The 71,695-nt window shown below is 41.4% G+C and overlaps 3 protein-coding genes, 2 long non-coding RNA genes and 3 pseudogenes across 6 annotated transcripts; 3 read left to right on the top strand and 5 right to left on the bottom strand.

Annotated features, from left to right (window-relative positions):
• The first annotated feature begins 22,369 nt into the window (after nucleotides 1-22,369).
• Nucleotides 22,370-25,468, top strand: LOC104430900 (receptor-like protein EIX2). Its single transcript, XM_010043619.3, has one exon. It carries the CDS (start codon nucleotides 22,370-22,372, stop codon nucleotides 25,466-25,468), a length of 3,099 nt encoding a protein of 1,032 aa, XP_010041921.2.
• A 2,718-nt stretch (nucleotides 25,469-28,186) lies between these two features.
• LOC104429253 lies at nucleotides 28,187-30,548 on the top strand (annotated as a pseudogene).
• Nucleotides 30,549-33,803: 3,255 nt separating this feature from the next.
• Nucleotides 33,804-35,370, bottom strand: LOC120295471. Its single transcript, XR_005552874.1, has 2 exons — nucleotides 35,136-35,370; nucleotides 33,804-33,980 (listed from the first exon to the last, which is right to left on the bottom strand). It is a non-coding gene; the product is annotated as an uncharacterized LOC120295471 (long non-coding RNA).
• An 8,585-nt stretch (nucleotides 35,371-43,955) lies between these two features.
• LOC120295470 lies at nucleotides 43,956-46,960 on the bottom strand (annotated as a pseudogene).
• A 1,001-nt stretch (nucleotides 46,961-47,961) lies between these two features.
• On the top strand, nucleotides 47,962-51,138 carry LOC104428398. The gene is made up of 5 exons (XM_039316646.1): nucleotides 47,962-48,188; nucleotides 48,992-49,102; nucleotides 49,478-49,579; nucleotides 50,364-50,588; nucleotides 50,985-51,138. The coding sequence occupies exons 1-4, from the start codon at nucleotides 48,180-48,182 to the stop codon at nucleotides 50,544-50,546; spliced, it is 405 nt and encodes a 134-aa protein (XP_039172580.1). The 5' UTR covers nucleotides 47,962-48,179; the 3' UTR covers nucleotides 50,547-50,588; nucleotides 50,985-51,138.
• A 1,826-nt stretch (nucleotides 51,139-52,964) lies between these two features.
• Nucleotides 52,965-58,308, bottom strand: LOC104443761. Of its 2 annotated transcripts, XR_005552872.1 has the most exons (7): nucleotides 57,971-58,308; nucleotides 56,043-56,371; nucleotides 55,425-55,474; nucleotides 54,252-54,334; nucleotides 54,085-54,164; nucleotides 53,894-53,995; nucleotides 52,965-53,316 (listed from the first exon to the last, which is right to left on the bottom strand). It is a non-coding gene; the product is annotated as an uncharacterized LOC104443761 (long non-coding RNA). The 2 variants fall into 2 exon arrangements; XR_005552871.1 differs by lacking the exon at nucleotides 57,971-58,308 and having other exon boundaries at nucleotides 56,043-56,954.
• Nucleotides 58,309-59,534: 1,226 nt separating this feature from the next.
• On the bottom strand, nucleotides 59,535-61,814 carry LOC120296317 (annotated as a pseudogene).
• A 1,711-nt stretch (nucleotides 61,815-63,525) lies between these two features.
• LOC104454627 (phenylacetaldehyde reductase) lies at nucleotides 63,526-70,906 on the bottom strand. Its single transcript, XM_039318151.1, has 7 exons — nucleotides 70,569-70,906; nucleotides 69,851-70,020; nucleotides 69,406-69,597; nucleotides 69,102-69,264; nucleotides 68,639-68,752; nucleotides 64,893-64,965; nucleotides 63,526-64,296 (listed from the first exon to the last, which is right to left on the bottom strand). Exons 1-7 carry the CDS (start codon nucleotides 70,693-70,695, stop codon nucleotides 64,152-64,154), a joined length of 984 nt encoding a protein of 327 aa, XP_039174085.1. The 5' UTR covers nucleotides 70,696-70,906; the 3' UTR covers nucleotides 63,526-64,151.
• Nucleotides 70,907-71,695: the final 789 nt, after the last annotated feature.

The following is a 71,695-nucleotide window of genomic DNA, read 5'->3' as shown; positions in this document are numbered from 1 at the left end:
CTGGAAATTATCTCAGTGGAGGAATTGTTGAGAAATCAAGTGGATGTGCAAGCAAAATAATAACTTTATTTTATATAAGCAATATTGCAAACTCTTTACACACACCACTCTCATACACCTCTCACACCTCACACAAACACAATTCTTGCACACACCCACACACCCACTCACTCTTTCTCACTCTACACTTCACACCACCCACTCCCACCCACTCACACACTCACGTACACACCCCACACTTTACGTACACACTCCTCACACTTCTTCACACACCACACAACACTCTTGCACAAGACCCCCTACACTCTACACAACACCCCCTTGACACACTTTTTACGCACACACTCAAGGAGCAAGAGCCCCTATTTATAGGGGACAAAGTCGGCACATCCACCGACTTCCCACACCATCTTCTTCCTATTATTTTATTGCAACTTGGGTCAACAATTGCGGCTGAAGAATTGTCTGGAGAGAGGGAGAGAAATCTGGAGGAGTCACGAGAGAGAGAGAGAAATCCAGAGAATTCTAGAGAGAGAGAGTCGGTGATATTCTCAACAGGAATTCCCAAGGAAATAACGAAATTGATAGGATTACTAGTCTTGAACTTATCGAGAAACAGCATCGCTGGTCAGATTCCTGAAAGCATCTCTGATATGCATGTATTGGCATCACTTGACCTTTCGAGCAACAGGCTTTCTGGTGTGATTGCTCCAAGCATGCCTTTAATGTCATTTTTGGGATATTTAAACTTATCTAACAATAACTTGTCGGGCAAGATTCCATATGCACAACATATGACAACGTTTGAGCCCTGTTCATTCTATGGAAATGGGTGGGTATATGGTGCTCATCTTCATGTTATGTGTCCAGGTGACAAACCGGAGGACGGAGGGATAATTGAAGGTAGCGATGCCAGCGATGATGATGGGCCCACTCATAAGTGGTTTTACTTGAGTGTTGGTCTGGGATTTGCTGTTGTTGGTTCCAGCCATTGTTCTGCACATCAGAAGATCTTGGGCCGAGGTACACCTCAATTTCATAGACTGAATTGTCGAAAGGTGGCCTTTTGCTGGAAACAGAAGGGCGAGTCTTCAGAGACAGGGAAATCGAGGCTGAAGATAAATGATTTACCCCTCGTTGGAGCAAAGCTTGCGCTGTCAAGCTCTTACAGAGAAGTAATGAACTACTTTACAATGCATTTGTTCCAGAAGTATTCTTGTATTCATACACTATGTTCTTTCCTAAGTATTTGAAATTGTTCCCACAGTTAAGACTCAATTAAAGACACCGAAAAGCAAATTAAGTGCATCCACTGACTCAAAAATGAAGGATGTCTCGAAATGTTCTGTCAGCTGCTTCAATTGCAAATCATTGATCCATTGGAGCTTGTCCCGATTGACTAAAGCTGCTTGACAAATTAAATTGGCAAGTTGAGTTCCTAGGCGTATTTACAGTAGGAATTTTCCTTCAAATCAACTGGAATGGCAAACCCCGAGTGGGCCATTCGACCACCAGGAAAGAGTACAGTTTCAATGCCAGAGGAAGCAACAGCGCGGACAATTTCTTCAACTAAGTGAAGCTTTGTGACCATAGCTTTGTAAAGAAAAGTTTTTCTAGCACCACCATGTCCGTAAACGAAGAAGACAACCCATTTCCTATCTAAAGAAGCGTCAACAACATCACCATAAAGCTTCAGCGTATTCATTATCTTCATCTAGACGACCCAGGGCAAAACATACCGACTTAAAATTTGGATGTCGCGTTCCATTGACTGTTCATAAGTCGTCAAAGCTCCTTGTTCCTTTCACAGTGTCAATGCTAAGCAACATACTCAAGTAAGTTTTTTCACCTGAACTGGGTTGGGCATAAACAGTTCGGCCAACATAATTGATTGGGTTGCCAGACCCATTTTGTCGGAACTCCGCATTTGTAAGTTCTCTTGCCTCTTCATAGAGTTCATTAGCTTTCATCCATTCTGTAACCATTGTTTCTCGATTCCCTACCTTGCTGCTTTCCATATCTATAAAATGTGATAAGCAGCCCATCTGGCCAATGAAACGTCAATCTTTAGACTGAAGGTGATCTAAATGTACATCGAACTGAAATATTTCCCATGATGCTTCACATGCTGAGACAGATGTATAGTCAAAATACGCTTTGATTTCATCTATTTCTTCTGCCTGTTCTTCTCCAGTCGTTTTGCTTAGTGAAACATTTTCATGGGTTGACGATTAAACGTGTCAAGACCTCATAAGTCTACCCTTGAGCACCGCTTTGTACCTATTATATAGGTTCTGATCTCATAAAATATGTTGCGGGCAACCAAAAACTAAGACTTGTGAAATGTTTTATTATGCTTGGAGGATTATTGAGAGATAGAGAAAGATAGGAAGTTAGCGGGACAACGTCATCCTGCATTGGCGGTCAGCTAAATTGGAAGTGAATGAAAAGGTGAGAAAAGTTAGAAAGGTGGGACTAAATTCGAAAATTGGATCAAACTCAGTTTTTTCTCTACGCTAGGCCTTCTGATGTTGGTCTAACAAATGAAGTGGTAAAGACTTCTTGGGACTCAGTAAGGTCAAGAAATCAGTTCGTAAATTATAAATCCATGGGTAAGAAAATTGCAAATCGGACTCCCACCATTCTAAATCCCCTTCTTTTCGTTTCCTCGACTAAATCCTCACCCCGTGCCCACCCCCTGATGCAGCCCACATTGAAGACCGGCTCCCTCGACCAAGAAGATCGGCCCGCATTAAAGCTCGACGAAACCGAGAAGCCATAACGACATCTTGAGTCCATCCCGGAAGCTTGAAAGACACCTTGGAAGCTGGCGTGACGCTTTTACTAGTTTATAGTTTCCATGCCCTTTACTATATCTCCTATTTTCAATGCTCCATTTTTATTTCTCCTAGTTTTCAACACTTTGTCTTTATTTCTCCTAGTTTCAACGTTCTGTTTTTATTTCTTTGATGATATAAGCCAATCCCTTGTAGAAGACAGATAGCTTTTGATGAATGAATGAAAACTTTGCTTGAAGAAAGTATCATGAACCTTGTAGAGTTCATCTCCTTGAAAACCTAGAAGAGTTTTCACTCCGTCCTTGAAGAGTCGGAGCTTTCGAAATCTGCATCCTTGAAGAGTTGCAGTCATCGATCTAGAAGAATCGGTGCCCCTCAACTTCCTTGGAGGCCTAGAAGAGCAACCAACGGAGTCTCTGTCTTTTCCTGTTCTGTTCGTTACTTCCAACCCAATTTCGACTATCCTACAGTATTATTTCAGAAAACCCAAAATAGAGAAATTGTAGATCCAGAAGTCTTTGTTCATTTGGCTTTAGAATCAGGTCAATCTGATTTGTATCGACAAAGATACGACCATTCTCCGAGCTCGCGCAGGTCTGAAATTCCTGTTTGTCCTGTTTCCGTGTGCAAGTCACTCTCCCGATCCTACTGTTTGAGAAAGCCTCCCCTAGGCTTGCATCATTTGGTATCAGAGCTTTGGAGGAGAGGACAATGCCTCCAAGACAAGCTAGGCGTCGTGGCGGTAGAACCGTTCCCCTCAATGAATTGCACACACTCGCTGAGAATATGCAACAACAAATTGATGAATTGACGCAAGAAGTTCAGTGTTTGAGGGCTGAAGCAAATAATTCTCCACCCCGTTCCAGGACTGAAGATTCCCATGGTGACTCTTCCTCTTCGGAGAGTGTTCAATCTATTCACGGTCGGAGGCATGTTCGACATCGTTTACAACATATTCGTGAGCCGAGAATGGGAAAAGGAAATCAAGAAAGATGTTCCAGAATTTACAGGTAATGAGTCTCCTGATGAAATTGTTGATTGGCTAACACTTGTGAATGACGTGTTTGAGCATCGAAATGTTCCAAAGAATCGCCGCGTTGGGATCATTGCTATGCGATTCCGAGGCAAGGCAATTGCTTGGTGGAGACGTGAAAAACAAACTCGCCAAGCTGTTGGCAAAGCACCAATCACTTCGTGGAGAAAGATGGAGGGCAAGATTCAAAATATTTTCTCCCCAAAGGATATAAGAGAGAGCTCTACCAACGGTACCAAAATCTAAAACAAGGTACACGAACGGTGGACCAATACACTAATGAATTCAATGAGTTGGTGATTCGTAACAATATCCGGGACCGAGAGGATGTGCTTGTGAACAAATACTTGAACGGTCTTCAATTTTACATTCAAGACGCCTTGGAAGTCCTCGACATTTGGGACTTAGGAGATGCACACCAACGGGCACTCAAAATAGAGCGCTCTCATTCTCGAAGAAAGCAATCTGCTAGTAAGCCTTCTACTCCGCCCCATGTTTCGAAGCAACTTGCTACATCCGAAATACGTTGCTATTCTTGTGGAGAGTTGGGTCATCGTGCTAGCAATTGTCGAATCAATAAGAATCGACCAGCCGGTAAAGCCTTCTTGGTGGATAATGATTCTGATGAGAGTGCTGAGGATCCACTTGAAGAGGAGTTGAAAAATGACGAAGAAGCTGCGGATGATGAACAAATAGTGCATGCGACCTTTGGTGAACTTCTTATGGTGAAGAAAAATTTTCCTACTCCTCGAGATGACACTTTGGAGATAGGTGGCTACGTACCAATATTTTCCATTCTGCTTGCACAATCATGGGAAAGGTATGTCAATTAATTATTGACTCTGGTTGTTGTGAGAATATAATTTCTGAAGTAGCGGCAAACAAGCTGAAGTTGGAATTAAAAGCGCACCCTACGCCTTATAAAATGTTGTGGTTGAAGATAGGTGCTGAGGTAACTGTTTCAAAACGATGCATTGTTAATCTATCCATTGGTTCTGTTTATAGTGACAAAATATGGTGTGATGTTTTGCCGATGGATGCTAGTCACATTATTCTTGGTCGACCATGGCAATTCGATAAGAGGACTATGCATGATGGTTATCGAAATACATATTCTTTTGAATTTGGAGGCAAGAAGATTACGTTGGCACCTAGTAGGGTGGGAGATTCTTCTAATGATGTTTAAAAGAATTCGAGGACGAATTCTTTTAAAGATGGGGAGGATGATGCAGCCCACATTGAAGACTGGCTCCCTCGACCAAGAAGATCGGCCCGCATTAAAGCTCGACGAAACCAAGAAGCCATAACGACATCTTGAGTCCATCCCGGAAGCTTGAAAGACACCTTGGAAGCTCGCGTGACGCTTTTACTAGTTTATAGTTTCCATGCCCTTTACTATATCTCCTATTTTCAATGCTCCGTTTTTATTTCTCCTAGTTTTTAACACTTTGTCTTTATTTCTCCTAGTTTCAACGTTCTGTTTTTATTTCTTTGATGATATAAGCCAATCCCTTGTAGAAGACAGATAGCTTTTGATGAATGAATGAAAACTTTGCTTGAAGAAAGTATCATGAACCTTGTAGAGTTCATCTCCTTGAAAACCTAGAAGAGTTTTCACTCCATCCTTGAAGAGTCGGAGCTTTCGAAATCTGCATCCTTGAAGAGTTACAGTCATCGATCTAGAAGAATCGGTGCCCCTCAACTTCCTTGGAGGCCTAGAAGAGCAACCAACGGAGTTTCTGTCTTTTCCTGTTCTGTTCGTTACTTCCAACCCAATTTCGACTATCCTACAGTGATTATTTCAGAAAACCCAAAACAGAGAAATTGTAGATCCAGAAGTCTTTGTTCATTTGGCTTTAGAATCAGGTCAATCTGATTTGTATCGACAAAGATACGACCATTCTCCTGAGCTCGCGCAGTGCTGAAATTCCTGTTTGTCCTGTTTCCGTGTCCAAGTCACTCTCCCGATCCAACTGTTTGAGAAAGCCTCCCTAGGCTTGCATCACCCCCCAACACCAACATTCTATTCAAGCCTCCAAGTCCTGCACTCATGTTTGCCATCAATGAAGATAACTGGATTGAAGATGAACTTTTTCTCTTACGGGAAGTGTGCCCATCAAGAAATTCTTTTTGAAATGCAATTTCAAAAGCTGACTTGATGCAATAGTTGAGAAACAAGACCAGCGTATGAGATGACACAATATCATAAATAAGATTTGATGTTGATACGAGAATGGGATGACCTGACGTGAATGATTCCATGAATGCCGTCTCTTTGACTCCAAAATCAAATATTGAATTAAATACAATAGATGCTATTAGTTTTACAACTCATTGGACTTTTTTATACTCCACACCTGAATGTTTTACTCGAAAAGACTCAGTCAGTTTACCTAAAATTTCAAATTGTTACACCTTTAACAATTTTATCTCAAACCGATATACTTGTGATGAATTTACTCTTTGTTAGTCTTCATTAAATTTTACTGTTAAATTACTAAGTTGGATGATACATAACAACTAATTAATGTACCAGTTTGGGATTTACTTTCTGTTTATCACAATTGTGTCGTTTTTGTGATTTTTATGGTATTAATCCAATTTAACGGAAGATATATTTGTTATCAATGTACCGGTTTGGAAATCGAACAAATTAGTTAGGGGTAAATTTATCACAAGTGTATTAGTTTATGAGTTTTTGTGGTTATTTGAGGTAAATTTATTAAAAGTGTACCGGTTTGGGGTTTTTTTGTTGTTAAAAAATTAATTTATGGTAACTTTATCATAAATGTATCAATTTAAAATTTTTCAAGATAATAACACTTAGCTTTTCAAGTCATTGAACCTTTTTACACTCCATGCCAAAATATTTTACTCGCAAAGGTTCAGCCAGTCCACATCTCTTTAACTTTTTTTGGATGTCTCGTGATTATCTCGTTGATCCCGCTTGACTTGTCAAGCAATACTTGAAACAAACTAGTCCTAGGATACTAGTCCTTGTACTGCTATCTACAATTTTACATCTTCTGATCAAGATGGCGAGAGATTCAAACCGGTATACTTTTGAAGAACACATTGCCTAATTCATATGCCACTAGAGCCGAGGCTCTGAACCGATTGTGAAGCTGATCTTGACCCATTTTCCTCGCTGATCTTCTCTCGTGCTTCTGAAGTGCTTCTGAAGGTTAGCTGCATCTTGCCTGGATGGCTAACTTCTTCATGATGTCAGGACACCTGTCATGCTAGGGGTGAGCAGTTCCAGGTTCCGGTTCGGTTCCGTCTGGAACCTGGAATCTACCCTCGGAGTACGGGTTCCTCATTTTTTGGAACCTAGAACTTACCCGTCAGAACCAAGAACCTGGAACCTACCCTATCACAGGTTCCAGGGTAGGTTCCAAGTTCCAACAGGTTCTTTTTTTCTTTTTCTTTTTTCATTTTCAAATTTGAACTATAAAATGGTAATTTACATAGAGTTAAACGATTAATTATCATGGGAAAACAATGAACGATTCTGAAGACAATCAAATGGGAAGATACATGCCTTTCCAGCTTTGCAAAGTGCAGCACATTGTGCCTCTGCTTCTGAAGGAGCCTAACATACAAAAACTGAACTTGGGATCTAAACTTTTTGTTAGAAATAATAACGAATAAACTTTGTCAGACAGAATTTAGACCAAAAAAGAAAAAAAAACTTTTCAGACAGAATTGTAACCTCAACAACTGGGACATCCATAAGTCTTAATAGTTTTTGCAATCTTCATTGTCTGTTGTGTCACCTACAAGTGTATGAAGGCCATCATCCACAAGCACACTCATATCCATTTAGCTATGTAGATAGGTTTTTCTACGAAGCGAGAGACCAAAATCAAACTTCATATTGAATAAGACAAAAATATCGCACCATAAGGAAACCAAAACGAGACCAACCTTCACGGTTCTTTTACTGAATTTCTCCATGTCTTCCTTGTTCGAGACTGAGACACGAGAAATCTGAGCTCACTAAGCATTTTTGTACTCTGTGTTTCTGGGTGCTCATGTGTGCGAGAGAGAGAGAGAGATGCATATACCGCAATGGCTACTGCCAACTCCTCAGAGGCAGCTGCCCTCTTCAAAAAACTGCTCAGAGACTTGTCTAAGGTAACTAAACGTATCCATAGGTAATCCCATAAACGAGAAAAGAGAAGGCTCATAATAATAAAGTACCGTTTTGCAAGCTCTTGCTTCTTCAAATCAGGAGGTTTACCATCAAATACATAGCTATCATAACAACAGTAAAGCATAGTTCAAAGAAGGATGAGCATCATTCTTCCAGTATTCCATCCCAACGAAAACAAAGGAGGTAAAGAAAAAAGTTTACGCTGGCTTTATCCCCGCCTCCAACAGCCTACTTGTCCGGTAAAACATGCCTTGCAGATGACTGCACGGGAAAGCAGCTCAAAATCAAAAACTTTCCAAGCACAAAGATCACATCGAAAGTGGATTTTCATTTTTATGGAGTATCACAATGCCGGTGTACTGGTGACTTCACCAACCTCGTTGGTGAGCATCCGAGTCCCCTTCCTCCCGACCACAACCTAATCCCCCAATCAAAAGAACCAAAAACCCCAGCACTCAAAATCCAAATCCCAACCGACAACCAAACGCACAATCGCAGGCATCATCAATCCATAAAAAGCAACTTAACGAGGAACCGATAGATGCTCATGCTAGCATCGACGGCGATCCTCCGGCCGAAGTAGCTCTCGAGCTTACGCTCCTTCATGGCGTTCGGGGCATTGTCCGCTTGATAGCTTAGTCAGTCCCTATCGAAATCGAGTGGAAGAGACTCGATGAACAACATATGAAAAATGATGGGATTGAAGGAGACGGAGCTCGAAGGCGAACAATGAAGACACTTGGGATGAATTGAATTCTAGGGTTTCGAGTTTTTCCGCTTCCCACCTAATTTGGAGACATTTGCACGGTGAACGTGAAGAATGGATCTCGTCTTCTTTGGAGCCCTAAACCGGTTGGAACCGATTCCGGTTCTGTTCCATGGCCCGGTTCCGGCCCGCTTGGAATCGGAACCGAAACTCCCGATTCCCGAAAAAAGGAACAGGGGTGGAACCGATCCCCTTGGAACCGGGAACCGAGCTGGACCCTCCTCCGGTTCGGTTCCGGTTCCCGGGTATCCAGGAACCACGCTCACCCCTATGTCACGCCCCAAATCCCGAGCACGTGCCCATCCCTGTCTGGTCGATAATAATTTGCGACTTTCCAGGATGAGTCGTCGACCCTTTCAGTTTTATTGCACATGCGGAAGTGAAAAGAAATTCCCTGACAATAATCATCTTAGAATAGAAAAGCAGAATATGAATTCGCAAAACAAACATACTTTTATATTCACATAATGTCAAGCACAAGGTTTATGACCAAAAGGCCACAAAAACTAACTTTCCGAAAAGAGACGGCCCTAGCTGACCTATACTTCACATCACTTCATCTCGGCTCTCGGTCCTCCACTTGACGACCCTGAAAATATTGTCCCACAATGGGGTGAGATAAAATCTCAGCGAGTCTAAGCTCTAAACCCCAATTAGGAGGGAAATACACTTAGAAGCGTCCTAACCACGCAATCATACAATTGGCATAAATGACTTACCTCGCCTCAATTCCACTCTGCAGGTCAGCACAGTTCATATACATTATGTATAGAATCGATGCATCCAACACTTGAAACGCATCACTCAACTTAATAAATCACAGGGGTCCAAATTATAGGGCCAAATCATTATGACACGTCCCATACCATGTCATACAATTTTGTCCCATAATCTGACGCATCAAACTCAACCATCATGCGTTCCAATTGTTAATTACACCCTCAATGGTACGGCCAACTCTATTGGCGGTCTTCTGGCATTACCAAGCGTCGTCTCACCCCCTTTGAGCACGGCAATGTCTCTCAATTAGACGGTTTCCCCGAAGAGGCGTAGGTCCAGAATCTACTGCGACTCGAGTCCCAATGAATGGGTAACATTTGGCTTAACAGCCCAAGATGGTTTTTCTTAACCAACACACGACCAATCAATCTCGGCCTAGGACATTGTGCATTGCACTCAAATGCCTCCATTAAAATAGTGATCTTTGGCCTATTTTCTTCATATTAAAAACATCCCAGAAAATAGTCGTGTGTGGAGTGCACGAGTCAATTCGAACAGGAAGACCGATACCTATCTTTTCAAACCCCACTATTTGATACAAAGTACTTAAAATCCATTTTCGGTGTTAAAACCCGACACGGGATTTTCTGAATAAATATTGAAAATTCACAATTTTGGAATTAAATACCAAAAATCCAATCAGCCCTCAATTTGCATAATTTAACACTCAATTGCAGAATTTAACCACATCATTGCAATCGCACGAAACTCCGGTCCTTTGGCTATTCGGCTTTAATTCCGGAAAAATAATTAATAATTAATTAATTTCGAAAATTAATTAATTAATTCAATTTAATTTCTAAAAATACTAACCTTGGCCAAAATTATTAAATTAAATACCAATACGGACCCGGAAAATTCCCGAACCCTTCTAGATAAATAGTACAATTTATTTAGGCCATAGTTAAACCATGCTAACCACCTAACATGCTCAATTAAATAATTAAATTTCTAATTTAATTTAACTAACCACCTAATCCCTAATTAAATAAATCTAAACACCCCTTAAACGTCATTAACCTACTAAGCAGAGTTTATAGTATAAGCTCACCAGTTAATTGCGGAAACCGGTTCACCGCGACGGCGATCGAAATCTGAATTTTTGGCGGCGTTGGCGAGCACTCGGGCCGGGCCTAAAATGGGCCCAACAAATCTCATTACAATATGAGATTTGCTTTTGAATGGATCGGGCCTGAAGCGGGCTGACTTCGCGGGCTTGGGCCTCAAAATCGCGGGCTTCTGATTATGATGGGCTTCTAAAAGGCTTGGGCTTGCTGCTGGGTCAAGACTTGGATGAGATAGACTTATTTAATGGGCTGAGTAATTGCTTCACTGGGCTGGGCTGGGCTGCTGCAAATTTTCGTGGGCTTCCAATGGCCCAACTACTGGGCTCACTCAGGCTGAGATGGACCGAAATTTGGGCTGGACTGCCGAGCTTCGCTGGACAATTGCGAGCTGCTGGAGAAGACCATGTAGAATGGAGCAACTTCGCCGGGTGTTCAAGCTGCTTCGTTGATGGCTGAAATCGAGGACGCGGAACCGGATGAACCCAAAGCAACAAAGATGGAGCAGACAGCTTCGGTGGGAAAATGAAGATGTGTGGATGTGGAGAGATGGACGGTCGTGGCAACGAAAGGAAGGGGGAGACGCTGGCAGCTGCTTCGGACGAGTGGCTTTTGTTTCGGTCAACAATCCGGCTGGAGAATTCGCTGGGTTTGACCAAGCAAAACCAAGAACGAAGGATAGAAGTGGCTTCGCTGGATTTTTCGGTGAAGATGGGGTCAACAGACCGCCTTTGCTGGATGCTGGTGTTGACTCCTTGAGTGGGGTTGTTCGGTGCAAGAGATGGGCAGGCGTTGGTGGTTTTGAAGGGGGAAAGGAAAGATAAACGAAGGAAAATGAAAGTGAAACAAAGCTGAAGGAGCTGTTCGCATATTCGAGGAAAGAGAGAGAGAGAGAGAGAGAGAGAGAGATTAAGGCGATGAGATGGGGATTCGGTGGAGAGAAAGCTCGCGTGTAGGAGGAGGATGAACCGGTCGTAGCTGACGGAAGAAGCTGAGGATAAGGGGAGCTAAAAGTCCACAATCCTCATCTCTTGCATTAATGGCTTGGTCCCCTTTTGTCTCCATGTACATCACTATGTTCCTTAATACTTTCCACCCTTATAATTTCTCTAAATTAACAAATTTTGAAGCCCAAAATTGCTGCCCCTTGTCTTAATCCGAATTTCACCAATATTAACTTCAATTCCTCACTAAAATCTCCAAATCGAGGTCTAAATTCGATGAAGGAAATTACCGAATAATTTTCTGTAAATCCCGACACTCACACATGCTGAGTTTAGAAGTCCCAATTTCCATCAATTTAGCCCATCTGAATCTCCGCTAATTTTTCACAACGTCCGAACCGATTTTCCGAAAAATCTCTGAATCTCTGAAAAATCTTCGGAGGATGAGTTGACGGTCCTAAAATAAATTGTGACACGACAGAACTTTTGATTTCTAAAATCAGGTTCCAATTCATGGTTATTTTCAATTCAACGCTTTTTAGCGTGACCTAGTCTCTTGGGTAACTTTTAGGAATTTTTGGTGCAATTGACCGTGATTGATTTATCTCGAGTCACATTGTACATCTTTGATACATTGATAACTCTCGGTTGTCGTGAAAATCTTGAGGTATCAATTATGGGCACCAAGAACCAAAACAATAGAAAAATCGGTCTAGTGCCGATCGACAAGTATTTTGCAATCAGGTAGAATTACCCACACTCGATCACACATCTCGGTCAAGTCGACCTATCTCTGATCTCTGATCGATTTTGACAGTGCCGTAATGACCCTTGCAGATCAACACGGTCGAGCAGTCGATTTCTGATCGAATTCTCAAGTCTATTGCGTCAAAATCCCTTAATGATTTCACCCGATATGCTAGTTATCTCGTGAGGGGCCCTCTCAGAGAATAAGGCCATAAGCACATCGATCAAAAGCCCATTTCATCTCATCGAAATCAGACTCGAAAATCAAGATGTCACAAAATCCGTTGGTGTTCTTGTCGAAGAGCGTTCTGTCAATGGGAACCGAAGAGCTGGATTTAGGACCGGAGGCGACTACGACCAAGACGCGGAGGCGGTTAGAGGTCGAGGTTGGGACTCGGCAGCTACGACTAGCGCGGCTCTTAGGAGCGAGAGAGATCGTTCACAACAGCAGTCGCGTTGTCGTCGCAGTTCGCTTCCATACCAAGGACGACCAAATCATTGCCGTCCGTGCCTGTCGTTCCTCCACATGAAACCGAGTAGCTGGAGTTAGGACCGCAAGGCAACCGCGACGAACTCAAGACCTAGCTATGACCGGCGGGGCTCTTAGGAGAGAGAGAGAGAGAGAGAGAGAGAGAGAGAGAGCGAGTGGCTCTGGCGGCGACGGTGGAGGCGACGGGCGGGCTTTTGGGAGGGAGAGATTTTTGAAAAAGAGAGAGGGTGGGCGTCATGCAGCTTTGATGGAGAAAAATATGCAAGACAGAGAGAAAATTTTGAAAGAGAGAGGGGAAGGGGTGCTCTTCGTGCGAGTGGGAGAAGAAGTATGCGAGAGAAGGATAAAGTATTTAGGGTCCATTCGTTTCGCGGAAAATGACTTACTGGGAAAATATTTTCTGGATTTTCCGGTATTCGTTTCATGGAAAATGAACTAGTCAAGGAAAATGTTTTCCGTCATTGGAAAAATAACCTTTAAAGTGAAGAAAATGTTTCCCATTTTTAACGTTTTCCATGACTTCTTCCTTCTTACTTCTTTTTATCAATACATTTTCGTTTTATTTTTATGCTTTCTTTTTCTTTTTCTTTTTTAAATTGAGTTTTTAATTTCTTTTCTTTTCTTTCTTTCCTCTTCATCTTATTCATTGGCGGTGGCCGGCGACCGGCCACGACGGCTGTCACGCCCCGAACCTCGAGCGCGTGCCTATCCCTCTCTGGTCGATAATAATTTGCGACTTCCTAGGACGAGTCGCCGACCCTTTTCATTTTATTGCACATGCAGAAGCGAAAATAAACCCCCTGACAGTAATCATCTCGGGATAGAAAAGCAGGACAATAGATTCACAAACGAACATGCTTTTATATATACACTGAGTCATGTACAAAGGTCTATGGCCAAAAAACTACAAAAGATTGGCCTTCCAAAAAGAAGCGGTCCTAACTAACCTACACTTCCGATCACCTCCTCTTAGCTCCAGGTCCTCCACTCGATGACCTTGAAAATGTTGTCCCACAATGGGGTAAGATATCATCTCAGCGAGTCTAAGCTCTAAACCCCAATTATGAGGGAAATACGCATAGAAGTGTCCTAATCACACAAGCACACAATCAAGGAGACTTACCTCGTCTCAGATCCACTCTGCAGGTCAGTACAATTTATCTCACAGACAACATGAGAGCATAAGCAACAAATAAGCTCCAATAACTGAAACGCCACACTCAATTAATCATGCGTTCCTAGTTTTGATCTCGGCATATAGCACGGCCTATTCTCAGTTCGGCGATCTTCTGGCATTGCCAGGCTTCGTCTCACCCCGTTTAGCACGGCACGTCTCTTTATCAGACGGCTTTCCTGAAGGAGCATAGGGTCCAGAATCAACTGCGACCGGCTTCCCGTTGTCCAGGGGGTATCCCAAATAAGGATAACGTCAAGCTCAACAGCACAGGACGATTTCTCTCAACCATCACACGATCACTCAAATATGGCTCAGGGCACCGTGCATTGCACTCAAATGCTTCAATTAAAATGGTGAGCCTAACTTTTTTCTTCGTATTAGAAATTCACATAAAATTACTCGTGTGTGGGTACACGGTCAACTTGACCAAGAAAAATTGATATTCTTCCTTTTTGAAATCCCCACTATTTCATATAGTAGAAAAACTATTTTTAGTGTCAAAACCCAAACCGAGATTTTCTGAATAAATATTGGAAATTCACAATTTTGGAATTAAATACCAAAAATCCAATCAGCACTCAATTTGCATAATTTAATACTCAATTGCAGAAATTAACCACACCATTGCAATCGGCACGAAATTCCGGTCACCGACTATCCCGGCCTAATTTCCGGAAAAATAATTAATAATTAATTAATTTCGAAATTTAATTATATTTAATTTCTAAAAATACTAACCTAGGCCAAAATTATTAAATTAAATACCAATACGGACTCGGAAAATTCCCGAACCCTTCTAGATAAATAGTACAATTTATTTAGGCCTTAGCTAAACCATGCTAGCCACCTAACATGCTCAATCATATAATTACATTTCTAATTTAATCTAACTAACCACCTAATTCCTAATAAAATAAATCTAAACGCCCTTTAAACGTTATTAGCCTACTAAGCAGAGTTTAGAGTACAAACTCACCGGTGTATCGCGAAAACCAGTTCACCGCGACGACGACGCGACGGCGGCCGAAATCTTAATTTTCGACGATGTCGACGAACTTGGACCGGGCCTAAAACTTGGCCCAACAAATCTCAGCCCAAATCTGAGATTTGCTTTTGAAATGACCTGGGCTTGAGTTGATTCGCGGGCTGAACCGGTGGACTTGGGCTGCTGAATTGGGCCTCAAATTACTTGGGCTGATCTTGCTTTAAAGAAACTGTTGGGCTGATTTCTTTTGTGGGCCTGACTTCGTTTGGGCTTCAAATGGAAATGTGAAACTTGCTGGCTTGCGGCAGAATTCACGTGGGCTTGGACTTGAAGACACGATGGGCTGATACGGGCTGAAGAGATGAAGGAAAGTTTGGGCTTCGTGCGTTGCTGCGATCCACGTGCGGCTTCGGGCGGCTTCGGATTGGCGAGATGGAGATCTTTGAGTCGGTGGTAGAAGACAAACGACCATGGAGCGGCAGGGTTTTGTCGTTGGCTTCGCGAGGACAAGACGAAGACGCTGTGAAGATGGGCTGCGGCTTACACGAAGATGGGCTCACGAAATTCGCTGAAGACGTGGCCGCTTCGGTTCGGTGAGATGAAGTGAGCTTGAGGAGCTTCGCTGATCTTCGGTGGTAGCGAAAGGGATAGGGAACTTCGGACTGCTGGACAGCTCACCAAAACCGAAAGAAGAAGAAGGCAGCTGGCTTCTTCGGAGGACGCTGCTTCAATCAACAAAACCGAAGGTCTTCGCAGGAGATGAAAGCAAGCAGATTCGGTGGGCTTGGCAGTCAACACCGTTGAAGATCACCGCCTCTCTCTCTCTCCTGGAGCTCTCTAGATCTTTCTCTAGAGTTCTCCATATCTCTCTCTGGATTTCTCTAGATCTCTCTCTTCTCCAAAATGTTCTAGCAAAATCCATCAAGAAAAGTTGCACCACTTCTAGATTTCTCCAAAGAAATCTAGTTGTGAGGCTATAACAAAATAATAATAATACTTCTAGAATAGTGTAGAAAGCTAGGAAAGTCACCAACTTTCCATCCTATAAATAGGAGCAACTTGCTCCTCATTTGTGTGTCCAACTAAGAGTGTGTGAGTAAGAAGTCCAAGGGGGTGTGTGGGTGTATGTGTAGGGGTCTTGAGAGTGTGTTGAGTAGAGAATGCTATGTATGCACATGAGTGAGAGAAATTGTGTAGAGTTGTCTGAGTATTGTATGTGGTGTGAGAAATTATTGTAATAGTGAAAGTTATATTTGAACCACGTTTCCGCAAGGTTCAACAAGTGGTATCAGAGCAGGTCGTCGGAGGCCGTGCGAAGACAGTGGTCGGGGACCATTGTAAGTGAGTAGTCGGTCGAGGATCGTTGAGCCAAGGAGCGGAGTACGTCGGAGTTCTGCCAGTGCACAATCCGGGATTGTGAAGTCGGTTGGTCCGGGACTAGGCTTACTTGGTATAGTGCTGGGCATTATACTCAAGTCACGATGGCGGATTTCTCGAGTTCGGTGAACGGCATGGAGAAGCTCAACAACTTCAATTATAATAATTGGAGTACCCGCATGCAGTATTATTTGCTTGGACAAGATTTATGGGATATTGTTGGCGGCAACAACACCACACCACCCACAAATGATAGTGATTTAAGAAAGTGGAACGTCAAGTCAGGTAAGGCTCTTTACGTTCTTGCCGTGACTGTTGAAGATGAATTACTGCAACACATAAAGAGTGCGACAACCCCGAAGGAGGCCTGGGATAACTTGGCGACACTGTTTGCAAGGACAAACGATGCCAAGTTACAATGCCTAGAGAACGAGCTCCTCTCAATCTCGCAACAAAGTATGACGGTAAGTCAATACTTTTCTAAAGTTAAATCTATTTGCGAACAAATTTCAAAATTAGATCCTGAGAATGCCATCTCCGAGACAAGAATGAGAAGAATCATAATTCACGGGTTAAGGCCGGAATATAATGGTATTGTTACGGCCACTCGTGGATGGGCAAATGAGCCAACTCTAACTGAGTTGGAAAATATATTGGCCAATCAAGAGGCCTTAGATAAACAAATGCCTAAGGTCTCAATTAAGGAGGATGAAAGTGCCCTCTTTAGTAATAAAAGAGGGTTCAAGGGCCAAAATAGAAATAGAGTAAGTGCAAGAGATGGCAAACCATGGAAAAATCATGAAGATTGGCGGAGGCAACCGGAAGAGAAGGGTTATCAGCTAGGGGGAGCTCGTCAAGATCATGACGACAATGACGATGAAGACAAGAGCAACAAAAGGCATAGCAAACGGTGCTACATTTGTGGCAAGGTAGGACATATTGCCAGATTCTGTTGGTACAGGCGGGAAGAAGGAAATGTCGTCACTTCCTGCAAGAAGGAGATTGAAAGTGAAGAAGAATGGGACTTTCAAGCGCCTGTTGCAGTGAAGGAACGAGAAGAGCTTGCAACAACTTGTATAGTTGAGTTGGATAATTCGACAAGTTCTATCACAACCCCGAACAAGAGCAAGCCAAGGGAGAACTTGAAGAAACAACTAACAATGCCAACAAGCAGTCATGAAAAGGAACTACAAGAGATGCAGGAGATGATAAAGAAGCTGAAAGTTGAGAAGAGAAAGATGGAGAATATGTTGAAGAAAAGGGATGAGATGATAAGGCAGAAGGATGGAGAGCTCAAGGCAAAAGAAAGGGAACTAGAGAAGTTCCGATGTGAGTTCAGAAGCTGCGAAGTTTCAGGATCTCAAGCCCGCTATGATGTTCCCAATTGGTCATGCGAGAGAGATATCAAACACATGAAGGAGAAGAATAAAGGTTTCTTTGAGGAAAGGAGGCCATCTACACCCTACATCCCATGGTGCAAGGATAGGTGGAATAAGATCGAGGAGAAGAAAGTTTATGAGAAAAAGGATCAAGAGGTCTACATTGAAGTGCTTCGGATGGGACTGAATCGGTTGAAGCACGAAATGGAAGTCACGAATGAGAGGGTTGACCAGGTGAGTTCCAATCTCAAAATCCTTAGAGGAGATATGCTGAATACGAAGACTGAATTGAGTGAAAAGAAGGAAAAGGAGACTAAAGGACAGAATAAATTGGCATTACAAAAATTCAAGAATCACAAGACTCAATGGAAAGTCGCAGCAAGAGAAGCAACTGAAGATGAAGCCATAGAGCCATCCACATTTGAGGAAGCTTCGCAATATGCTGAATGGAGGAAGATAGTTGAAGAGTCCAAAAGCAATATCAACACGGCTACTATATCGAGAGAGAGTAGTCGGTGAGGGGGAGTGTTGAAGATCACCGCCTCTCTCTCTCTCTGGAGCTCTCTAGATCTTTCTCTAGAGTTCTCCATATCTCTCTCTGGATTTCTCTAGATCTCTCTCTTCTCCAAAATGTTCTAGCAAAATCCATCAAGAAAAGTTGCACCACTTCTAGATTTCTCCAAAGAAATCTAGTTGTGAGGCTATAACAAAATAATAATAATACTTCTAGAATAGTGTAGAAAGCTAGGAAAGTCACCAACTTTCCATCCTATAAATAGGAGCAACTTGCTCCTCATTTGTGTGTCCAACTAAGAGTGTGTGAGTAAGAAGTCCAAGGGGGTGTGTGGGTGTATGTGTAGGGGTCTTGAGAGTGTGTTGAGTAGAGAATGCTATGTATGCACATGAGTGAGAGAAATTGTGTAGAGTTGTCTGAGTATTGTATGTGGTGTGAGAAATTATTGTAATAGTGAAAGTTATATTTGAACCACGTTTCCGCAAGGTTCAACAAACACTTGCTGAGGTAATCGCCGAGTTGACCGAGAGCTGGCGTCGAAGAACTCGGACGAAGCGGGAATTGCTCGGTGGAATTGGGCTGGCGTGAGGATGGGTCAACAAAATGGAAAGTGGAGAAGTAAGGTTGACTGAGGGAGACAAGAAGAACTGGAGCAGGGACGTTGATGAGGCTGAGTGATTTTGGGTGGGGCTTCGTTCGCGGAGAATGAATGAAAGATGAAGGTGCAAGGAAAACATGAAAATGAAATTTGAGGTAGGAGCAGAAGCGTCGCACGAACGGGGAGAGAGACAGAGGCGGTGAAGTTTGTTCGAGAAGGCTTGAAGAGAGAGAGACCAAAAGTCTAAAATCTTAGCCAATGTCTTAAATGCTTGGTCCCCTTCTCTCCTCATACTTATCCCCTTTATTCAATAATACTTTCCAACAAATATAAGTCCAAAATAAATCCATTTTGATGCAAATAATGCACCCCTTATCCTAGGTTCCGAATTTTCAATTTTCGGACTTCGATATCTTCGACAAATTCCCCATATTTGATGTCCAATTTCCTCGGAGAAAAAGCCCATAGAATTTCTACAAGTGCCTTTCGCCATAAAGCTCGGTTTGTAAGTCCCAATTTCCATCAATTTAGCCAATCTGAATTTCCGTTAATTTTCCGCAAAGTCCGATTCGATTTTACGTAAAAATCCCGAAATTTCTGAAAAATCTTCGGAGAATGAGTCGACGTTCCTAAAATAGCTTATGATACCACATAACTTTTAATTTTTGAAATCTGGTTCAAATTCACGGTTATTTTCAATCCGGCGTGCTTTTAGCGTGACCTAATCTATCGGGTAGCTTTTATGAATTTTTAGTACAATTAACCCGTGATCGATTTATCTCGAGTCACAATGTACATCTTCGACACATTGGCGACTCTCGATTATCGTGAAAATCTCAAGGTTTCAAATACGGACACAGGGTACCCAAAACGATAGAAAATCAATTTAGTGCCGATCGATGAGAATTTTGCAATCATGTGGAATCACCCACATTTTGATCACTCATCTTAATCGATTCAACCTATCTCTGATCTCTGATCGATTTTTAAGTGTGCCATAATGACCCTTGCAAATTAGCACGGTTGAGTAGTCAATTCTTGATCGAATTCTCAAGCCTTTTGCGTTAAAATCCCTTAATAATTTTCCCAGATAGTCTAATTATCTCTTGAGTGATCGGCTCAGAGAATAGCACTATAGACGCGTCGACGAAAGGCCCGATTTATTCAATTGAAATCAAATTTGAAAAATCAGGATGTCACAGTGGCGTCCGGCGACTGGTCGCAAGCCAACGGCCGGCAAAGCAAAGCTCACGCCGGCCTAGGTGGAGCTCGCAGCTCACCAAATCCGGCGAGTTGGACGGGGCTCGGGCCTTGCTCGACCTCACCCGAGCCCCACCCGGCTCGTCGCAAGCTTCGCCGGATCCGGCGGCGGAGCTCGCGGTTCACCGGATCGACGAGCTGGGCAGAGCTCGGGCTCCCGATCCAGGCGAGCCTGAGCTCCGCCGCCAAATCCGACGAGCTAGGGCGAGATCAGCCGAGCCTCGAGCTCGCTGGATCTGGCCACCGGGTCTTGGTCGGCTGCGGGCAACCGGCCATTGTCGGCGGGAAGGAAGTGGCAGTGGCGGAAGGAGGGGGAAGAAGGAGGAGGAAGGAGGAAGGAGGAAGGGAAAGAAAAAGAAAAATAATAAATAATAAAAATTTCGATTTTTTTTAAAATATAAATAATTAAGAAAATATTTTAAAAAATTAATTTTTGGGTCAATTAAAAATATTAAAATTTAATTTTTGGTAATTTTTCCTAAATAATTAAATGAGCTAACAAACGTCGGAAAATATTTTTCACTTAAATTTTAAGTTTTGGTCGAACACCTAGGAAAATAGAGTTATTTTTTAAAAAATAACTTTCAAAAAAATATTTTTCGAAAATATGATATTGTTCGTGAAACGAACATACCCTTAACGAAGAGAGAGATGGGAATGCAAAACCTTCTCTGAAAAGTGATGATGGGATGAAGAGACGGGAGGGGTGCAAAAATTTGACGGAAAATAATGATGGCCTGTCTCCACGTGGAGCCATGGGTCGCCTCTTTATTGGGTGGGCGCACGGTGACTCGGCGCTCACCATCTAATATTTTCTCCCACGGTCTGTGCCGGATTTGGTGCGTTCAAGGTCTCTCTCTCTGCGTTGAAAAGGTGACGAAAATCTTCTCGATGCGCCCGCTGTCTGCACGTATTTCGAGAAAATGAGAAGGAGAAAATACCGTTCTACGAAGCAGATGTTGTGTCGTAAACAATTCCCAGCGCACCCGGCGGAAAACATCTCGGAATTCACGGACGATATCTCCCCGTGAATCCATCCGAGATCCTCTGAACAAGGCTTCCGTCGGCACAACGCAATCAACGGCTTTTCCCCTCGCGGAGACAGTGGTGGGGTTGGTGTCTGACCAACGTATTAAAGTTACTCATTTTTATGAAAAAGAAATTTTATGAAAAAAATTACCAACTTTCATTTATTGACTTTTTAATTGTTATAAGAACTTACCAATTATAATTTATTAAAGTTAACATCAAACTAAAATTACTCTCCGTGATAGCAAATTACTGATATTAATACGGATGAGTTATTACCTTTTCATGGATAAGATTACCATCTACTTTTAACTTTACTAATGCTTACTTAATTAAATTATTGACGTTTATTTAATGATTTTTGTAGTCACCACATATTTTAGGACTTCATCGACATTTATTTGTGGATATTAGCATGTTAAAGTTACTGGCTCTTATGAAAAATCATCTAATTCTTCTATGGAATCATTAACTTTTGGCTAAGTTGGTTACTAATAATTATTCAATCGTTATGCAGCTACTAACAATTCCAATGATTTATCAACGCTTATTTGTGCAACTTACCAATTAATAAAGGTCAAAAGCTACTAAAACCTTACACAGAATTACTAGCTTTTATTTGTGTTCAATTGTCGATGTTTATATGATTTATTTCAAAAGTAGTAATTGTTCCAATAATTTATCGATCCATTGGAGAGAAAATTGTAAATCAGTTTCAGACTCCCACCATTCTCTAAATCCCTTTCTTTTCTTTCCTACGACTATTCAATTCTCCAAAACCTGCACTCATGTTCGGCATCAATGAAGGCAACTGGATTCAAGATGAACTTTTTTTCTTACGGGAAGTTTGCCCATCAAGAAATTCTTTTTGTTGTTGGTCAAAAAGAAGAGCACTTTCCAAAGTTGACTTGATGCAGTAGTTAAGAAACGAGATTAGCGTATGAGATGGCACGACAATATCATAAATAAGATCTAATGTTGATACGAGAATGGGATGATCGGTTGATGTGAATGAATCCGTGAATGCCATCTCTTTGACTCAAAACCAAACAATGAATTAAATACAACAGATGCCGTTAGCTTTTCAAGTCATTAAACCATTTTACACTCCACGCCAGAATATTGTACTCGCAAAGACTCAGTCAGTCCACATCTCTTTAACTTTCTTCGGACATCTCGCCCGCTTGACTTGTCAAGCAACACTTGAAACAAACTAGTCCCAGGTTACTAGTCCTTGCACCACTACCTTCAGTTTTACATCTTCTCATCAAGATGCCGAGAGATTCATCCCTTTGCATTATACTAGTCTCCATCTCCATTTTAGCATGGCTATCGACTTGTGATGGCAATATCCCTGCTGGGAACTGCTCAGAGTCTGATAGAGAAGCTCTAATTGACTTCAAAAGTGGCCTTCAAGATCCTCATTATCTCCTGTCCTCATGGCAAGGAAACGATTGTTGCCGGTGGCAAGGAATAGGCTGCGATGAGAGGACGGGTGGGATAACAAGCATTGATCTTCATGGCAACTCCGGTACGTACAGTTATTGGCTAAGTGGAGAAATTAGACCTTCATTAGCGCAACTCAAGTCTTTGAGATTCTTGGACTTGAGCTCAAATAACTTTGATGGCGTACCAATTCCTAAATTTGTTGGTTCTTTGGAGAACCTGCAGTATCTGAAACTGTCAAGTGCCGGGTTTGATGGTGCAATTCCTCCAAATCTAGGAAATTTGTCAAACTTGCAGTATCTTGACCTTTCTTCTTATTCGTTAAGTACTAATAATCTCGGGTGGATTTCTGGTCTTGGTTCTTTGAAATATCTTGCGCTTGATGGAGTGAACCTCTCAATGGTCAGTTCCACGTGGATCAGTGTGCTAAACGGGTTTCCATCATTGTCGGGGTTGCATCTGTCCGATTGTCGGTTATCTTGTTCAATATCATCACCTGGTTTGGTGAACTTCACTTCACTCGCTGTTCTAGACCTTAGCTTCAACAGTTTCGATTCAGAGTTCCCTCAATGGCTTCTGAATGTAAGCAGCCTTGTTAGTGTTGACATGAGTTACAATGGTCTATATGGAAGGATCCCTCTTGGTCTAGGCGAGCTACCACGTTTGCAAATCCTAAATTTAACTCACAACTTTAATCTCTCAGCCAGTTGCACTCAGTTGTTCCAAGGATCATGGAAAAGGATAGAAGTTATGGACTTGGCTAATAACAAAATACACGGAAGACTTCCCACTTCCATTGGGAAAATTACCACTCTCAGTAACTTTGACCTTTCTTGGAATCTGGTCGGGGGAGGAATACCGAGCGCCATTGGTTCGCTTTGCAGTTTAGTTAATTTCGATTTATCCAACAATAATTTGACAGGTACTTTGCCGGAAATCTTGCAGAGGGGATCTGAAATTTGCGATTCCCAGAGTTCTCTGCCTAATTTGAGGTACTTGAGATTGAACGACAATCGGCTGAGGGGTTATCTGCCAAGTTGGATGGGCCGACTTAAAAACCTTGAGGAACTAACTCTTCACTATAACTTTCTTGAAGGGTCGATTTTTTCTTCTCTCGGGACTCTGAAGAACCTCACTGTTCTCGACCTTGGTAGGAACCAATTGAATGGGACTCTTCCCGTTGATTTGGGACAGCTTTCTGAGTTGGATGTTCTCGACATGTCTTTCAATCATTTGTCAGGTACACTATCTGAAGAACATTTTGCAAATCTACGCAAAATGACGACCTTAGATCTCTCATCCAACTCTTTCACTTTAAATGTCAGTGCCGACTGGATGCCTCCGTTCCAAGTCGAGACTCTTTACATGGGATCGTGCCAAATCGGTCCGTCTTTCCCCGCCTGGCTTAGATATCAAAATGAGATCACAGAGCTTTATTTTTCAAATGCCAGCATTTCGGGGCCAGTGCCAAGCTGGTTTTGGGACATTTCTTCGAATCTCACTCTCCTCAACATGTCTCTAAATCTGTTGCAGGGCCAATTACCTAATCCATTGCCAACAGGTTCTCTTGCAAATGTTGATCTCAGCTCTAACCTTTTTCAAGGACCGTTCCCTCTTCCCAATTCTTTGATTGGATTGTTAGACCTCTCTAACAACCAATTTTCAGGTGGCATTCCACAAAATTTAGGCGAAAACCTGCCGTTTTTGACCTTCCTCTCCCTTTCATCCAACAAAATAACAGGTGGGCTCCCAGAATCTATAGGAGAAATGCAATTGATTCAGGTCATCGACTTAGCAAACAACAATTTGAGTGGAAGCATTCCTCCAAGCATAGGAAACTGCTTATACCTAGAGGTACTCGACCTGCAAAACAATTCTTTATCTGGGTTGATACCCGCGTCATTGGGCCAATTACAAGAGCTTCAGTCTCTGCACTTGAGCAACAATAAGCTTTCAGGGAAACTTCCATCTTCATTCAAGAATCTGTCGAGCTTAGAAACACTAGATATTGGCAACAACCAATTGAACGGCACCATACCTGCATGGATGGCGGAGGGTTTCATCAAGTTAAGAATTTTAAGTTTGAGGTCCAATGCATTGTCTGGAGAAATTCCTCATGAGCTCTCAAGTTTAAGCTCATTGCAAGTGCTGGATCTTGCAGAAAATAATTTGACAGGTAACATTCCTTCAAGCTTTGGAGATCTTAAAGCAATGGTGGAAGGGCAAGCTAGAATCGAGTACCTATTTTACGGGAGCGGCGGAGGCAAGTACTATGAAGAGAACTTCCGTGTGACGATGCAAAGCCAGCGCCAACTGTACACCAAGACTCTTTCCCTTGTCACTAGCATAGATATCTCCGGAAATAATTTAGGTGGAGAATTTCCAAAAGAAATGACTAAACTGGCTGGATTGCTCATTCTGAACTTATCAAGAAACGGCATTGGTGGTGAAATTCCTGAAAGCATTTCGAGCATGAGCCAACTGTTATCTCTGGATCTTTCAAGCAATAGGCTTTCTGGTGCAATTCCTCGAAGCATGCCATCATTGTCGTTTTTGAGTTATCTAAACTTATCCGATAATAACTTCTCGGGAAAGATTCCTTACACACAACAAATGACGACATTCGACTCTTCTTCATACTATGGAAACTCGGGACTCTGCGGTGCTCCCCTCAATGTCACATGTCTAGCCGATGAACCTGACAAACCAAGGACAATCGAGGACAGTTGCGGTGCCAATGAGTTCATCGATCAGTGGTTTTACTTGAGCGTCGGCCTTGGATATGCTGCCGGTATCTTAGTTCCGACCGTGGTCTTGAACATCAAAGGTTCTTGGGCAAACTCATACTTCGATTTTATAGATAGAATTGTTAGAAGGTGGTTGCCGATTGGAAATAGGAGGGCGAAGCTTCGAAGAAATAGGTGATGAGACCGGAGGTAAATGGCTTCAATCCTTATTCTGGAAAACTCGAACCCTCCATTAGGTCAAGCATCCGCTTTCAGGGTCATGCCGAGAAATAATGAACTACCATGTGCTGTATTACTATATTTTCTTTATCCGTCTATAGAACTGTATCCAAAGCAACAGAGATGTGTATGTCAAATATCAACAAAAAGTGCATTTTTGCTTACCTAGTCACATGTTAGTAATTAAGAAGAAGTTTTGGCAAGTATCTAAGATTCATTCATGAAGGATAAATTGTCAATCTACGAACATTTATATATATATAGCTTATCAACGTTACGGAAGTCACTAACCTTAATAAGAAATTATTGACTTTGATTTGATTGGTGCACCAGCATATATCACATTAAGATTCCAATTAATTTCAGTCATTTACTAAAAGAATTTTATACTTCCAAGATTATCAAATATTGTAAAGATGTTAGTGATTTTTGTTCGATTATGATTTACCAAAGCCTTGAAGTCAATGACTTTCGTTCAATATTACTAATCTTAATATGACCGACTTACGGACATTCGTCTCATTAGATATTGACGAATTTTAGTTATATAGATTCAGAAAAGTATCGATATCTCTTTACATTTCGGTGCAATTCACACGTAAGTAAGTTTATAAAGGGCGCGGTAAATTTATTTAACAATCGGATGAGAAGCCGGCTGCAACTAATTTTGATAGGCACCTATAAATGTCTGCAGACTCCAGTTGCACTTGCACTTTTGCCAGTAAAAAGCGCAGTGCGCATCCTGATGCGATCTCCAGCGTTGATAAATTAACGGTTACCCGCCACAATGAATGAAAAATATCTGTCTCTCTGTCTCTGTGTCTGATCGTGCGTCTTTGTCCGATGGCTCTCTTCCCCTGGGTCTCTGCATCCCGTGTCTCTGTCCGTACGACTGCAAACTCATGGCCGCCCGCCATGGAAACGACGTGGCCTTCTCCATCCCGACTGGGACCGTCTTGTCTTCCGCCAGAGCACCGGACTATGCACCCGCTGGTCCAAACAGCACTCCCCTCGTCGGTTTCGTTCAGGCGGCCGAATAGAACATTGAAAAAGTGAGCCGAACCGACCCAGTTCCTTAGCTTGTCCGCTAGCTCGATCGTTTGCTCTTCCTTTGAACAATTGTTGCTCCTGAGTTGTTGGAAGTTTGTTTATTGCTCAGCTACGGAGAATTAGAAAGAGCTTCGGTGATTTGGGTTTGGTGGGTTTGGATGTTTGAGAGCCTGTTTTACATACTGAGTGTATATGCTCAATTACTGGAGGGTCCTGATGGATCTAAGGTTGTATTTTCAACTGCAAAAGCTATTGCAATGGACTTGTAATGAGCTGTGCTTGATTTTAATTCCTTATTGGACGTGGCTCTTTATTTTCTGCTTTCATGACCGGTGTGTTCTTTCGTATTGATTGCCTTTATTAGTGCATCTATGTTCAAAGAGTAGTCCTCCATTGCTGAGCAGGTGATCTTTGACTTCTGCTTCTCAGCGCTTTCGGCTAATGGAAGTTCATTGGCTGGTTCGGTTTCGTGCTTCCTAAATGTAAGCCCTCCTGCTACTTTTAATGCCCGTGTTGGTTAAATGTTTTGAACCTTAAAATCACGAATTACCAAATCCTAATACACGTTGTCAGCGATAGTTTTCATTAGAGGTGGCAAAATGGGTCATGGACCCATTTTGCACTCATATTTTCATATATGGGTCGAATATGGGTTAATAGCCCATTACAACTATTAACCCACGTTTAACCTGTTTTTAGTTTAATTTTATATGGGTCAAAAATGGGTCAGAGAGTGTGACCCATTTTTGACCCATTTTTTAAAACCAAAAAACGTCGAGTCTTCATCTTTGGCCTTCACCTTCGAGCGAGTCTTCGACCTTCATCTTCGTCACTCGTCAGTGACTCAGTGACTCATTTTCGACCCACCTCCGCCGCTCGCCTCCAAGCCGCCTCCGCCACTCGCCGTCGCGGCTCGCCTCCGAGTCGCCTCCACCGTCCCCCTCTGAGGCTCGCCTCCGCCGCTCCCTCAAAGGTCGACGAGCTTCGTCACCCACCTCCGTCGCTCGCCTCCGCAGCTTGCCCACGAAATCGGAGGTGTCCGGCCGACGCCCTGCGGTTCGGCCTCCATGGCGTCAGGCGCGAGATCGTCGGATCTCACCCTCTCGAATCCGCCTACCAATCGGTAACCCCTTTTTTTTCTCCCTTTCCGTTGGTGCGGGCGAGGACTTTCTATTCGCTCTTTGTACTGCCCTCTCGTCTCGGGGATGTTGGAATTAAGCGGCATTGGGTTCGCGTAGATGTTGGTATCCTGAATCGTTGCTCATCAAGAAGATGTAGCGACCGATCATCGAGACGAAATGAGGCGTTTTCAGCTGTGTGCGTAGCTGGTTTTTTTTTTTTTTTTTTTTATCATCATGACTTAGCATGATTTTATCATCATGACTCAGCAAGCGTGCATTAATTATTTTTTGTTTGCTATTCTAACGCAGGCAGTAATTGCGGATGGTAATCCAGTAGTTCCCATAGGCAGATGTTATTTGGTTTCTGAAATTCTGTTTCCAGTTGCGGTGCCCCTTGAGGCGTCTCCTGTGGTTGCCCTCTTGGTCTTTTTGTATTGCCGTTGCCATTGTTGATATTGATATCACTAATTGGCAAGCTATTTCAAAATTCAAAGGTTAGTCATCGGTACCATAAAGCCACAATCTATGTTAGTTTTGTTACCGAGTCAATTCCTGCAAATGTACTTGTCTATGAACAAATAGAGCTTTGACTAATATCGACTGTCATTTAAAGGTGGAATTTCCTAAATTAGCAATGATACTTTCAGAGTAGTTCTGGTTATTTTTGAAGATCAACATTCTAAATATCATTGCTATAGTCAGGAGACTTGTGATTAGACAGTGGCGAAGTTCGTTGTTTATCTCTTGAAATAATAAATCAGTAGTGGTTGTTGCTTGTGGAAGAATTTCTCCGAGTAGTTATCCATAATCTTCTTTGGCTTATCTGAAAATGGAGCCATTATTAGACATATGCTACTAATTTGTGAAGAAGAAACATCATCTCATATGTATTCTACCAAATCAGTAAATGTTTTTGACAGTCGACAGATTTTTTGGCATATTTGCCACTTGAGAAAGAGGTTGTGTTACGAGTCTGTTCCTTTGTTCTTGACCAAGTGGTTCTGATTCAGATGATACATTTTCTCAGACCTCAACTGACCGGAGGAATATATCTTTGAACAGAGATGATAATGAAGTGTACAGGATTCCCATGGTGGATGTTGATAAGAATACAGGCATTAGAGATGGCAACACACAATCTAGGGTAGCCATTCTTAGAGACAGAAAAAGATCGTTCTGACCCAGATTATGATCAGAGTTATGAAAGGTATGGTCTTTTCTGTTCCATTGGTATTCTTCTTTTTGAGCGTGAGATCAATGTGACTGGAGTTGATCTCAACCTCGATTTAATCCTTTGATCAGCTGTTTTACTTCTCATTCAAAACAATTTATCATGAGAAGCACAGCAAAAGTGGTGACATATTTTAGTATTCATCACTTTGTTGTGAAAAGTTGTTAAAGTTATTTACAGGCATATGCTGTCAATTTGCTATGTAACTGTTACAATGACACTCGTTTTGCTTAGCCTTCTCCCTTGTCCCAAAAATATGTTTTTGTGTAGCTGCAACATCGCATTATGCAATGCCGTCTCAATATTAAAGTTTTGTTTGATGAATTCCTTACTGGAACAGGTATGTTAGGAATGTCCCTGCTGGTCAAAGTCTTGGTTTAGTGCCCTTCAACATGCAAAAGATTCAACATCCTTTTGAGCATTTTGATGCTGGATTTACTCCACTTGGTCAGATGCCAAGGCCTCAAGCTTCACTTAACTATATGCCTCCTTCTGGTGCTGTTATGAACTCTTTTGGAGTGACGGGATTTAATCAAAACACAAGTGATGCTGGGTACATGCAGTGGCCTACTGCTGCAATGATGTATGCGCACTCATATGATCAACTCCGGCATGGTGTTTTCCAGGTGAAAATATCCTGTTAATCTATTTATTTTAGTAGCCATGTAAAGGGAAGCTTAGACTGCAATGAATTTACTGTTTCATAGTCATATAATCGGATTGAGTTTGTTTTTCAGAGCTTTATCTTTATTTTTTTGGGTTCTCTTGGCAATCTTTCATTTCCTGCATTGATGATGTTCAATGTCATATTTGTCACTCGGCTGAGTTGGAGATTTTTATGTTGCTGTCTGGATCTTAGCTTATGATTTATGGATTTTCCGTCTGTGACAATCTTCAAGATGATGTCTCTTGTTCTTGCTTGAATTTGCCTTTGAACCAAGTCTTTTGCTGCACTGGCCTGAAGTTGGCTTACTCCTTTTTCTCTTATGTGGCCAACCATTCATTTTTTACCAAGGCGTGTTTTCCCTCCCACTGTTTATGATGTATTCCCCCTTATTTTGCAGGCCCCAGTCTGTCAGCAGCCACTGAGGAGATTCCCCAAGAGGAGATTCTTTGTTGGTTTAGTTTTTTGTTGTAATTGAAGGTGGATAAAGCAGGGGCGACTATGCTGTTTGAGGAGCCAACCAAGGGGAGCAACAATGTGGGAATGGTGGTGAGTCCAGTTCGTCTTGCCAGCCTTGGTAAATTCGGGAGTCCTCAGTTTGTCGCGGACAAGCTCATACAAGCTGAAAAGCACAAAGTAGGTGCTACTTCAATCGATTGCTTGGTTTTGAATGTGGAATGTCTTAACAATACTGCATTTGAAGCCTCTTATGTTTTGGGGCAATCGATTATTTGGTAGATAATTTGGTTCTTGGTAGAGCTGCTGAGAATTGTGTCTTGGAGCTGTCTTATTGAGGGGAAACATTGAAGTGAAGTATCTTTTTGTAGTGCTGAAGAATTATTCCTTCGTATGGTCACCATACGAATTTCTTACTCAAAAGGCTGGAAATGTTAGCTTCATATCTTAATCAAGATGATGAACTCATTTGTGAGTAAATAATTTGACCTCAATAGTATGCTTACTTTAAATAAGAGAAGCATGTGTATAGTCTAATTCTTCATAAATATTTCAATTTATAGGTTTCTTTTAATAATTTTTATTTTATTTACTATTTTTAATTTAATTTGAGGTTTTTATCCAATGAGCATATAGCTTAAAGTGAGCGTGGTTTTTTTTTTTTTAGAATATTAGTAAATTTTAGCAATACGGGTCGGGTCGGGTATGGGTCGGATATGGGTCGGGTCGGGTATGGGTCATTATATTTATATTACAATAATATGGGTCAAAACGGGTTAAATGGGTCGAATATGGGTCGACCCATTTTCGACCCGACCCACCCATTTGCCACCTCTAGTTTTCATGTTGTTCGGAAATGAATATCACTGAGGCTGCAAACTAAATACTCAATGGAAGGACTTGATCCGCCAACCCTTAATAGCTGTCCCACTGACAAGTTGGAACAAGAGAGGCAATTCAACACTGAGATAAATATTTAATCACTTTGTGATGTATTAATGTCCATATGCTAGTGCCGTGCTACATGAACAACAAAGAATAACATGAAGTTTTCTTGACTAAATCATACTTCTAATGGGCCTAAGATTAAGCGAGGACTTGTAAATTCTGCTTTCAAGCTACTGAAGTATCCTTGGACTTTGCCAAACTGCTGCTGCTCTTACCTGGTGAAGAATTATTTTAAATTTCTTGCAGCTCCCAGGACTGTACAATTAATGTCTGAGAAACTCCCAGGGAAGCTGATAAAGGAATTGAAGGTAACATCTTTTTTAAAGTTTGTTATACAGATTGCAGGGTCATTGCATGCCTGTCTTCTTCTTCGCCACAAGAGCTTTATATTTATTTGCGCCTTTGGAGTAGCTGCATTCACTCAATCTCTTTGGTTCCAGGAGGCAGTTTGGCACCTAGTGACCTACCCCATACTAATTGGGCATATTATTTAGCCCTGCTATTAGCGATATCATGTCCTTGAATGTTTTCATTGTATAGTTCTTGGGAGATATTGACGTTAAGAATGAAATACCACCATTTTTTGATGTCTCTGAGATATGAATTGCATATTTAGGTTAGAGTTCAGTTTTCATGGCTAGCGTGTTTATGTCTTTTCTTAGTTTCTACTGCCAAGTCTGCATTCTTAATCTAAGTTGCTGCTAGATCCCTCCTTTTTTTCACAGTCATCCTTATTTCTGTAAAATTTTTGTTGTAGGATCATGGACACTGGGTTAACTCCCTGCTCTGAGCACTGAGTATGTTCTTCAAACTGTAGCTTTTGATCACACTGGAAAACACTATTCATCTTCTGAAGAAATGAAGCAAGTAGGTAACTGTTATTATGTGGAATCATCTTTATATCACGAGGCAATAAAATCACACATTTATTTCTCTCTGCACATTGATTTGCTCATGCAACTTAGTATGCATTGGTTATTTCTCTCTGGACATTATTTTCTTACAACCTAGTATGCATTAGTCAGCACATGTCTTTTGGCTCTGTGCATGTTCTGCCCCCTTGTGGTGATTCTCTGCCTTTGGGTCTGTGCACATTTGTATTTCTACTTTCTGGTAACTGTTATATGAACTTCTGTATTTTGTTGATGAACATAGGTTGCATTAGAAAGTTATAAGAAAATGAAAGGCAATGCTCCCAAAAAATTGGTCTCTGGATCTGATGATTTTACTATGTTTTTGTGGGAACCTTCGGTCGGTAAGCATACTAAAACACGAATGACCGATCCCCAACTGGTATGTGTGCGCGCGTGTGTGAGGGGAGAGGGAGGAGGGAGGAGGGAGGGAGGGAGGGAGATTGATTTGATAGCTACCTGCTTTTGCTGTGTGATTGATTCCCTAAGTCTTTACTGTAATTAGAAGACTGTTTGTGTACCATTATATACTATCAATTGCCATAATGATGCTAAATAAGGACGTACTCCACATTGTGGTCCTGGTGGCACTGGTTCAATGGATGAGACATCCTCCTAATATTTTCTTGAGGCTAGTACTTTAGATCCTTGTTGAACTGTCTTAGGTGTAAATGCGGGAAATTATGCTTTTTGTTTGCAGCTTGTGGATCGTATCTACTTTTCACTGGATGGGCAATAGGTGGCTAGTGCTTCGTTTGATAGATCTGTGAAGTTGTGGAATGGTATTATTGGGAAGATTGTTGCTGCATTCAGTGGACATGTCCGGCCTGTATATCAGATAAGGTTTGAGATATTTTCAAAATTTGCTCGTCTTATCCATTCAAGAATGATTTCTAATCCTGATTTACATAATGCACAGTTGTTCTGCGGATGGTAGACTTCTTTTAAGTGGGAGCAAAGACTACCCTGAAGGTCAATTGCACAACGCATATAGCGTTTGAATGATTTCCATAAAGTACTTACGTGTGTCATGGGCCAGCTTTAAGAGAGATCAAGTGTGGTCACTTAGAATTGTAACAGGAGAGCTTGTAATATTATCTGTGAAAATAATATCAGTGTTACAGGAAATTAGTTTATTTATGGTGCAAGCAATAAGGATTTTTCCCCCTGGTTGCTGAGTTCTAGTGCAACTTGTTTTCATTGAGATCTCAATGGCCTATTTAAAGTTATTTTTTGAACCATTGGACCATGTTAGGTCTGCTTATTTTGCGAGATATGGTGATGAGGATATTGTAAAGCAGAGTACGTTGGAAGCTTGAGTGATGTACTCTTGCTTGTTGTTTTAATTCTGTTTGAACTATTTGTAAATGTCAATAGCATGTGGAGTCTGCCCTTTTTACCGGTTATGATTATTATGAATTTTTGCCTGATTTGAATGCTTAAATGTTTGCTCAATATTTGGCTTACTTTTAGATGCAGGATATTCGCACGAAGAAGTTGAAACAAGATCTTCCGGGTCATGCGGATGAGGTTTGTTCCCTTAACATGGTCATCAGACAAGTTTTAAGTTTGTATGTCTATCATGGACTACCACTTGCTTACTTTAGCACATGTTCTCGTGAGAAGGTTTTTGCGGTCGATTGGAATTCAGATGGTGAGAATGTTGCTTCTGGTGGTAAAGATAAGGTGTTGAAGCTATGGATGGGATAATGCATTGGGAGTTATACAAAGGCCTGTCAGACCATTGCATATGCAGATGAAATGAGATGGCTGTCACGCCCCGGACCCCGAGCACGTGCCCATCCCTATCTGGTCAATAATAATTTGCGACTTCCCAAGATGAGTCGCCGACCCTTTCCATTTTATTGCACATGCGGAAGCGAAAAGAAATCCCCTGACAGTAATCATCTCGGGATAGAAAAGCAGAATAATAGATTCATACACAAACATGCTTTTATATATACACTGAGTCATGAACACAGGTCTATGGCCAAAGACTACAAAAGACTGGCCTTCCAAAAAGAAGCGGTCCTAACTGACCTATGCTTCCGATCACATCCTCTCAGCTCCAGGTCCTCCACTCGACGACCCTGAAAATGTTGTCTCACAACGGGGTGAGATATCATCTCAGCGACTCTAAGCTCTAAACCCCAATTAGGAGGGAAATACGCCAAGAAGCATCCTAAGCACGCAATTACACAATCAAGGAGACTTACCTTGTCTCAGATCCACCCTGTAGGTCAGTACAATTTATCTCACAGACAACACGAGAGCATGAGCAACAAATAAGCTCCAATAATTGAAACGCCACACTCAATTAATCATGCGTTCCTAGATTTGATCTCGGCATATAGCACGGCCTACTCTTAGTTCGGCGGTCTTGGCATTACTGACTTCGTCTCACCCCATTAAGCACGGCACGTCTCTTTATCGACGGCTTTCCAGAAGGAGCATAGGGTCAGAATCAAGCTGCGATCGGCTTCCCGTTGTCCAGGGGTATCCCACATTGGGATAACGTCTAGCTCAACGGCCGGGACGATTTCTCATAACCATCACACGATCACTCAAATATGGCTCAGACACCGTGCATTGCACTCAAATGCTTCAATTAAAATGGTGAGCCCGACCTTTTTCTTCATATTAGAAATTCACATGAAATTACTCGTGTGTGGGGACACGGTCAACTTGATCAGAAAAATTGATATTCCTCCTTTTTGAAATCCCACTATTTCATATAGTACTAAAAACCATTTTCGGTATCAAAACCCGACACCTGGGATTTTCTGAATAAATATTGGAAATTCACAATTTTGGAATTAAATACCAAAAATCCAATCGGCACTCAATTTGCATAACTTAGCACTCAATTGCAGAAATTAACCACACCATTGCAATCGGCACGAAATTAGGTCACCGGCTATTCCGGCCTAATTTCCGGAAAAATAATTAATAATTAAATAATTACTGAAATTAATTAAATAAATCAATTTAAATTCTAGAAATAATACCCTAGGCCAAAATCATTAAATTAATAACCAATACGGACCCGGAAAATTTCCGAACCCTTCTAGATAAATAGTACAATTTATTTAGGCCTTAGCTAAACCACGCTAACCACCTAACATGCTCAATTAAATAATTTAATTTCTAATTTAATCTAACTAACCACCTAATTCCTAATAAAATAAATCTAACACCCCTTAAACGTCATTAACCTACTAAGCGAGTTTAGAGTATAAACTCACCGGTTAATTGCGGAAACCGGTTCACCGCGACGACGACTCGATGGCGGCCAAAATCGAAATTTTTGGCGGCGTCGACAAACTTGGGCTGGGCCTAAACTTAGCCCAACAAATCTCAGCCCAAATCTGAGATTTGCTTTTGAAATTGGACTGGGCTTGAGTTCAAGTGGGCCTTAAGCTTGCAATGGAATTGGGCCTGAGCTTGAATCACTTGGGCTTTGCTGGTTGAACAAAATGGGCTTCTCTGCTGGAGATTGGGCTTAAAAATCACTGGACTGAAGAATTCGCTGGATCCATGGGCTTCAAAGGCTGGACTGAAATTTCTCTGCAGATGGGCTGAACTGAGTGGCTTCTAAAAACTTGCGTGGGCTGAATCCAAGGAGCAACAAAGACAGAGAAGCAGCAGCTTCTACAGGCTGGGCTTCTTCGGCTGAGTGGCCGAGTGGATTGGGGCCGAGACGCACGCGCAAGAGGAGAAACGGACGAAGCAGTTGCTGGCGTTGGCTGCTGAACTCGAGCTGGGGAGACGCGGCCACGGATTTGCTGGTCTTCGTGCAAGCCGAAATCCACGAGCTTTGAAGGCAATCGGATGATCGAGCGGTAGAAGGAGCTGGCGGTGGGGACGTGGACTGAGAACAACGGCTGCAGGCGTGATGATCGAAGGGGATGGCCTGCTTCGGTGGCTTCGTGGGCTTTGCTTCTTCGTGGGGGTGTCCTCGAACTATTGAGAAGACCACGCTTGGAGATGGACACACAAACGGCCGCTGCACAGATGGCTTCACGCGAGGGGCTTCGGTCAACAAAAGAGTTGAGAAAGACTTGATTATTGACCGGCGTGAGTGGGGGAAAGATGGAAGGAATTTGTTAAGGAAATAAGAGCAACTCAGCCAACGCAGAGTGATTACTCTGCTGTCACAACTTCAACAAAGGGAGATAATGAAAGTGAAAGGGCTGCAGCTATTGTAAAGATCAAAGGAAGTATAGCACAAAGCAAAAAGCGAAGCACACAAGTCAGGGGAGACTATTTGACCGGGAAAGCCACGTCATGAAGTGAGTCGGTGATGAAGACTTCACCGAAGACTTGAAGACTTCAATTTACACGTGTGCTGTCAGTTTTGCTTTTCTGTTTTCGTTTTTTGTTTTTCTGTTTTTAAGTTCAGTTGTTTTTTGTTTTCCTTTTTTCTTCTTCTGAGAAAAAGTCTTCTTAGCAGCTTGCTGAGTTCAAAAGAGAGAGAGTGTGAAAAACAGAGCACGCCATTGAAAATATGCTCTGTGATGTATAGCATATACTGTGTAAATACAGAGAAAGAAGAAAGTTTCATTTTTTCAGTCTTCGTTCATCTTATTCATCTTCACATGGTATCGAGCATGGTCGATCATCCTTATTGGTCCTCTGCTCACCAGATCCGGTGCAAATCGAAGGTCTTTGTAGCTGCGAAGCGGTTCTCGCTCGTCGATCTGGTCCTCGATTGCCGGATCGACTCAATCCGAAGCCGACGGCAACCGCGGTGACGAATCTGGTTTGGCGGATCACCCTTGGAAATCGAAGGCGAAGGTCGTGGATCGCGAGGGGACTCTCAATCTCTCTCGGTTCCGGTGGTTGTGAGGGTTTCTCGGCGGATCTCTCTGTTCCATTGGTTGTGAGGGTTTCTCGGTTCCGGTGGTTGTGAGGGTTTCCGGTGGTTGTGAGGGTTCCGGTGGTTGTGAAGGTCAGGGATCGCTCTGTTTGGGGATCTCTCGGTTTGGGGTGAAGATCGGCGCGGCGGTGACAGCGATTCCCGCCCGTGGCTCGATTCGGCTCTCCACCGGATTTGCTCTCTTCTTCTCGATTGCTCTCGAGGATCGGCGTCACTTGATCGGGCGCTCAAAGCGCGAAACTCAGATTCGTGCCAAGTTTGAAGGTCTCGACTCGGCTTCGAGGGTAGAGATTAGCAGTGGTTATAGTAACTACGGTGGCTTCCATTTCTCCGGTGATTCCTCGTTGAAGGACGTTGGAAGGAAGACTCCCTATTCATCCACTTGAAGTTGAAGTTGCGAGATTCAATCGAAGCCACTTCCCAAAGCACCACCAGCCTTCGCGGTCACAAAGAAGCGCTGTGTTCATCCCTAATTCGCATGTTCTTTTCTGAAGGTAGAGACCAAGTGGTCGATTACTCCTGTATGAAATCCGGTGATGTTCAAGTCTCGTGATAAGTCCGAACTTCACTTTGATCACGGCAAATCAAAGTAGCTATTGATCATTCTCGTTTGTTGATTTGGAGATTTCAAAGTGCTTTTAACATCAACATTATCATTGTCTTCTTCAAAGCTGAGAGAACACAAAGATGGCAACAAGAACACAGAAATACCCTTTCCCAATACATGTTAATATTTCCAATTTTGTCACAATCAAACTTGCTGAAGATAATTTTCTGTTATGGCAAGCTCGGTTTCTGAGATTTCTTGAAGCCAAGAACTTTTTGGCTTCATTAATGGTGAAATTCCATCACCTCCTCGAATGTTACAGATTGAAGTTGAAGGGTGTGGCTGAAGCCTGTAAATCAGACATTACAGATTGGACAAAAAGCGATAAGCTTGTATCATCATGGATTAGTGGAGCTGTATCGAAAACATTCGAGCTTGATCATTGGCTTAGAAACATCCTATGAGGTATGGCAGACACTTCTTAATCGTTTTACACAGAAGTCAGTTGCTAGAGAGTTTGAACTGAGAGGAAAACTACAAGCCTGCCAGAAACGGGATCGAGTTCTTTCTGTTTATCTCAGAGAATACAAATCCATATGTGATCAGCTAAATGCTATAGGAAAGCCTGTAGATGAGATAACCAAAATGTTTGGTGTTTTGGAAGGACTGGGTTCTAAGTATGAAAATTTTCGATCTATTATATACTGCCTGAAACCTCAACCAGAATATGATGAGGTAATAGCACAATTAGAAAGATTTGAAACAAGATTGCAGAACTATTCCAGGAACCAATATAATCCCAATCTAGCTTATTTTGGACAAAGACAATCTGAAATACAGCAGAAAGGAAACACCGAGAGAATATATCCTCGAACTCGGGTTTTGCGTTCAAAGAAGCAATTACGAGAGGGGACGTAACTATGGTCGAGGACGTGCTACTAATGGTAGAGGTCGTGGTTATGGATATTCTTAAAGAAGTCAGAACTACAGAATAAACACTTTGATTCAGGATCAAGGAGATCAGCAACTTAGACAGAAAAATGACTTCCCTGGATCTAGTCAGGGGTTTCGACCATATGCAAGTTACTCACAGAGGTATCAGGACATCAAAACTTATCCATCTTCGACTCTAACCTTCAATAAACATCTGCAGGATGAGAAAATAACAGGAAGTACTCGACTGGAGTGTCAAATTTATAAACGTCCAGGACATGATGCACTTCCATTTCTTGGTATAGATTTGATAACTCATATCAAGCTGAAGATATTCCAACAGCATTGACAGCGATGCATCTTGAGGATCCAAAAGGAAATGAGTGGTATCCAGATACTGGTGCTACAGCTCACATCAGTGCAAATCCTAGTATTCTTCATACACTCTCTAAGTATAGTGGAACTGATACTGTCATGATAGGAAATGGGTCATGTCTGCCTATTACTTACATTGGTGATACTCTGTTAAATACTGAGGACAACTCATTACCTCTTAATGATGTACTAATTGTTCTAGAAATAAAGAAGATTCTTCTCTCAGTTTCTAAACTAATAGATGACTATCCTTGTTCTTTTGTCTTTGATAAAACTGGTGTCTATGTAAAGGACAATCACACCAATACAACAATGAAGCTCGAAAGGAAAATTAAAGGACTTTACCGAGTGGACTCACAAACTACAGAAGCATTCTTCACTCAAAGACACAGAGTTGCAGTAGAAGATGTGTGGCACCAGAGATTGGCCCACACAAACTCGAAAATAGTAAAGCATCTACGAATCGAAGTTGATTTACTTGTAATGCAACAACACGAGACTATATGTAGAAGCTATCAAATAGCAAAGAGTACAGCTTTACCTTTTCCTTTATCAGACACTACATCCAATGTTCCTTTAGAAAAGATACACTGTGACATTTAGGGTCCCTCACCAGTTAGTTCTTTTCAGAAATTTAAGTACTATGTCATCTTTGTAGACAATTTTTCCCGCTATAGCTGGCTGTATCCAATGAAGCTAAAGTCAGAATTCTATGATATCTTTGTTGAGTTTCAGAAACTAGTCGAGAGGCAATTCAATCATAGAATCAAAATTTTTCATTGTGATGGAGGAGGAGAGTTTATCGACAACAGATTCGAGAATCATTTAAGGAATAGTGGCATAAAGCAGTTCATGTCTTGCCCACATACACGTAACAAAATGGAATATCGAAAGGAAACATCGTCATATAGTTGAACTGGGTTTAGCTATGCTGTATCACTCTAGAGTTCCATTGAAATTTTGGGTAGATGCCTTCATGACAGCTAACTATATTGTAAATATTCTTCCTACACCAAAGTTACAACTGGACTCACCTTACAGCAAAATTCATCATCATCAGCCAAGCTATGAACATCTAAGGGTCTTTGGATGTGCATGTTATCCTTGTCTTAGACCATACACACAACATAAATTCGATCCCAGATCTCTTACTTGTGTCTTCCTGGGATACAGTGAACGCCAGAAAGGGTATTGCTGCCTTGTACCTACTGATGGTCGTATATATATAAGTAGACATGTTGTGTTTGATGAGAATTTCTTCCCATTCACAAAGAAGTTGACAATCGACTATGAACATTGTACTACTTTGTACAAACAATGGGTGGAAGAAGTTAAACTTCTTGATTCTCATAGTGCAGCACCAGTAAACAATGGCTTCACTGACCATACAACAAATTTCCAGTATAGTCCTACTTTGGAAGATGATCACACGATACATCATACATTGTAAGTACGCCACAAATTTCATCTTTCACACACATGCAATCTGATTCGGTTCTGAAGAACAACAGGTCTTACTTCCACAAGTGTCACACCAATGACATTGTCATTGATCAAGGCATTGCTGTTCATCAAGGTACCATTGTTGTTCATCAAGGTACTACTACTATTCATCATATGCAGACTCGACTAAAATCTGGTATTATAAAACCAAATCCTAAGTATGCATGTTTAGCTGAATATAAAGTGCCTTTGGAACCACGATCAGTTAAATCAGCCTTAGCTGATGAAGGGTGGTACGAGCAATGCAAGAAGAAATGAATGCTCGTATGAAAATCAGACTGGATACTAGTTCCTAGAACTAACCAAATGAATGTTATAGGCTGTAAATGGGTGTTTAAGACCAAATTAGCACTGATGGTAGTCTTGACAGATTAAAAGCTCGGTTAGTTGCCAAAGGGTTTCATCAAGAAGAGAGAGTTGACTTTATCAAAACATTCAGTCCTCGTTGTTAAACATGCTACCATTCGTATAGTACTTTCTGTGGCTATGATGAAAAATTGGCCAATACATCAACTTGATGTTAAAAATGCTTTCCTACATGGAGTCTTAAATGAGACTGTGTATATGGAGCAGCCACCTGGGTTTATACATCCTCAAAAATCTCAGTGTGTTTGTCTTCTCAAGAGGTCTTTATATGGTCTTCGTCAAGCACCACGTGCCTGGTTTGATAAATTTAGTAATTTCTTCTTGAAAATGGCTTCTTCGTAGGTGACCCATCTCTCTTTGTTCTTCATAGTGGTTCAGATATAATACTGTTATTACTCTATGTAGACGACATAATTTTGACTGGCAGCTCAGCTCAGCTTCTAGCTACATTGATCAAGAAACTAAGCCTTCAATTCCACATGAAAGATCTCGGATATCTTCATTATTTTTAGGAATTGAAGCCAAACGTACTTCTCAAGATCTCTTTCTTTGTCGACCAAGTATGCAATTGATCTACTTAACGAGCTCACATGAGAATGCAAACTGTCTCAACTCCTTTGCCACTTAGATCAAATGATGATATTCTCGTTTGCGATCCACTTGAGTATAGAAGTATAGTAGGCGGTCTTCAATATTTGACGATCACCCGACCCGATCTTGCCTATGCAACGAATCTGCTATGCCGAAATTGCAGCATCCAACAGTTGCAGACTTTCATAAATTGAAAAGAGTCCTTCGCTATGTTAAAGGAACAGCACATCTAGGGATCTTCCTCCATTCTAATAGTTCAACAGCCCTCTATGGATACTCAAATGCTGATTGGGCTGGATGTGCTAACACCAAACGTTCCACTACTGGTTTTTGCACTTATCTTGGCTCTAATCTTCTCTCTTGGTCAGCCAAGAAACAACCTACCGTATCACGCTCTTCCACCGAAGCTGAATATCGAGCACTTGCATCAACTACGCTGATCTTACTTGGATTAGCTTTGTCCTACGAGATATTGGTATATCTCTCATATCACCCACACTCTTGTTCTGTGATAACAAATCTGCTATTTCTCTTACAGCTAATCCCATCCTACATGCTCGCACTAAGCATATTGAAGTTGATTTTCACTTTGTTTGTGAAAAAGTATCCTCGGTTCTATAAATGTTCGATATATTCCAAGTCATCTTCAGCTTGCCGACATCTTTACTAAGTCCTTATCACGTTTTGCTCACTCTACTATTAGAACCAAATTGGGTATGGGATTCTTAACCCTTCCAAATTTGAGGGGGATGTTAAGGAAATAAGAGCAACTCAGCCAATGCAGAGGGATTACTCTGCTGTCACAACTTCAACAAAGGAAGATAATGAAAGTGAAAGGGCTACAGCTATTGTAAAGATCAAAGGAAGTATAGCACAAAGCATAAAGCGAAGCACACAAGTCGGGAGACTATTTGACTGGGAAAGCCACGTCATGAAGTGAGTCAGTGATGAAGACTTCACCGAAGACTTCAATTTACACGTGTGCTGTCAGTTTCGCTTTTTTGTTTTAGTTTTGTTTTTCTGTTTTTAAGTTCAGTTTTTTGTTTTCCTTTTTTCTTCTTCTGAGAAAAAGTCTTCTTAGCAGCTTGCTGAGTTTTACGAGTGAGAGAATGTGAAAACAGAGCACGCCATTGAAAATATGCTCTGTGATGTATAGCATATACTGTGTAAATACGGAGAGGAAGAAGAAAGTTTCATTTTTCAGTCTTCGTTCATCTTATTCATCTTCACAGAATTTTGGTGGATGTTGGGCGTGTGAGTGGGGGAAGCATGAGCTGCAAGTGAGGAATTGCAAACTGAGATGGGTGGGAGAAGATGACCGAACAACAGGGCGGAAAAAATGAAAAGGAGCTACGAAAGGGAGAGGTCGGCGAGGAGTCGTGCAAGGAAAGCCAAGAGGGGGGCCCAATTTTGACAAACCTTAGCCATTCCATTTACTCCCTTGTCCCCTAATACTTTCTACCAATTTAATTTTCACAAACTAATCCAAAATGAAGCCAAAAATGCTGTCCAAGCATAATTCGAATTTCACACTTTAGTCTTCAATCTCTCCATTCAATTTCTTCACCAATTCTCTAAGTCGAGGTCCAATTTCGCCAAGGAAAAATCCCGAACAATTTTCTGTAAGTCCCTGACGCTCACATGCTCAGTTTAGAAGTCCCAATTTCCATCGATTTAGCCCATCTGAATTTCCGCTGATTTTCCACAACGTCCGTATCGATTTTCCGCAAAAAATCCCAGAATCTCTGAAAGTTCTTCGGAGAGTGAGTCGACATTCCTAAAACAGTTTGTGACACCTCAGAACTTTCAATTTCTGAAATCAGGTTCAAATTTGCGGTTATTTTCAATCCGGCGCGCTTTTAGCGTGACCTAGTCTATCGATTAACTTTTAGGAATTTTTGGTGCAATTGACCCGTGATCGATTTATCTCGAGTCATAAAGTACATCTTCGACCCATTGGCAACTCTCAGTTGTCGTGAAAATCTCAAGGTTTCAATTACGGATACCGGGTACCAAAACGACAAAAAATCAATTTAGTGCCGATCGATGAGAATTTTTCAATCAAGTGGAATCACCCACAATTTGATCACATATCTCAGTCGAATCGACCTATCTCTGATTTCTGATCGATCTCTAACGGTGCCGTAATGGCCCTTGCAGATCAACACGGTTGAGCAGTCGATTATTGGTCGAATTCTCAAGTCCAATTGCATTTAGATTCCCTAATTGTTTCTCCGGATAGTCCAGTTATCTCGTGAGTGATCAGCTCAGAGAATAGCACTATTAGCGTTTCGATGAAAGGCCCGATTTATTTAATCGAAAACAAGTTATGAAAATTCAGGCTGTCACAATGGCAGTTCAGATGCTTTCATCAGAAGTGAAGATTGATTGTTTGATAACACATATTATGTCTGCAGACAGAAAGTGCACGCTCAACTATTAGGTGCTGCGAGTTCAGATGCAATTTGGTCGTGTAAAGCTCTCTTGCATCAGGATGTCAATCGCAGCCAGTATGCATTGTCTACTTATGATCCAGCTATTATTATCAAGGTTTTGTTAAGCTCAGAAACACTGTTCAATGCTCTGTTGATTGAGAGCATCATGAGTCACCAATATTTTGGTCATATAAGTCATTGGCAGAATCAGTCTTTTATATTCATATCCAATTATAGTGAGTCCTTCATTTTTCTATTGGCGTTATACATAATGGCAGTCAAGTATGTTGGCCAGAAAGGAGCCTTCTTGGCTTAACCGCTAGCTTGAGTCATTAACTCAATTTATCTCACAAGTTTTCAACATTGCTTACAAAGTCTTCAAGATTATTACTGATGTTCTATATGATGAGTCGTTTCGGCAGGCAAATTGGACAGAGAAACTAAACATCAATAACTTAAGATTAGCTGGGAAAAACTGGCAGAGTAATCTCTAAAAGTGGGTAATGATACATTATTCAGAACAATTGTATGATTTAGGAGCTGAAAGGCTGAGGACAGACCACAGGTCCACAAGTCATTATTAGCAAGCTTGTGATATGCTGTTCTAAGCAAGTGCCTAGATAGAGATGAATCCCTTTTCCTTGAGGCATTCAACGGTATCTCTCAGACTCACCTCCAATGGAGTGAAGTTGACACCCAGAGCTTCTGCCTTCTTTCTTGATATCTCATACTTCGACGACGAAAGGCTTCTCATCTTCGCATCTACACCATCACGAAAACAACCATAATCTCTTGGACGCACAGTAGTCTGACAGAAGATAAGAATTAAGGAAAATGATAACTTACTTCTCGGGAGGTGCAAAGTGGGGTAGAGATTTCGGAGAATCTGCAAAGCGTCATGGCAGTGTATGACTTCGCCTACTACACAATATCTTCCATGAGCTGAATGATTTTCAAAAGCTAGGATATGTGCGAGTGCGACGCGTCTCTGACATCAACAAATCTATAGCATGTATTTGGAAATGTTTGAGCTCCTGCAGGATAAGCCTCAATTACTCCCGTGCAAACGTCAAGACAACTTTCTACCGAATGCTGCTACTGCCAGTAGTTGAAAACCATGTCGCACGTGGAAATCTACCAGAAATGATTATAATAGTGTGTCTGTGCAGCCAATTAAGCAAACCCTTAAATACATAAAGACAGATTCAGTAGATAGAATGAAAGGGCCTTGGGACCTCATGTTGCCAAATTCAGTTAACTAGCAAAGAAAGATAGCTATTCCATGGACCAATGCAAAAAGACATTCTGAGACACATGCGCCCATAACTCATAAGTATGGTTAAGGGCATACGACTCCACTGAGATCGTCTTCAATCAGATACATGGTTCTATAGTTACTCCTTGAGATTGTCTTTTGGGTAATGAGAACAAGCATGCACAAATGTTTGATGAAGACGCTCTGAAATAAAATGGCAAAGATTCAATAACAAACATAATTTATGGCTAGATGATAGTGATACCATTAATGAAGTTCAGTATTGTCTGCACAGTGAGATTAACAGTGGGCTGCAAGATAGGGCCGATCACATATCCTGGGTTTATCGTGACAAGGTCAATTCCATTCTCTTTGGTGAATTCCCAAGCTGCCTTCTCTGCTAAGGTTTTTGAAAGCATATACCAGAGCTGAAGATAGATAAGCCAAAGAGACCGTTAGAATGTTTCGCCTCATTCAACACATATAATAGCCATTGCCATGGCATGGACTTCATTGGATGTCATCCAAGGCATTCGGAGATTACTGGCTAAAAGAAACGAAAGATAAGTAGTTCTCCTCCAGGAAGTAAAGTATAGAGAAACTGTTGTATTCAATAAGCATATGTAGCATCTAACATGGCGCCAGGCCAAATTGCAAGAGTAACACAAACAACTGTAAGTGATGAGACAGGCACTCCTTGGTTTGGGTATCCGTAAAAGTGTCTAGTGAAAGCTATGTGATTTAAGAGAGAAATGTTCCCTGATGTCCCAACTCCTCTCAGAATCAGCATTTTACCAGTTTCACCATGTAACAGGAACTCTGAATGTAATTCAACACTAAAATTTCACAAGTGAAAGAAATGAACAGCAATATTGTCAGGAAATTTTGATATACAAACCTTGGATTTCTCGCAAAATTCTGGATCTGAATGCCAAGTCTCATCAATGACAACGCCCGAAGTCAGAGGTTTTGCACTGAATATAACTGCAGTCATAGAGGACGTCACAACTACTCTCTTGATAGAAGAGGCTTTGGTGCATGATCTTAGAACATTAAGGGTGCCTTTTAGGGCAGGATCAATTAATTCAGCCTGAGTCATGCAACAGAAGAAATCATTCGGTAAAATTCTCATAAAAAAAGTATCAGAAAACCGAAACTGAACTCATTGTGGCAGAAGAAAAGCAAATCCCCTTCCACATGGAATGGAATGGTTTGTCCATGAGCTATCCACTTATTTAGGAAAACAAGGACAACGTTGGATGATTAACATGGCAAGATTCAAGCACCTGGGGGTCAGCAGCTGAGAACAAAACAGGCGATGCAGTGTGAAAAGCACATTCGCATCCATCGACTACCAAGTCAAAGGACCCTTCTTCCAGCAATTCTGCTTTGAATAAATGCAGCCTCTCCCTTGCCCCCTCCAGTGCCAGAAGGTGTCCTGTCTTCTTTGGGTCGGCTGTTGCACATGCACAAGAATGAGAAAAATTCTCCATTTAACTGATTGAAATTCTAAAACTTGCAAGCACCCTCACCGACACATCAGTAGCATCTACAGTCAGAAAGGGCATAGGCGGGACAAGAAGAGCCGTATTGTTCCCGGAGAAACTTGCGCAAAAGTGATACTGAAAATAAATAAATCAAGAATCCGGAATCTAGACGATGGTTTGAGCGTGCCCCTTCTTCAACAAAGTCGAACAGGATGCAAAAGATTTGAACTTTATTGGATAGATACATAGATTAGAGGGCAATCTACAACACAAAACTAATGAAGCTACCAAGATCCTTCTATCTCTCAGAGAAAAAAAATAGCTTTGATGGTTTCACTCTAGCAAAGGGTTTGGACACAACTTCATGTGGGTTATCAGATTTCAACAGCTCTGTTTTTTTCTTCCGACAGCTTGACAATACCCAAGAAGGTCAAAAGAGCAGAGCAGAGAGAGAGAGAGAGAGAGAGTATAAAGAAAGGGAACTCTTTTCTTACATGGGTCTCGGACAGTGGCTCGAACAGTGTAGCCACGGAGGAGCAAGAGCTTGACCAGCCAAGAAGCTATGTAACCCGACCCTCCGATCACGCCCACCACCTTCTCTGCTCCGCTCATCTCCTCCGCTCTTGGCACCTGAACCGTGTGGAGTTCGCGCGCGCGCGCTGGTCTCCTCTCTTGGGGTTCGGGGGAGAGAGTGAACGAGTGCTGGAGTGCGTGGCGAAGCAGCAGATGGACCTTATTATAAAGAGCCCGATGTTCGACCGAATCTTTAAAAGTAATCCAAACCCATTTGTTGACGACAGACGGCTTCTCGCAACTCGTAAGCCATTACGTACGTGAGTGACATTACATGAGAAAATATTGGGTGGGTTTAACCCAACACGTAGGCGGTGGGTTAAACCACTGAGCGATCGACGCGTGGCTCCACGTAGGCGAGGATGTCAGGCGTTTAAAATTTGCGCGCGCCGCTCGTGGGCCCACCACTCTGACGCTCTCTCTCCTCTGCTCTCCTCTACGACATGTCCACTCGTCCTCTCTCTCTTCTCTCTTTCTCTCTTTCCCCGTTCTCCCTGTTCTCCGTTCCGTTTTGCGAGAGAACAAAATCGCAGGGCTTCTCTCCGAATGCTCTTCCCCTCCTCTGCTCTCTCTCCTCCGCTGGTTGCCTGCGACGCCGACGCCCTTTCCACCTCCGCCGACGCCGACGCCTCTGCTCTCCTCCGCTGGTTGCCCGCGACGCCGACGCCGACGCCGACGCCCTTTCCACCTCCGCTGACGCGTCTGCTCTCCTCCGTCGGTTGCCTCCGTCGCCGACGCCCCTCCGTCGGTTGCCTCCGTCGCCCCCAACTCCGATGCGGACGCCGACGCCGACGTCGACGCCGACGCCTCCGCCCCTCCACCTCCGCCTCCGCCCCCGAGGCCGTCGCCGACGCCCTTTCGCCTCCCTCTCGCGATCTCTGCTCTGCTCTCTCCCTCTTTCCTCTGCGGAGCGCCCTTGCTGGCTAACCCCGACGCCGACGAACCCCTGATTGCGTTTTGGCCTCCCTCTCCGCGAACGAAGGTCGCTCTCTCTCTTTCCTCCGCGAATCGCCCCCTGCTCCTGAATGCGGACGCCGTCGACGCCAACGCCGTCGCCTCCCGCCGTCGCCTTCCCAAGCCCCACCGTAGGCACCCCATTGGCAACTCCCGTACGTCCGGAGGTTCGTTTTTTCTTTTTCTTTTGGATTCCACTCAGTAGAATTCATGTTAAGGTTTATAGTCGGATAAGGATGGAGCACATTTGCATTAGGATTCCACTCAGTAGAATTCAGAGGAAGATTCAGAAGGAAGCAGTAGACCTTGTTTTTATTCAATAAGCAAATCTGTTGGTTTTCTGGACAAAGAACTTGCTGCTAGTGGGTTTACTAGAAAAGAGCAAGATGATATGGACAAGGTATAGTGATTCACGATGATTTGCAAATCGTTAACATTGTGTTGTCCAACTGCTTAATTTGGTGTTAGACCTAGTGGCTGACACCATAATTGATTATTCTGGTTCATGCTTGGACCACTTAGGAGTGTGCCTATTTAGTCTTATTCCTTCCATGGATTTTACTCTTTGTCATTCTTGGCTTCTGTCAGCTCCTTTTCTCACGATCATCTTCATTCTCTTGCATCTGAAAGCCAAAATAATATCTGGCCAATTGCCTGCATTGTGGTTCCTGGCTTTGCATGTTTGGTCCTTGATTGGAAGTGGAAGTGGAAGTACTTTGGTAGTATTTTAATTTTTGTTTTCTGTTTTCTTGGAAACGTGTGAATGAAAATGAAAATTCTCTAACGGGATGAAAAATGGGAGTATATGCTTGTGTTCCATCAAAGCTGTAAAATAGAATTTTTCTTTTTCCTTCCAAAGATCTGTGCTTTTGTTAGAATGAATAAATACTGGATACACCAAAATGTCATTTTCAGCTTTGAACTCTTTTTTCATTCATAACATGCTTTCCATTGTCGAAGTTGTAAAATAATTTCCAGTGTCTTTCCAAACGTGTTTTTGAAGCTGCCGCATTCTGAAATGTAAATGAAAACAGCATATACAAATTTTCTGGAACCAATTACATGTTGCCCTGGAGAATTTTGTGCAACTAGTTGACACATTAATCGAAAGTTCATCCCTAGCGTGTCATTGATTGAGTATTGTAAGTGTGCATTGTCCATGATGCGATATTAACCTTCTCTTATTGGATTCCTTTGATATAGTTCGTCGAAGAAGAAAAGGACCAGGATATATGTTATGATGATGAAGAAGATAGTGCTGGAAGGGATGAAACAATCATGAGTGATGTTGACTCTTTGCATCTGCTGGATCAGGTACTAGTATCAGAGCATTCGCTGTGATAGGCCTGAAAATCAACATTGCTGAAACTTTGTGAAACCTATAACATCAGGGCATGAGATTTCCTCTTTTTACTGGAAGCTATGTTGTTCGTTGTGCTTTATTTTCAAAAACCGAGCAAATCTTTTAAGACTATTGGAGCACTTGAGTGACTTTTCACCGGATAAGATGAAGTCATGTTTTATATATTCGTTTATGGGAATTTCCTGGTTTGTTTCCTGGATGGTTAACTGGAGGATGCAGTATTAATTTTCTGGCAGTCAGCTGAGATCCCCCTCAAAATATATTTTAAAGTCAAATGTGCTGACTCACTCAGTATTATATCCTAATCCTGCTATTTGTATGACCAGCCAGGGCACATTGTAGAAGGAAATGAGGAGGAAATCAAAGAAAATAGACAAAGATGTGAAGGACAACTCAGCAAACCTTGTTGTGAGGGATACTTCAATGAGGTAAGTATATATGGTGAAATTTTTTTAGGCATTAGGTCTGGCTTTCGCCCACTAGCTATGTAGTCTTGGATAGCGCGTGGCAGCACTTTTGATTATCAACATAAGCATGAAGGTTGAGTAATATGAATCACATTGAAGACATTCTGGCTTGCAGATATCTTGAAGTTGGATCTACCTTTGTTGTGTTCTATGATGCTCAGGCCCATTTTGATAGTTTTGGGCTTGGGTTCCTTGTTTGAGAACCTCTGACTATACTCAAGTGTTTAGTCTCTGTACTTGTGACAAATTTCATAGACAACGATGATGAATAAGCTTTGAGAGATGCCAGCTATCTGTGAGATGAACTTATCTCTCTATGTTCTCCTTTAAAATCCCATTTAATGGCGCCTGATGGAGTGGCTAATTCAAGTAAGTTTCTGGCTTGAGGTCTTTTGAATTTAGCAGCTCAAAATTTGGTCTTGTTTGAACTTACAAAAATGAGCTATTCGTAAATTTGCTTCTCGAAATTTTTGCTGATAAATACAGGCAATTTTAGCTTGAGTAATTGTGTTGCTGTCAACTGTTTTTTTCGAGGGGATAATGGACTAGTATAGTGTTTACTAATTGTTGTGATTGGTGCTTTTTCACATGTGTTTATCAGTGAGTCATGACTCACTGTAGTTTATTGAAAATGAAAAGTGACTTAAATTTTTTAAAGAAGTTTTTCCATAGTCATCACTTATCGTTGTTTATTGCTCTTTCTCGTTAGCTTCAGTAATGAGAGTTTCTTTTCCACCTGGTGCAGGATGAAAGTGAAGAGAATGCGAATGATGCTGAGTTGGTAAAGCGCCTGAACAAGCAGAGACGGCGAGCAATTGCTGCTGTTCATAGAGGAGGGAAGACCATTGCTTCTAGAAATTCTTACAAGGACAAAGGTGGAAGGTCATCTCACAATTCCAAAATTCAAAAACAATTAAGCTCCCGGTAGTGCACTTGGAAGAATTCAGCAGCATGTAGGGGCTGGAGGAAGGTGTGAGTTTAAGACTTCGTATTATAGCATATTTCGCTAGGGAAGATAAAGGAGATTTTTGTGTATTGGAAGTATAGATAGGTGGCTATTTTGCTGCAGAATATGTGTAATAGTCAGTTACTGTAATGATGTTTATGCAATAGTCAGTTACCATATCAAAAGAAAAGCCACACATGCAATTTTGTACAAAAAGAGGAACCCCTTCTAATATGTTGGTCATTACTTGTCATATGGAGATTGTGTGCAATTAATTTGTTATTTGCTGCTATTTCCTTGATGTAGTCATCTTCCAAAGGTTTCAATCTTTTTGAAGAGTTGTGCTGACTGTTAAGGATATGTAAGCTTTGTGGAGAAAACTTTGGCATGTACTGATTATCCTGTATTTTTCTATTGCAGCCTGAGGAACGAATGAGGAAAGAGATGGAAAGATTTGATCGTGAAAGAAGGAAGGAAGAAGAAAGGTTGATGCGTGAACAGCAGAGAGAGGAGGAGAGATTGCTACGTGAGCAAAGGCGAGAATCAGAGCGACGGGAGAAGTATTTACAGAAAAAAATCTATTAAGGTAAGTATTTGAGCTTGATATTGCATTTTAACTAGTTAGTTTCTTTTGCTTTATTTGATTGGTTAAGCAGCATCTCTTCTTTTTCTCTTTTCTTTACCAACTTCTCTGGTTTTTTGTTTGGAAGGCGGAGAAAAAGAGACAAAAGAAGAGCTTCATCGAGAAAAAGAAGCAGAGAGACGAAAAGCTACAGTGGAGAAGGCCACTGCTCGCAGAATTGCCAAGGAATCCATGGAGCTTATGGAGGATGAACAGCTGGAGCTGATGGAATTGGCCGCTGCAAGCAAGGGGTTGCCTTCAATTTTTAATCTGAAACGTTTAGAAGTGAGGATCTGGTTTATATTTCCTTGCACTTGAATTTGCTTCATGCTGTCATTTTGTCGTAAAGGAGCTGATTTTGACATCTTGAAATTATAGCCAATAGATGCATAGATATGTATCTCCTGTTACTGTTTCTTATTTCTGTAGTTACACGGAAAAAAAAGAGTTTCTGGTTTGTTGTACGGTGCTATTATGGTAATTGAGTATACATGCGTATGTACATAAGCAGGCGCATGCCTCCATGTGTATGCGCGCACGCTTTCATTTCATACATAAGCAGGCGCATGCCTCCATGTGTATGCGTGCACACTTTCATTTCATTTCCAGACCACGCGAAAAGCCTTATATTACCTTTGGCATACAACTCTACATAAAAGCGAAATGCAGGATCTTTCGACAATGCCTCGTCAGTCGGCAGTTTCAGCAGCCCCTCTTATTCCCATTCAACAATTACCTTCAACTAAAGCCAAACTAGGGCGCTCCTTTTTCCCAGATGTGTTGAACTAGATAGTGCGTGCTTTTCATTTTGGTTTGCCAATTCATTACCCCTTTTTCATGTTAATCTCCACAGTTCACTTGCAGAATAATTAGTTTTCAAATCAGAAGCAATGTCCAAATTACCAGAGCCATTGTGTCAATGAGAGGCGCACACGTCCCGTGCGACATCACGAGAGGTCGAAACCTCGCCTCTGACTTGATTTCCCGTTAAGCAGATGAAACAATGCAGCCATCTACAAGCTGAGAGGAGAGAAAGATGAAATGGCGAGACTGGATCTTCAACCAAAGTTAGGACCCCAGCGTGCAATGAGGAGGCTCCTCTTGCTCGAATACTGGCTTTTAACCCAGAGGAATCCTAGCGCGCTCCTTCTTCCCCAGATGTGTTGAACCGGATAGTGTATGCTTTTCATTTTAATTTGAAAGTTCGTTATTCTTTTTTCATGTTAATCTTCTTAATTCACTGATAGAATTATTTGTTTTCAAATCAGAAGCGATGTCCAAATTACCAGAGCCATTGTGTCAATTAAGAGGTTCGTGCGTCCCATACTTCTTCACGAGAGGTCGAAACCACGTCTCTGACTTGATTCCCCGTTGAAGCAAACGAAACAATACAGCCATCCACAAGCTGAGAGGAGAATTCGAAAAAGATGGAAAAAGGGCTAGAGTGGTTCTTCAACCAAAGTTAAAACACTACTGTGCGTTGAAGAACAAATCCACCAATGAAAGATTCCAAGTGGTGAAAATGTTCTCTGTTCAATGACGGAAAAGGTGCATCACACGTCCCAGATTCTTAATAATCATCTCTTGCACATGGGAAGAAATCTTGATCCAGCTAAACATTTTTCTTAGGTTGCAGAAATTTGCTCGAAGGATTGGAAGTTGGGCAAGCATCGCATAAATGCATATTACCAGGCGTCATACGCATATTGCAACTCACTCAAAGCAGCATGTTTAACTACTAACCAACTGGAAAAGGTAGTATCACGCAACAAAAGATGTGTTGAAAATGGGCATAGATTTTTCCTGTGACTTTCAAAGAGTTTGCTGGCTTGTTCCATCCAAGCACCGGCAATGCTTTGACCATTATTGTGGATGAAGATATATGGGGCGGGCAGCACTAAGCGCTAAAATATATGCTAGGTACAAAGGGAAATCAGAGAACAGCATTCGCTTCATTTTCTTGCGCTAGCTCAAGATCACCACAGCCGCAGCCACTGCCACTCCAACAGCACCTTCTGCCAATATGGCACCATTCGCTACTGTCTTGCTGCCTGAAGAACTTGGCGTGAACCCCAGTTCAGAGAGCTTCTTATGCAAGATTGCATAATCTCTGAAAATTGCATCCTCATCCTACCACATGCTTGACAACATTAGGGAAAGGAGCATATAGCAAAAGAAAACGAGGAGGAAAAGAAGCACGGTATCAAATTGTCCGTTTGTCTCTTTTCAAGGTCGTGCCAACCACCATGAGAGAGTTGCGGGAACAACAACCAATTCAAATATCAAATCAGGTGTTCCCAGTAGCACAAAGATGATGCTCTAGCCTAGAGGTTTCAGGGAACCACATAATATATCCATCCCAACACATGTATGTATCTACCCAACATTTGATGTGCGATCTCATCATGAATATTTCCTGGTCTCTACATAGAAGATAGTGATGGAACAGACTGAATGCTTACTTTTAAGCATCACAAGCCTACACAGCATAAATTCCATGAAAACACTTTCCATCTCTTTTCATTCTCGGCAAAACCAAGGACAGTAGCATCAAAGGGTTATAGACCATGAGCATAAGGAAACGAAATAGTGGTGTGGGCGGGGTAGTTTCATCAAAAACAAATTTACAAAAGGAAACCATATAACTGCAATTCAATTTTATAGATTTATCGATGGAGTCACCAGACCACTCGAAAAGCTTATTTACCTTCGCATACAACTCAACATAAGGGCGAAATGCAGGAGTTTCCAGCAATGCCTTGTCAGTTGGCAGTTTCAGCAGCCCCTCTGCTTCCCTTTCAACAACTCGCTGTATCAAAAATGATCAATTAGTATCTGGCTCTATAATGCTCCAGCCGAAACTTAGAAAATGCATCCAGTGAAAAGATGAAATCTTACACAAAATAGGAATTATCAAACTTAAGGGGTTCCTGAGTCCAAGGACCATCAAATCCAGATCTTTCCTAGTGTGCCCTTCCCTAGACACAAGAATAAAAAAAATAACAAGTGTGGTTACGCATCCCCAGCTGACCTTGAATGTAAATCCAAGCAGAAATAGAAATTACCAGTGTATGAGCCCCTGATAAGGCCACTATGTCCTTGTCCGAGAGACCCATCCTGTAAAAGATGTCCCTTAGATGTGGAGGACCTACATCCAGCAATGACAAGTTTAGAAAAAATTTCGAATACCCTTTAAGCAAAATGTATGTGTATTTCACCAATAAGAGAATTATAACGCATGAAATATCTCCTATGGATTTAGAGCTATGGTAAGGTATGGATAGGCAGTGGATTGTTAAACGTGAATATCACAAATCGATAAGCTTAACCAAGCTGCGGTTGAAGGCCTCCTTTCATTTGAGCCTCCTTTCCATCAGCTACAGTGAGTTGCAGATATAAAATATCATGTGAAAGCATGAGTAGTAATATTGTTTTTAATATAATCAAACATCCCCTGAAAACATGGTCATAATGAGTCTCATACACATATAGTCTCTCTCACCTAATGGCTCAGTTTTCTTATATACATGTTGTCTCTGTCCACATCACAGCTTAAACTTTTAGGCTGGATATTCTAGCACTGTTTCATATGACAGATCAAGAGTTCAAATCCCAGCACTTCTCTCTCAAGTCATTCTTTGTAGTGAGTTCACAACAGCTGACTCATGCGAAATAGGCACCGTGCCCATTTTGCTTGTGCAGTTCTTAATCTGAAAACTTCTTAATCTGAAAACTTACTGACATTTAGATGGGATGTACAACATTTGAATGTCAGTTAGCTCCGATACCTCTTTTTCCACTGCGCTTCTTATCTCATTCAAATCATTCCTCTGGAAACTTACTAATTGATATTCAGATGAGATGGACATACATTTCAAAACTAACAGGCCACAACCAAGAAAAATACCAGTTGAACTAGACAGAGGAGATTTCCTATAAGCAACTGAGAACTAAATTCCCAGAGAACTAAAAATAAGATAGATAAAGATTTGCTCCTAAAGCATCTGAAAATAGAGAATTTGTGGGTTATGCCAATTAAGGGCTTCACTACGTGCATGCATATTAGTTTTGAAGATGTTGCATGCTGGAGGGCAGAAAACATCAAAGTTACATGGCAAAAATAGTAAGTCTTTTTCAAACTAAGCTTGTTATATCAACAATGATTTTGTCTGCCTATTTGGGGAGCCAACTCGTGATATGTAAGACAGAAGAACCAATCCTTTACACAGTCTTTTCACCTGGTATAGATCTGCATGTGTAATCCTCAGACATTTGGACTTCACCTCCTCTGTATCCAACAGAAAAGCAAATGTAAATATACTGACTGAAGTTATATCTCAACTCGCATTCGTAAAAAACTCTACTCATCAAACCTATGACCTTATCCATGATGGGTTCCTAAACTTGTATGGTTGAAACTATCAGAAACATAACATATCTACAGGTTGACTCATGTAAAACATATGCAACAGTCTTAGGATTTCCTTGTTCAACAATCATGGAAGCATTAGACAGAATACTAAACCACCCATGTTAAGCGTGCTCTCGTAAACTGAACATAGGATAATACATATACCTCAACTTTATGAGAACTGTAGGGATTTCTTTAAAAGAACAATGTCTTGAGTAATAATTATCTTCATGCATTCTATCCTGATGAATATTGCAAATATATCTAAACTTGGTTAAATGAACCTAGCAAGTAACAAAAGTAAATCAGAGTATGCAGATTAATTTCCACTGATAAGTTCACAGGATACAGTTAAGCCAACTATAATGGCAAACGCATTGCTTGGCCTTTCAAGAACTTGTGAGCACATAGCATCATGATACAATAAAATGGAGTGCAAACATACTTGCTAGAATGCTGCAGCAGAACATGGTAGATGGGATCTTGTGAAGACTCTTGAGGTGAGAGCTTGAGAAATTGCAAAAGAATGTAGAAGCACGTTGTGACACTGAGATAAGAATCACATCATAATGCACATAAATGTCAGCTGAGAAATCAATCGAAAGCATTTTTCCTGTTAAAACAACTTAAAGTGGCTTTTGTGCCACTTGCAACTACAAAAGAAGAAGCCAAAATCCCGTTGAGAGAATTTAAGTCATACCTGCCTAGGTAGATAAGAAGCAATGTCCAAAGTAAAGCGCTAAAAAAGTTCAATTCCTTTTACCAAACCCAAGCCTGAAGACATATTAATTGTAAGCATGCACTGCAAATTCTTCATAGAAGTCCATATAAAAAAACTTCAACAACAAATGAAATATATCATCTTGCATTGACCGACGCAATTATTTATTCACTTCTATATTGTGACAAAATCACCACAGGGCGGACCTACAATATCTGCAGATGCTCAACAACAAGAAAAAATTGAGAAAAACAGCACCATTTGAAGGCAAGATGGCCTACAAATGGCCCAAGATACTTGCCACAAACGCACGTACAAGAGATAAAGCAATACCTGCTGCAGATGTATCTATAAACTTAAACATCAGAAGTGTCATTTCTAACCCTAGCAGCAACAGATGCCATTCCCTGACTCACCTAAAACTACCACCAAGAAATTCATCGAAGCATGACGAGAACACTCCGAGAGAATACTAAAATAGCCCCCCATCACAGTTCTCACCAAAAAATATCGTATTTCCCGCTTCTTTCTCACCTCATAAATAAAAACACTCGCATTTTCGAAGGCTCCAATTAGCTCCTTCAAAATTTCACCCCACAATGCAATCTACAGATTTCCGTACAAGTCTGCAATATAAGCATCATTTGCATAGAACAGTCCCCGACAACCCATTCTAGAGTTTTTCTTATCCAAAGTGCCATGCTACATGACAGAATTAACTCAAAGCCTTGTTGATGTAGAGAAACGGCACAAAAAGGTTCATTTTCCCTGAATTCCACTTGACACGTTCTTGAGCTCACATAGTACATGGTTAACCAGCAACAGTAAGCAACCTAGAAAAAAGTTCCAGTTTCTCCATCTTCGACAATGGAAAGCATGTTATGAATGAAAAAAGAGTTCAAAGCTGAAAATGACATTTTGGTGTATCCAGTATTTATTCATTCTAACAAAAGCACAGATCTTTGGAAGGAAAAAGAAAAATTCTATTTTACAGCTTTGATGGAACACAAGCATATACTCCCATTTTTCATCCCGTTAGAGAATTTTCATTTTCATTCACACGTTTCCAAGAAAACAGAAAACAAAAATTAAAATACTACCAAAGTACTTCCACTTCCACTTCCAATCAAGGACCAAACATGCAAAGCCAGGAACCACAATGCAGGCAATTGGCCAGATATTATTTTGGCTTTCAAATGCAAGAGAATGAAGATGATCGTGAGAAAAGGAGCTGACAGAAGCCAAGAATGACAAAGAGTAAAATCCATGGAAGGAATAAGACTAAATAGGCACACTCCTAAGTGGTCCAAGCATGAACCAGAATAATCAATTATGGTGTCAGCCACTAGGTCTAACACCAAATTAAGCAGTTGGACAACACAATGTTAACGATTTGCAAATCATCGTGAATCACTATACCTTGTCCATATCATCTTGCTCTTTTCTAGTAAACCCACTAGCAGCAAGTTCTTTGTCCAGAAAACCAACAGATTTGCTTATTGAATAAAAACAAGGTCTACTGCTTCCTTCTGAATCTTCCTCTGAATTCTACTGAGTGGAATCCTAATGCAAATGTGCTCCATCCTTATCCGACTATAAACCTTAACATGAATTCTACTGAGTGGAATCCAAAAGAAAAAGAAAAAACGAACCTCCGGACGTACGGGAGTTGCCAATGGGGTGCCTACGGTGGGGCTTGGGAAGGCGACGGCGGGAGGCGACGGCGTCGGCGTCGACGGCGTCCGCGTTCAGGAGCAGGGGGCGATTCGCGGAGGAAAGAGAGAGAGAGAGCGACCTTCGTTCGCGGAGAGGGAGGCCAAAACGTGATCAGGGGTTCGTCGGTGTCGGGGTTAGCCAGCAAGGGCGCTCCGCAGAGGAAAGAGGGAGAGAGCGGAGCAGAGGTCGCGAGAGGGAGGCGAAAGGGCGTCGGCGACGGCCTCGGGGGCGGAGGCGGAGGTGGAGGGGCGGAGGCGTCGGCGTCGACGTCGGCGTCGGCGTCCGCATCGGAGTTGGGGGCGACGGAGGCAACCGACGAAGGGGCGTCGGCGACGGAGGCAACCGACGGAGGAGAGCAGACGCGTCAGCGGAGGTGGAAAGGGCGTCGGCGTCGGCGTCGCGAGCAACCAGCGGAGGAGAGAGCGTCGGCGTCGGCGTCGCGGGCAACCAGCAGAGGAGAGAGAGCAGAGGCGTCGGCGGAGGTGGAAAGGGCGTCGGCGTCGCAGGCAACCAGCGGAGGAGAGAGAGCAGAGGAGGGGAAGAGCATTCGGAGAGAAGCCCTGCGATTTTGTTCTCTCGCAAAACGGAACGGAGAACGGGGAGAACGGGGAAAGAGAGAAAGAGAGAAGAGAGAGAGGACGAGTGGACATGTCGCAGAGGAGAGCAGAGGAGAGAGAGCGTCAGAGTGGTGGGCCCACGAGCGGCGCGCGCAAATTTTAAACGCCTGACATCCTCGCCTATGTGGAGCCACGCGTCGATCGCTCAGTGGTTTAACCCACCGCCTACGTGTTGGGTTAAACCCACCCAATATTTTCTCGACATTACTGGGTAATAATTACATTTCGTTTCGACTTTTCTTTGAGCCAAAAGGTTCGTATTGCTTTCCAGTGTCCTGGGGCAGCGCCCAAGTTCAAGAGGAACTCTTCCAGCTCCTCATGAGTAGCTTTTTTTTTTTTTTTTTTTTGGACAATATGAGTAGCTTTACTTTAAGCTTTGAGATATTAATTTAAAATTTTCTTTTATATTTATAGGAAGTATCAACTAGTTGTACTTATCTAATTCTTAATTTGGGATAAACGATATTTGATCCCTTAATTTATGTTTTTTTTTTTTTGCTGGACCTTTTCTTGGATATATTGAGCCCTTCAATTCTCTTGATTTTTCCAATAAAATATTTTCAATATTATCACACTCAATTATCATGCTATTGTTATTGAATATTAAAACAAATTTGCATACAATGACTATAAGATAGACATTCAGCATTGCATCATCTGTCAAGTTTAGAGATGGAAAGCTTTATTCAACAAGAGTACAAGAGACCATATATGGTTCGACCATGATAACTAGATGAAATATACAATACATTATCAATAACCTTTTAAGTATGCTATGAGGCCAGCGTCATCAATCAAGAAAAGCTAGCTCAAATAGAGAGATTCCGCCTTCGACCTTAAGGCTCCCAACGATGTCGCTTAGGCCGACCTTGGAAGAAAAAGCTCAAAAAGAGAGGAAACCTTTCTCCTTGACAACAGTTTCTTTTATGCTAACCTCCAGAGGTATGAAATTCACACCCAAACCTTCTACTTTTTCCCTAGATATCCGATGAGCCACCACAGCAGGCTTGTCGTCTTCACATATGTGTTCAAAACACATGATTCGTGCAGCATCGGTTAACAATAGTGTATATGCTCGACATAAGAACATTTCTCGACTTGCTCTTAAGAGAAAAAAGTCAACTTTTAATCTATGGAGTTGAACAAAAACGGGAACTTACTTTTTTGGGAGGCGCAATGTGGGATAGAGATGGTGCAAGATCTTTGACATGTCAGGACGGTGCATTACTCCTCCAACTATGCAATATCTGCCGCTGGCTGAAGAGTTTTCAAGAGCTTGAATATGTGCTCGTGCGACGTCTCGGACATCAACAAATCCGTAGGATGCATTGGGAAATTCTTTAGTTCCTACATCATACGTCTCGATTAGTCCCATTGCTGGCACTATTTTTGATGGAAAATCAATTTCCTTGAGCAACCGTGTTTCTTCTTGCACATGGAAATGGATTGCATCTAATTATGCAATTATGACATTGAATCAATCCTCCCCTGGTCAATCTCAGAATTTAAAAGAGATGCCAAATGCTGACATGATGTGTAGAAGAAAGAATCATTTCATGGAAAATAGTTCGTGTGACATAGAAACCATCAAGTAATACCGTTGACAAAGTTCAATATCAATTCCACCGACAGATTGACTGTAGGCTGCAAAAGAGGGCCAATCACATGTCCTGGGTTCATCACGACCAGGTCGATCCTCTTCTCTTTAGCAAATTCCCAAGCAGCCTTCTCCGCCAAGGTTTTGGAGAGCATATACCAAAGCTGAAAATATCAGAGCCACAACAATGTGATGAACGAACTGACAGACAACGGACCAAGCAAAAGAGACCAACAATATCAAGAAAAACCATCTTACTACCTTTGATTCCTCGCAGAAAACCGGATCCGAGAACCATGTTTCATCAACCACCACACCAGAGGTCAGAGGTTTTCCATTGAGCACTACTGCAGCCATGGAGGAGGTCACAACCACCCGCTTGATAGAAGGGACTTTTGCACATGATTTGAGAACGTTTAAGGTGCCTCTGACTGCTGGATCCACTATTTCAGCCTGCAACATGAAGGAGGTCATCAGTACGATTTTGCCAAATCATCCGAGTAATATCGGATCACCTATCATATGAATCTACAGTACAAAGCGGAAGGAACTGATATGTGCAGACACCTGGGGATCCGAAGCTGAGAAAACCACAGGTGATGCTGTATGAAAAACAGCTCCGCACCCATCGACTATCGAGTCAAAGGACCCTTCTTCTAGCAAATCTGCTTTAAACAAATGCAGCCTCTCCTTGGCCCCTTCAAGTGCCAGAAGATGTTGTGTCTTCCGTGAATCATCTGCTTATATGCACATACCAGAATGCAGAATTAGATCTGATAGATCACAATCTAAGTCCCTTCATATAGAATGAAATCAAGTTATGAATCATGAAACATGCTAGTACTTGATCTTGACTTGAGTTGCAACATATCCACATCTATAAAAAAAACCAGGATTAAGAAATAATGGATTCAAATATTGCAAGGGATTAATTCTTTAGGCAGTGAACTCGAACATGTTAAATTGCCAGAGCTCCAAAAGCACATAGACAAATCAGTATATGCGTACAAATGCAGTTATGCACTTCCAAATACATACACGCATATGCGAGTGAATCCAAATGGGAAGAGACGATTAGAAAAGCACACTTTCTGATAAAAACGGAATCTGGTAGAAAGTCTATGCATCGGAATGATTCAACTAAGAAACTGTGAATCATACTCTAAGAATAGAGTGCACCACCCGAGAATCCCAAAAAAAAAAAATTAAGAACAAGACATGAAGATGAAACGATGAACTTACTGGTGTCGCGGATGGTCGCTTTGACTGTATAGCCCCTATGAAGCAGCAAGTTGATGAGCCATGATGCTACGTAACCAGCCCCTCCGGTTACACAAACCACCTTCTCTGTTGTGCTCATTTTCCCTCTCCTCTCCTATCCTTGGAGCTGAATCTTCTACTGGTCCTTTGGATGGTCTATAACATTTGCATTCTATATTTAAGGAAGAAAAAAAATCATCTATGATTGCTTTCAGATAATGTTCAACTTGAATAATTTTCAACACTCACATGTCTCGCCAACTTAAATCCTTCAATCAGAGAAGATAGATGGAGAAACTTTGAATCATCACCTATTTTAGACCACAAGAGTTGGGCACCGACAAAATTATCCGATCACTTGTGTCATGCCTGACTCAAAGGCAACTTACTTGTCTAAAAGGGCTACTTTTCAAGGAAATGTCTTTGGATGCCATGCCTACAGGAAAGATTTGTTTCAATTTAGCCCCATGTAATTTTTTCATTAATTTTGCGTAAACTACTATTAGTCAAAGTCACAAAAATAAGCTAAGGATTGAATTTAACCTATTCATGGGACTTATGGGGTATTTAATAGATTTTCAAATAGTCGAGCTCTATGCTTGTGCTTGGATTATCAATATTAATGCATATCACAATGAGTCTATCTAATCTTTATATCGTATTTATTCATCATGGCCATGGATGTGGAGGGTACTTTGTTACTAGAATCTGTCATTCAGTCGTAATGTAACTAAGGATGATGGTGTTCCGTTAACAAATATATTTTTTCAATGATTGGTATATTTCTAAGAGGTAGTAGCTATCGATAGAAGAAGTCAAACTCTACTTTTCGTTCATGTACTTGCACAATTCTTTGATCAAGTGCAAGTACATTTAATATGTCTTATCACAATTTTTCTAATCAATCCCCACTGACACAAAATTTTGAAAAATCTAACTAGCGTGGCAGTTGTGTGACATGGATAAAATTTTTTCCCATGTTACATCACATCCATATTGGCTAAATTTCAACTATGTCATGCTATACATTGGCTAAATGTTTCCAAACACGTTCATGGTAGGCATTCACATATTTGGAATTTTCCCTTATGATTTTACCACTCACATCCGGTAGTAGATTACTATTTTTTTTAAGAAAAAAAAATCTACAAGACGATTTTGTGAGTGAACTAGAAACTTGTCAATGAAACAATGATTTTATCATTTTCAAATCGCGTACCAGTAGTTGATCAAACAAGTGCTCTCAATTTTTTACATTTGTGGCCCAATAGTTAATGATTTACCAGCGAAATAATGATTTTATCTCCACATATCGAGGAGGAGTAGATTATCAAGTACTTCAAAATTTTACAAGTGGCCCAATTAATTAATTAGAAAATTATCACCATAATTAAGATTTTATATAGTAATAGATCAACGGTGCTTTAAAATTTAAAGTGAACACATCAAATAGTTAATAACTTATTGATAAAATAATGATGTCATGACCTCGTATGAACTAATGAATTATCAAATACTTTCAAATTTTACAAGCGGATCCATCTACTAAGCGGAAAATTTCTAAGATGATAACTTGCTAGGCTAAAAGCAGGCTAAATTTTACATTTGTGGCCCAATAGTTATTGACCTACTGGCGAAATAATGATAACTTGCATTTCATTTGAAGTCAATAAATTCTTCACTCTGCTAGGAACTTACTACCTTGTAATTTCACTGGGAAGTTACTAATTTCGCATTTGAATTTTTTTGTTTAAAGTGATGACCTAGTGAAAAAAAAAGAAAAAGAAAAAAAAGAGAAGGTTGATAATGTATTATTGTATTTATCATTGGTAAACTGTCAACATTTTGGTAAATCATCGTTAGTGCATTTGACCAACAAACTGTCGGTTACACTACTTTACAATAAGATATAAAGTTTACTAATCATATCATAAGATCACCATGCATGGAAAGTTGTTTGTTATTTGGCAACGAAATATTAGAATTCTGCGCAACAAGTTTTATATAATCACAATAATGAAACACATAAAAGGTTATGTACTAAATAAGGAAACAATACAATGTTTTCAAAAGGAAGGCAAGCAAGAGGAATACTACTTTCAGCGTTGCCATGCGCGTTTCTCGGCAAGATTCATAACAAGGACGAGGCAAACGTGGAGCGAGTGGTGCGGAATCTCCCTTTGTCCTTGGCCAATGGATTCCTCTCTTCAATTTTCTCTCGTCTTCCCTGATGTCTTTCTCCTGGAAAAGAAATACTTCACTCCCTTTGTAAATCCTTAGTTTCTTAGTATCTGATCTGGTTTTAGATGGTATGTACGTAGTCATCTTTTTCTTCCACGTAGCTTCTAAGGGAGTACACCGGAGATGAGGGCGTCCGATAAAATGCTAGCTCAACTTGGTCATTCGCAATATTACCCCAAGAAGATGCAGGTCTTTAGAGATTTCTGCAGATATTCTACACTTCTAGTTGTAAGTCATATCGGACTACAAATCACGTGAAGAAACTTCAACCGGTAAAACTTGCTTCGTAAAGTGGATGTGCGTAGGTTATTCTGCACATATGAGTATGAGGGATGTGACGGAGGACAGAAAGCAAGGAACCTCGAATTATCAGCTAGTGTCGTGCTGTTTTTAAGCAGGTGCCTAGACCGAGATGAACCCCTTCTCCCGTAAAGATTCAATGGTGTCTCTTAGACTGATCTCTAAAGGAGTGAAGTTGACACCCAGAGCTTCTGCCTTTTCTCTTGAGTATTCATACTTCGATGCGAAAGGTTTGTCATCTTCGCATCTGCATCATTAGACAAACAAAGTGTGATTATCCTAGACATCTTGAGAAGATCAGTCACATGGAATCCAGTGGCTGTCTCAGACGGGCTTTGTTACTAAACAAACAAGATGCCATTTACACCCCCTATTGAAATTGGTAGTAATTGATCAAGAATGTTACGATCGAGGCCTTGTGATATAAATGGGCGTTGAATGTTCACTTAGTTAAACTGGTGATACTCCAAGTTTGACCTTTTCGCACATTTTTCTATTGAACAGACTAATAAACGAACACGAAGATTCCTTCTGATGCTTCGAATGACTATGTAGTCCATGTTACATTTAATTACCTTGTATGGAATGTCCTGAAGCTGCAAATTTTTCTTGTCAGTCCTGAACTGATATTCAATGACCTCAGTAAGTTTATTGCTACTAAATCTCCAATTTCATCATAATCAGTGCTGTCCCTCTACTTCGTTCCAACCAACAAGGCCCATCATGTATTTTTTTCAGAGGAAAAAAGCGTGCTAATCCTTCACAGGTTGTTTTGAATGGCCAACAGTCAAGCAGCAGACAAGTTGGAAATAAGGAAGAGTAATTACAGAAAAAAGAACTTACTTATCAGGAAGGTGCAATGTTGGGTGCAGATTCTGCAAAATCTTCAAGGCGTCATGACAATGTGCGACTTCTCCTACTGTCACGACTCGAACCCCGGGCACATGCACATCCCTCAATGGTTGATTTTAAATTTTCAACATCCCAGGAATTGTTGCCGACCCATTCATTTATTTTGCACATGCGGAAACGTAAAACAATCTCCATACAACAAAACAGTGGGATAGAAACGTAGGATATTATTTTTCATAAACCACAACTACAACATTATCGTATCTATGTAAATAGACCAATTTAACACCCCAAGGTTTGATACAAAAGTGAAGCTGTTCGATTACCCACTAATTAAGCTTCTATTTATAAAACTGGGGTTTACTACTACAATACCATACTTCTCAATATCTCGGGGGTGAGCTGTCACCCTATATCCAGTCTTGACGGAAAACCCGTCATCACTTGGAAGGAGATAGTGAGAATCCTATTCCTCCTTTACTGCGACCGACTGTACATGATCCAGCCTTCCTCCATTTAGGGACCTGAAAATGTTAGCCCACTAAGGGGTGAGATCACATCTCAGCGAGTAAATCCCCTAATTCCAGATTAGGAGAAGGGTACATCCTGCATGCAATCTAATCACGTTTCTCATATTTTCTTAATACTAGTGCTTTCCTGCATATTAGTGTAAATCAAATCATGCATAAGATATCGAGATCATATATCATCAGAATATTTTTAACAAATACATATGTAAGAACATATATGCCACATAATTGCACGGGCCCCAATTACCAGACTAAACCATTGTAGTACGTCCCATACCGCACCACACAGTTCCGTCTTTTAATTAGGTCCCTCACTTTCACCCATTCATGTGTCACAATTGATTTCAATGTACAGATAACAATCTTCCGGCATCACCGGGCATTTCATGTATCACAAATGATGTCAATGCTCAGATAACAGTCTTCCGGCATAACCGGGCATTTCATGTGTCACAAATGATGTCAATGCTCAGATAACAGTCTTCTGGCATAACCGGGCATCGCCTCGCACCATCGAGCGTGGCATCGTCTACATCTAGACGGCATTCCATATAGGAGCATCGGTCTAGCCTCCACTGCGACCGGCATCCGTTGACGTGGGGCATTCCCAAAGGAGCATCGTCCGGCCCAAAGGCACGTGACGGAATCATGTCATGAATGCATATGATCGATGTCACATTTCAATAATCAATTATATACAGCATCCACAGCATCAATTGAGAAATTTCGTAGCAAGAATACTTCAAAACAACCATACATTCTTACTAGCCCAAATTCACAGAAAACTATCCAATTACGTTCTCCCAAATTCAAAGTCAGAAACCCACTCATATTAGCTCGAAAAATTCTCAAATTTGGACACGTGTTGAAAAACACAAAAAAAATATTTTTCGTGAAGACACCGAGATCCTAATCTCTCTGGATTCGGCCCAGAAATTCTTTCTATCCAGCACAAAAATCGGGTCCAGTTCCAGAGAGCCAAACCCATCGAAATCAGTTCGTTTTTGGGTCGAAATATGCTTCGTTTGACTTGAAATTTAAGTATGTTAAACTAAAAGTCATAAAGAACAACTTTCATGAAGGAACCAATTGGAAATTCGACCTCTAAAGATCATTAACAGCCCTCGGAATCATAATAGGTCACGGATTACAAAACTGTCCGATTACTGTTCCGAAAATGACGTCATTAAAATCGTCATCTTTTTAATTTCTAAAAATTAAGAGAAAAATATATGTTATTATTTAAGATGTTCAAAACGTTTCTTCAGAAAAAAATCATTTCAAAATCGCAACACAAAGTTGTCTACAAAATTAGCAAAACATACACGTTCTAGAAACCGTTTCAGTAATCAATTACTGTTCTAGTCCGAATCTTCCACCACGACTTTTGTTTTGCTCTCTAAGCCTTATCTAAGCTTTTCTATGTCTATCATAACGTCCCTAACCAACATCTATCCATATAACGTCATCTACATATTTTTAACTTGTACAAATTCCTAGTAGAGGTACTCAACCCCTAGTCCAGATTTAGAGGACAACTCATATAATCACAGCTAACGGCGGCTCTCGTTGGTGCTTGGACAGCAACACAGAGATCATCCTTGATCCTCTTGGTGATGGTGTTGAGCCGAAACCGCAGAAGATTGTGCTGTGGTATGATGGTAATAACAACACACAAACTTATAAATTTTTCGGTAGAGGAAACTAAGTATAGAGTTTGGTCGGTGGTGCGGTTCTTGTGCGGGTGAGGGGGTTTTTTTTCCTCACTCCAACTAAACGACTTATATAAAAAAAACCATGGTGGTAGGCGGCCGACGGTTATGTGGGTCCAAGAATTTTTTGTAACGTCACGTTCACGCCTTGCTTTGTTTTGTTTCTTAGTCTCCGATTTGTCGTTCAAGAGGAAGCAAAAATGGAAGTAGCACGTTCAAGGTAAAAGAAAACAACGGCTTGTATGTTGAAAAAGACAAGGAAGAAGAATAAACTAAGAGGAAGAAAGGGAAATATGGAAGTTGCCGTGTAAAATACAGCAAACAGACTTACAGCAGACAGACTTCTATGCGTGAGAAAAAGGGTGAGGAAGGAGAGTGTAAATTGCTGGGAAGTTTCATTGAAGTTTCCTTCAACCTTTGGCCTAATTTTCCATGGAAACTTTGGCTACCTATCACTATCATAGGCCCCACCAAGTTTCCAACATTGTCTCTTCTAGAGGAGATGAAAGAAAAGGTTGGAAATCTACGTAAACTGCTGAATCCGAATTTTGAAGTGATTCTCGTAGCTTTTTCCCATGGAGAATGAGTTCCTTTCCCTATCAAGTGGTCCCTCTATCTTTTCCAAGTCAATCTCCATTAAATGCCAAGGAAATTGAAGTGAAATTGTAGGAGAGAGGATTCCTACGAATTTCCTTTTTGAGAAGACTTCTCTTCTTTATTTAATTACCAATCTAACATCTAATTCAATAGGGTCAAGTCCTTTAGTAACCATCTATAATACTTCTTAAATTGCTACACATTAGACGTCTTAAAATCCTACTTAAAATGTCGCAATTCCCTTGCTCTTTTAATTTATTGATCTTGCACATTTCATGAACAATTCCCATCATCCATAAATTTTGAGAAAATGCAACAATGTCCTTGGGATGAATTGTGACACGTGAAAATTCTTAGTTTTAGTAATCGACATCATTTCCTCGGTTAATTTCAGTCAAAATGTGATTTTTAGCGCGACTTAAATTATCGGTTTGTTTTTTTGGGAACTTTTGGTGCACTGACCCGTGGTCGAGTATTCCCGAGCCATAATGTACATCTTCGACGCATTAACGACTCTCGATTGTCGTGAAAAATCTCGAGGTTTCAATTACGAGCACAGGGTACCAAAACAACAGAAAAATCGGTTTAGTGCCAATCGACGAGAAATTTGTAATTAGCTGGAATCACCCAAACCTAATTTTATTTCTATCGAATCGACCTATTTCCGATTTCGATAGATTTTCGATTTGTGCCGAACTGATCCTTGTAGACTAACACGGTCAAGCGGTCGAATCCTGGTCGAATTCTCAAGTCTGTTGCATCAAAATTCTTTAATAACTTTCCCGATTAGTCAAGTTATGTCATGAGTGATCAGCTCAGAGAATAGCGCTATAGGCACGTTGACGAAAAGCCCGAATTATTTAATTGAAAACAGAAGCGGAAAATTAGACTGTCACACCTACTACACAGTATCTTCCGCAAGCGGAGGGATTTTCAAAAGCTAGAACATGTGCATTCGCTACATCTCTGACATCGGCAAAACAATAGCATTCACTTGGAAATGTTTGCGCTCCTGCATGATAAGCGTTAAGTTATTTTCGACATCAACATACACTTTGTAGCGGATATTTATCAGATTTTTCGTTTCTCTGTTCCAGACTTGGAAACTTACAATCAAAATGCGAGGGAAAAGGTCTCATCAATGAATGCCATTAGTTTATATGTAAGAAGACACATGCACCATGTGTAATATGTAAAGCACAACTGCCCTCCTACTTTAATTGCAAACCAGACGTACCTAACATGGATCAGACTATTTGCCAGAGTCATAAGAATGTGAACATAGGATCATCAGACTAACTTTTCAAGAACCAAAAAGGAGTAAGTCCACGCGGAATAGCAAAATAGTCATACATCCATACCGTTAACAAAGTTCAGTATCACCTCCACACTGAGATTAACAGTGGGCTGCAGCAAAGGGCCAATGACAATTCCTGGGTTAATCGTGACCAAGTCAATCTCATTCTCCTTTGCCGATTCCCAGGCTGCCTTCTCTGCCAAGATTTTTGAGAGAACATACCAAAGCTGAACAAGAAAAAACCAAACTTATAATGTAAGTATCTTTTGCCTCAGCTCAATTACCTTTGACACGACATGGACTGGGTTCAACATAATCAAAGGAATTCCAAGATTACCAGTATTGTGAAGAAATTACAGACAACCAACCTTAGATTTCTCACAGAAGTCTGGATCTGAAAACCAAGTCTCATCAACTAGATCACCAGACGTCAGAGGTTTTGCAATAAATGAGACCGTAGTAATAGAAGATGTCACCACCACTCTCTTGATAGAAGAGACTTTGGCACATGACCGCAAAACATTAAGGGTGCCTTTTAGGGCAGGATCAATTAATTCAGCCTAAATTATGCAAGAGAAAACAAAATCATTCAGAACAGAACCTATTGGAACTATCAGAAAAAATTGAAACTCCTTGTGTCGGATCACTAGAAACTGATTGCTGGAGCACAAGCAAGATCATTAGAGAAGTCCCCTATACATGGATAATGGAGTGGAGTGAAATGTAAACAAGTTATGTAAAAACCAAGGACAACATTGCAACAGAGATGAGTATGAGGCACGAAGGATGGCCGAACTGACAAGATACAAGTACCTGGGGGTCAGCAACTGAGAGCAAGACGGGTGATGCAGTATGAAAAACGCCTATGCACCCATTGACTACTGAGTCAAAGGACCCTTCTTCCAGCAAGTCCGCTTTAAATAATTGCAGCCTCTCCTTAGCCCCTTCAAGTGCCAGAAGGTGTTCTGTCTTCTTTGGGTCATCTGTAACACACAAACAAGAATGAAAATTACTCATTTAAGGTGTTGGAATCCAGAATTCTAGTGGTCACCCTCATTGACATACTAGTAAAATCCCATCATCTGTGGCCAAATGGGCAGAAAAAGATAAGTTACATCTTTCTTGGATGAACTTGCTCTGGCTCAAGAGGTAATTCATGACTTTACTTGCATCATTTAGTTGATTCGCAGAGATCTAATGGTAGATTTTAGCTGCTAGATTGTGTTTTCGTAGTGCTGAAATGAAGAGCTTTAGACTCTAAAATTTCATTAAGGCGCCCCCGCATACTTGGTGAAACCTACATGGTGTCCCAATGGATGAAACATGGCCTAGTATCTCGTAGAGAACATTGAATAGAATTACCAAGAAAATAAATGTAACTGAAAAAAAATAATGGGTCCCGGTAACATTTATTTCATCGAGGACGATTCTAGTCGTTTCCACCGCGTGGTTTTATCCGTTATTTGAAGGGCGCAGGAGCACGAAAACACTGATAGAGAAGATATCGAGAGAATAGAGATGGCAAGTTTACTTGGGTCTCGCATGGTGGCTTTAACAGTGTAGCCACGCTGAAGTAAGAGCTTGACCACCCAAGAAGCTATGTAACCTGCCCCTCCAGTCACACACACCACTTTCTGCTTCTCCTCTCTCGTGCTCATCTTCTTCTTCTTCTTCTTCTTCTCTAATTAGCAGCTAAATTTTGCAATTCGCACTTATCTTCTGTGAGCGATGGGTGAGAGATAAGCAGCTTACCCTTATCCTGGTGGCCGTGCCTTCTCTAAAGATGGTGACCCTGTAAAGATCAGGTCTGATCAAAGGAGGCCAGGATAAGGAGCGGCAGTCAAGTTTACCGGGGTCTCGCACGGGCAGGAATGAACAGAACTGTAAATAGAATTATTGGTAACTTTTCCCAAAAGAGAACGTTTAGCATTGAAACTCACATTATTAAGAGTGCTCAAGTGAGAGCACTACCAAGATAACTGACTTACATAAAAATGTAAACCTATAAGCAGAGAACAAAACCGTGAATGCCAATCACTTGTAGGTTGTTGTAGAGGATAAATCCTAGTAGTACATATATACCTATAATGTCACAGTCACGTATTGCATGAAGATATCCAGTTCTAATTGTGGACCAATCACGTGTCCTGACTTTTTTGTCATGACGGGTCAATCTTTGTGCTCTTTAGCAATTTCAAGCTGGCACCTCCGCTAAGGTTTTGGAAAGCACATACCAAAGCTGAAAATAGAAAGACCATATTAATGCAATGAAAGAACTCATGCGCTTGTCACAAAAATAACCGACGTCAACTTGACGACGCTGCCTCATCTGGCATTCTAGAACCACCACTTAAAGAGATATAGGTAACTAAATTTTTAGGGAAATACAGAGGTCTTAAATAATGAGAAGCTGTTTAGTGATGTGCCTATATCAGAAAAATACATGGGAGCACGTTCATATGCGAGAAGGTTGAGGATTTAATCAAATAGGTAAACAACACACCCTTAAGGCAAGGAGAAGCATTTCTCGACCGCTTGGCACTACAATGATTCAATTCAAGCCATCAAGTGAATATGTTTGGCATCGATATTTTATAGCATCAACTCGTGTTCCAAATCATCTAAAAATCAATATGTTGGCAATTTTCCAACTAGAAA

This window comes from Eucalyptus grandis, chromosome 7 (assembly GCF_016545825.1).
Source record: "Eucalyptus grandis isolate ANBG69807.140 chromosome 7, ASM1654582v1, whole genome shotgun sequence".
NCBI lineage: Eukaryota > Viridiplantae > Streptophyta > Magnoliopsida > Myrtales > Myrtaceae > Eucalyptus > Eucalyptus grandis.
This window is presented reverse-complemented; position numbering and strand designations above follow the sequence as displayed.

Coding starts and splice junctions, on each gene's coding strand:
- LOC104454627 (XM_039318151.1), bottom strand. CDS start 70,695: ATGAGCACGAGAGAGGAGAAGCAGAAAGTGGTGTGTGTGACTGGAGGG. Junction 69,598..69,850: donor TCTCAGTTGCTGACCCCCAG/GTACTTGTATCT, acceptor TGCATAATTTAG/GCTGAATTAATTGATCCTGC. Junction 68,753..69,101: donor GATACTGAACTTTGTTAACG/GTATGGATGTAT, acceptor CTTATCATGCAG/GAGCGCAAACATTTCCAAGT.
- LOC104430900 (XM_010043619.3), top strand. CDS start 22,370: ATGCCGAGAGATTCATCCCTTTGCATTATACTAGTCTCCATCTCCATT.
- LOC104428398 (XM_039316646.1), top strand. Junction 49,103..49,477: donor CTTTGCATCTGCTGGATCAG/GTACTAGTATCA, acceptor TTGTATGACCAG/CCAGGGCACATTGTAGAAGG. Junction 49,580..50,363: donor GTGAGGGATACTTCAATGAG/GTAAGTATATAT, acceptor CACCTGGTGCAG/GATGAAAGTGAAGAGAATGC.